General features: G+C 45.7%; 1 protein-coding gene and 1 pseudogene across 1 annotated transcript; both read right to left on the bottom strand.

Moving 5' to 3' along the window:
* Window positions 1-7,880: 7,880 nt before the first annotated feature.
* Window positions 7,881-51,961, bottom strand: LOC148152291 (retinol dehydrogenase 11-like). The gene is made up of 6 exons (XM_087992239.1): window positions 51,755-51,961; window positions 30,199-30,438; window positions 20,580-20,669; window positions 19,399-19,590; window positions 13,217-13,326; window positions 7,881-8,588 (listed from the first exon to the last, which is right to left on the bottom strand). The coding sequence occupies exons 1-6, from the start codon at window positions 51,930-51,932 to the stop codon at window positions 8,382-8,384; spliced, it is 1,017 nt and encodes a 338-aa protein (XP_087848365.1). The 5' UTR covers window positions 51,933-51,961; the 3' UTR covers window positions 7,881-8,381.
* Window positions 51,962-66,296: 14,335 nt separating this feature from the next.
* LOC148152292 (uncharacterized) lies at window positions 66,297-70,465 on the bottom strand (annotated as a pseudogene).
* Between the last annotated feature and the right edge of the window lie 1,624 nt (window positions 70,466-72,089).

A 72,089-nucleotide genomic window follows, 5' to 3' on the forward strand; every position in this document is an offset into this window, starting at 1 on the left:
AACTCCGGATCAGAGTTGATGATCTGGAAGCTGAGCTTCAAACACTGCGGCACATCCGGGAGGGGGAGAGTTACCTGGATGCTTTGTTTCAGGAGGCAGTCACACCTGGGAGATTAAGTAATTCACATTCAGCTAGTGATCAGGCACAAAAGAGTGTGACTGTAAGTGAGCAGGTAGGGGGAACCGGAGTTCAGGAGTGGAGGAACCTCAGCCCTTGACCTTGTCCAACAGGTACGAGATTCTTGCTCCCTGTTCGGATGAGGAAAAGGGCTCTGGACAGGATGAGCCAGCTGACCAAGGCACCATGGTGCAGAAGGCCATTCAAGAGGGGGGAGCTAATAGACAAGTAGTGGTTATAGGGGATTCTATAATTAGGGGGACAGATAGTATCCTTTGCAAGCCGGATCGGGAGTCTCGCATGGTGTGTTGCCTGCCCGGTGCCAGGGTGCGAGACATCTCCGACCGTCTTGAAAGGATATTGGAGCGGGAGGGGGAGGATCCAGTTGTTGTGGTCCACGTTGGTACCAACAACATAGGCAAGACTAGGGTGGAGGACCTGTTTGGGCATTATGAAGCACTAGGCAGGAAATTGAAGCACAGGTCCTCAAGGGTCATAATCTCCGGATTACTGCCCGAGCCACGTGCCAATTGGCATAGGGACAAGAAAATTAGGCAAGTAAACACGTGGCTAAGGGATTGGTGTGGGAAAGAGGGATTCCACTTCATGGGGCATTGGCATCAGTTTTGGAACAGGGGGGATCTGTACCGTTGGGACGGTCTCCACCTGAACCGATCAGGTACCAATGTTCTAGCAAAGAGGATAAATAGGGTGGTCAGTAGGACTTTAAACTTCTGAGTTGGGGGGAAGGGAAAGTGAAAGCAACAGGGAGTATGGAGGTAAATGGCAAGATTAGCAGCAGGATAGAATGTTTCCAGGCGGATTTAAAATTGAGGCAGACTGAGAATGCAGTAAAAAGCAAGGATAACTTAGGACATATGACTTCCAACATCTCTAATGATAAGGAAGTTAGCATTAAGGCACTTTACCTGAATGCTCGTAGCATACATAACAAAGCCGATGAACTAATGGCACAGATAATAGTGAATGATTATGATGTAGTAGGCATCACAGAGACTTGGTTACAGGGGGGTCAGGACTGGCAGTTAAACCTCCATGGTTTTTCAACTTATCGAAAAGACAGAGAGGTGGGCAGAGGGGGTGGGGTTGCCTTGTTAGTTAAGAACAAAATTAAATCTATGGTATTGAATGACATAGCGTCGGATGATGTGGAGTCTGTGTGGGTGGAATTGAGGAACCACAAAGGCAAAAAAAACATAATTGGAGTTGTGTATAGACCTCCTAACAGTGGTCAGGACCAGGGACGCAACATGTACCGGGAAATAGAGAAGGCATGTCAGAAAGGCAAGGTTACATTGATCATGGGAGACTTCAATATGCAGGTGGACTGGGTAAATAATGTTGTTAGTGGATCTAAAGAAAGGGAATTCATGGAATGGTTACAGGATGGCTTTTTGGAACAGCTTGTCATGGAGCCCACAAGAGAGCAGGCTATTCTGGACCTAGTGCTTTGCAATGAACCAGACTCTATAAAAGATCTTAAAGTAAGGGAACCCTTAGGAAGTAGCGACCATAATATGATAGAGTTCAGTCTGGAGTTTGAAAGGGAGAAGGCAAAATCGGATGTAATGGTGTTACAGTTGAATAAAGGTAATTATGAGGGCATGAGAGAGGAACTGACTAAAATAGACTGGAAGCAGAGGCTAACCGGGAAGACAGTAGAGCAAAAATGGCAGGAGTTTGTAGGTATAATTGAGGACACTGTACAGAGGTTCATTCCCAAGAAAAGAAAGATTAACCGGGGAGGGATTAGACAACCTTGGCTGACAAAGGAAGTCAGGAAATGTATTAAAGAAAAAGAGAGATCCTATAAAGTGGCTAAGAACAGTGGGAAATCAGAAGATTGGGAGGGATACAAAAGCAAACAGAGGATAACAAAGAGTGTAATAAGAAAGGAGAGGATCAAATATGAAGGTAGGCTAGCCAGTAATATTAGAAATAATAGTAAAAGTTTCTTTCAGTACATAAGAAACAAACGACAGGCAAAAGTAGACATTGGGCCACTTCAAACTGATGCAGGAAGCCTAGTGATGGGAGATAAGGAAATAGCAGGAGAACTTAACAAGTACTTTGCGTCAGTCTTCACAGTGGAAGACATGAGTAATATCCCAAAAATTAAAGGGTGTCACGGGGCTGAGTTGAGTATGGTTGCCATTACGAAAGAGATAGTGATAGAAAAGTTAAAAAGTCTTAAAATTGATAAATCTCCTGGCCCCGATGGGATACACCCTAGAGTTCTGAGAGAGGTGGCTGAGGAAATAGCAGAGGCATTGGTTGAGATCTTTCAAGAGTCACTGGAGTCAGGAAAGGTCCCGGATGATTGGAAGATGGCTGTTGTAACCCTCTTGTTCAAGAAAGGATCAAGGCAAAAGATGGAAAATTATAGGCCAATCAGCTTAACCTCGGTTGTTGGTAAAATTCTAGAATCCATCATTAAGGATGAGGTTTCTAAATTCTTGGAAGAGCAGAGTCTGATTAGAACAAGTCAACATGGATTTAGTAAAGGGAGGTCATGCCTGACAAACCTGTTGGAATTTTTTGAAGAGGTAACAAGTAGGTTAGACCAGGGAAACCCAGTGGATGTGGTCTATCTAGACTTTCAAAAGGCCTTTGATAAGGTGCCACACGGGAGGCTGCTGAGCAAGGTGAGGGCCCATGGTGTTCGAGGTGAGCTGCTGGGATGGATTGAGGATTGGCTGTCTAACAGAAGGCAGAGAGTTGGGATAAAAGGTTCTTTTTCAGAATGGCAGCCGGTGACGAGCGGTGTCCCGCAGGGTTCGGTGCTGGGGCCACAGCTGTTCGCATTATATATTAACGATTTGGATGAGGGAACCGGGGGCATTCTAGCGAAGTTTGCCGATGATACGAAGTTAGGTGGACAGGCAGGTAGTACTGAGGAAGTGGGGCGGCTGCAGAAGGATCTTGACAGGTTGGGAGAGTGGTCCAGGAAATGGCTGATGGAATTTAACGTGAGCAAGTGCGAGGTCTTGCACTTTGGCAAAAAGAATAAAAGCATAGACTACTTTCTAAATGGTGAGAAAATTAATAAAGCCAAAGCACAAAGGGATCTGGGAGTGCTAGTCCAGGATTCTCTAAAGGTAAACATGCAGGTTGAGTCCGTGATTAAGAAAGCGAATGCAATGTTGTCTCTTATCTCAAGAGGGTTGGAATATAAAAGCAGAGATGTACTACTAAGACTTTATAAAGCTCTGGTTAGGCCCCATTTGGAGTACTGTGTCCAGTTTTGGTCCCCACACCTCAGGAAGGACATACTGGCACTGGAACGTGTCCAGCGGAGATTCACACGGATGATCCCTGGAATGACAGGTCTAACATATGAGGAACGGCTGAGGATACTGGGATTGTATTCGTTGGAGTTTAGAAGATTAAGGGGAGACTTAATAGAGACGTACAAAATAATACATGGCTTGGAAAAGGTGGATGCTAGGAAATTGTTTCAGTTAAACGAGGAGACTAGGACCCGTGGACACAGCCTTAGAATTAGAGGGGGTCATTTCAGAACAGAAATGCGGAGGCATTTCTTCAGCCAGAGAGTGGTGGACCTGTGGAATTCATTGCCACGGAGTGCAGTGGAAGCCGGGACGCTAAATGTCTTCAAGGCCGAGATTGATAGATTCTTGTTGTCTCGAGGAATTAAGGGCTACGGGGAGAACGCTGGTAAGTGGAGCTGAAATGCGCATCAGCCATGATTGAATGGCGGAGTGGACTTGATGGGCCGAATGGCCTTACTTCCACTCCTATGTCTTATGGTCTTATGGAGAGAGCATGTGCGTGAGTGTGTGAGTATGTAAGAGTGTGTGTGTGAGAGAGGATGTGTGTGAGTGTGTAAGAGTGTGTGTGTGAGAGGATGTGCGTGAGTGTGTGAGTATGTAAAAGTGTGTGTGTGTGTGAGAGGATGTGCGTGAGTGTGTGAGTATGTAAGAGTGTGTGTGTATGAGAGAGGATGTGCGTGAGTGTGTGAGTATGTAAGAGTGTGTGTGTGTGTATGAGAGAGGATGTGCGTGAGTGTGTGAGTATGTAAGAGTGCGTGAGTGTGTGAGTATGTAAGAGTGTGTGTGTGTATGAGAGAGTGTACAGTGTCGTGGGGTCACCTGTAATGGACATAACCCAAGGTCCCCATTGAGGCCATTCTGTGTGTTATGATCCTGTCACACAGCTACCTGATGAAGGAGCAGTGCTCCGTACGCTAGTGCTTCCAAATAAAACTTGGACTATAATCTGGTGTTGTATGATTTTTAATGTTTTCTCTCTAGTTTGACCTCAGTTCTCTCTGTCCTGTTCAGAGCCCAAGATCTTCAGCTACCTAACAGCCATTAACAGATTTATGAATGGGCAGAGATCCTAGTTCACAAACCAATCAGCTTCACTTGTAAACCATCCCTTGGCTCCAGTTCATCTGGGAATTCAAAGCAACACAAGCAAGATCTCTGAAGGGTATCAAATTCCTTCCTTTTAAAATGTGCACGTCTGAAACAGCTCTTTCTTAATTCAGTTCACAGTTTTAAAATGGACAAAAGTTAAAAGATGGTCTGGGTGCTGATGTATCTGGTCATATGACCTTTACTCACTTTTCCATTTTTTTCTCAAACCGAATCCTTACATTTTCTTTCAACATGGGGTTATGCAATATCAAATCAAATATGGTTGTCTTATTATGTCTGAGATGGCGCTCATGCTTACTGAGGTATACCTGTGTTAGACTCTGAGTAAACAAAGAACATGAACAATACAGCACAGGAACAGACTCTTCTGCCCTCCAAACCTGGAATGATCCAGCTATTATTGACTTGATAAAAGTGACAAGGTTCATGTAGTCATTTATCTGAGGTGATGTTTTTTCTGTAAATCTCTGCAGAGGGAGTGAGAATAATTTGATAGGTCCTTGGAAAATCCATCACATCGCTGAGGAGTTGAATAACACCTAATTCAGTGATGTTTGTGTGTAATTGGAGACTCTAATCCTTGCACCAAGCTTCCAAGTGGTCAGGAATGGACAGACACACGAGACCTGGGCTTAGCCAATCATTAGTTTTATTTTCCTGAGACAGATAGGCTGTACAGAATTTAACTGAGCTATGTTTCCCTGCACTTCTCAATAAATAAGCAGCAGCTGACATTATGCTAAGAAGACTGAGTTGCCACCAGAGTGAAAATGGAGGAAGATAGGGATCAGTTTATTCATTCATGCCGTAGTGATTCCTCCTGAGAAGGTGGGGGTGAGTTGCCTTCTTGAACTGCTGCAGTCCATGTGCTTTGGGTTGACCCATAATGCCCTTAGAGAGGGAATTCCAGCATTTTAACCCAGCAACATTGAAGGAACGGTGATATATTTCCAAGTCAGGATGGTGAGTGGCTTGGAGGAGAACATGCAGGGAGTGGTATTCCCATGTATCTGCTGCCCTTGTCCTTCTAGGTGGAAGTGGTCGTGTGTTTGGAAGGTGGTGTCTTGAGAATCTTTGGTGAATTTCTGCAGTGCATCTTGTAGTTAGTACACACTGAGTGTCAGTGGCGGAGAGTGTAGATGTTTGTAGATGCAGGGCTAATCATGCGGGCTACTTTGTCCTGGATGGTATCAAGCTTCTTGAGTGTTGTTAGGGCTACACCCATCCAGGCAACTGGGGAGTATTCCATCACACTCCTGACCTGTGCCTTGGAGAGTCAGGAGGTGAGTTACTCACTGCAGGATTCCTGGCCTCTGACCATTTTTAAAAATTCATTCTCAGGATGTGTGCATCACTGGCCAGGTCAGCATTTTTTGTTCCTCCCTAATTGCCCCACAGGGCAGTTAAACGTCAATCACATTGCTGTGGGTCTGGATTCACATGTAGGTCAGACCACATAAGGATGGCAGTTTCTGTCTCTGAAGGACAGTAGTGAACCAGGCCGGTTTTTATGACAATTGCCAATGGATTCATGGTCATTATTAGTCTGTTAATTCCAGAGTTTTATTGAATTTATGGCAGGACTTGAACTGGGTCCCCAGAACATTACATGCATCTCTGGGTTAATAGTTCAGCGATAATAACACTAGGTCATTGTCTCACACGGCCTGCTCTTGCAGCCAGTGTATTTATATAGCAAGTCCAATTCAGTTTCTTGATGTTGATTTGGTGGAAACGGTAACACCACTGAAGGTCAAGGGATGATGGTTAAACTCTGTCTTGTTCAAAATGAAATTAAAATTCACACAACACCAGGTTATAGTCGAACAGGTTTGTTTGGAAGCACTAGCTTTCAGAGCGCTGCTCCTTCATCAGGTGATTGTGGAGTATACGATCAAAAGACACAAAATTTATAACAAAAGATTATAGTGTCAAAAGATTATAGAAGTCAAAATGATATATTGAACAAACCTGGATTGTTAAGTTTTCATCTTTGAGAATGTGTTGCAAGTTTCGGTTCATTAATATGTAAATCCCAGAACTTGCTTTAATTCACATTCTCAAGATAACTTAAGGTTTTATAAACTAAAAGGTAACTTCTCAGACAATGCATTAAAGGTGTGACGTGAGAGTTTGTCTGTTTCCCAATCTTGAGTCAGACTGGTTCTATTCCCAAAGTAGGAGTTTATAAAATGTTATATGGATTGACTGCCTGCAGGTTGTGTGCTTTTTGAGCAAAATGGAATGAAACTGCAAATATAATTCTGTAAATGCAAATTCATCCCATAGACTCATATGTGCATTTGTGTGTATGCGTGTGTGAGTCTGAGTGCATGTGAGAGAGTGTGTGTTTGTGTGTGTGCATGCTTGGTAGAGTGTGACGAAGTATAAGCCTGTGAGAGGGTGTGTGCATGGGTGTGAGTGTGAGGGTGTAGTGTGTGTGTCTGAGAGACAAAGAGCATCTATGGGGTGAAATTCCATTTGCAGAATATTTTGCTCAAAAAGCGCACAACCTGCAGGCAGTCAATCCATATAACATTTTATAAATTCCTACTTTGGGAATAGAACCAGTCTGACTCAAGATTGAGATACAGACAGACTCTAACCTCACACCTTTAATGCATTGTCTGACTGAGATGTGACCTTTTTTTATAAAACCATAAGTTATCTTGAGAAGGTGACTTAAAAGAAATTTTGAGATTTACATCTTAATGAACCAAAACCTGCAACCCATTATAAAAGATTGTTATGACACAGGGTAAACCCTTCTGTTAATTTAAACCAGACACAGAAAAGCTCACCTCGCTCATAATCTGTAAAACTGAGTGACAAAGAACTACCAAATCCCACTAGTTAAAAAAATTAACAATTTATTATTTAACTACAAGAAAAAGAAAACATTAAACAACAACTAACTTTATTGTAAACCTCCTTTGACTTAATGATTTATCTACCTCCCACTCTACAACAATATACTGATCCGATAAAACACCTGATTAAGATTTACAAAATATTCAAATTTCTAAACCAGTCAGCTGTGTCGATTCTCCTCTGAATGTTCCACTGCAGATTTTTCTCGGTCTTGGGTCTTCTGCTACACAGATTTCATATGAACAGGTACCTTTCAGAGAGCGATTCTGCAAGCCGACTGTGTTTGTGTGTGCTCTTTGCTGCTCTGGCTAACTGTTCAAAATGCCCGATTTTTATACCCCAAGACATTCGATCGTCTCATTGGTTTGATGTCATCAAAACAATAAAATTCAAATTTGTTTCGACTTCGGTATCTTTAGGCATAATTTAAACCGATTGGTCAAATTCGAATTTGTTGTGTAACAGAGTAACAGCTCAGCTATTTGTTTCACTGCCAAATGTTACATTTTTAATTTTTTTAGCACACTCTGTGCTTGTTAAGTCCTTGCCAGCTTTCACTCTCTCTTAAAGGTAGAGTACACCTACTACTTCATAACAAGATGAAAGACTTAACAGCAATCTAGGTTTGCTCAATATATTGTTTTAATTGCATGACACTGTGATCGTTTGCGATAAATTCTGTGCCTAATGATCCTGCCCCACTAGTTACCTGATGAAAACTAGTAATTCCAAATAAACCTGTTGGACTACAACCTGGTGTTGGGTGATTTTTAACTTTGTTAGGAATGGTCATTGTGTGGCACCTATGTGGCATGAATATTAATTGTCCATTTGTCAGCTCAAGGCTAGACAGTGCCCTGGTCTTGCTGCAAAGAGAAGGAATGGAGGGCAGGAGACAGGAGGATTTTGGGGAAATGGAGATTTCTGACAGTGGGGTTAATGCCTGAGGAGATACCTGGAGGAATCATTCATATTGCATTAACTTGACTCTTGTCATTTGCAAGGCCAATGAATGACTCACTGACTTCCCACAGCTTTTTAGCTAAAGCTTGGTCTTGTGCTGATGGACTGGGCAGAGTGAGGGAGCAGTCACTATCGATGTACTTTCCAGAGACACCATCCATTTCCTTTGATACAGCACAGTAGATGGGACTCACAGCTCCTTCCTCTGAAGACTGGAACAGAAGATCATTTCAGAATGGCAAGCAACAGAAGATCAACAAACCAAATTGCTCAAATATTGAATTCCAAACATCTTTGAGAATAGAAGTATGTATGAGAGAATGGAAAGCTATATAGAGCCAAAGATCATACAGCATGGAAACAGACCCTTTGGCCCAACCAGTCCATGCCGACTATGTTTCCCAAACTGAACTAGTCCCATTTGTCAGCATTTGGCTCATATTCCTCTAAGATTTTCCTATTCATTCCCCATCCAAATATATTTTAAATGTTGTAATTGTATTTCTCTCCACCACTTTCTGTTAGCTCATTCCATTTACACAGCACCACCCTCTGTGTGAAAAAGTTGTCCCTCAGGTCCCTTTTAAATCTTTCTCCTCTCAGCTTATCCCAGGGAAAAGACCTTGGCTATTCACCTTATCTATGGTGCTCATGATTTTATCAATCTCTGTAAGGTCACCCCTCAGCCTCCCATGCTCCAGAGGAAAAGGTCCCAGCCTATCCAGTCTCTCCTTATAACTCCAACTCTCCAGTTTCAGTAACATCCTTGTAAATCTTTTTAGCACCCTTTCCAGTTTAATATCTTTCCTATAGCAAGGCAACCACAACTGTACACAGGACTCTAAAATGTGGCCTGTCCAATGTTTTGTACAGCCGTAACATGACACCCCAACTCCTGTGCTCAGTGCTCTGACCAATGAAAGCAAGCATGCTAACAGCCTTCTTCATCACCTTGAAGAAAGTGAGGACTGCAGATGCTGGAGATCAGAACTGAAAATGTGGTGTTGGAAAAGCGCAGCAGGTCAGGCAGCATCCAAGGAGCAGGAAAATCGACGTTTCGGGCATGAGCCCTTCTTCAGGAATGAGGAAAGTGTGTCCAGCAGGCGAAGATAAAAGGTAGGGAGGAGGGACTTGGGGGAGGGGCGTTGGAAATGCGATAGGTGGAAGGAGGTTAAGGTGATGGTGATAGGGTGAGGGTGATAGGCCGGAGTGGGGGTGGGGGCGGAGAGGTCAGGAAGAAGATTGCAGGTTAGGAAGGTGGTGCTGAGTTCGAGGGTTGGGACTGAGACAAGGTGGGGGGAGGGGAAATGAGGAAACTGGAGAAATCTGAGTTCACCCCTTGTGGTTGGAGGGTTCCTAGGCGGAAGATGAGGCGCTCTTCCTCCAACCGTCGTGTTGCCATGGTCTGGCGATGGAGGAGTCCAAGGACCTGCATGTCCTTGGTGCAGTGGGAGGGGGAGTTGAAGTGTTGAGCCACGGGGTGGTTGGGTTGGTTGGTCCGGGTGTCCCAGAGGTGTTCTCTGAAACATTCCACCACCAGGGATATATTTCCCTCCCCTCTCCTATCAGCGTTCCGAAAAGACCACTCCCTCCATGATCCCTTGTCAGGTCCACACCCCCCACCAACCCAACCTCCACTCCCGGCACCTTCCCCTGCAACCGCAAGAAATGCAAAATTTGCGCCCACACCTCTCCCCTCACTTCCCTCCAAGGCCCCAAGGGATCCTTCCATATCCGCCACAAATTCACCTGCACCTCCACACACATCATCTATTGCATCCGCTGCACCCGATGTGGCCTCCTCTATATTGGGGAGACTGGCCGCCTACTTGCGGAACGTTTCAGAGAACACCTCTGGGACACCCGGACCAACCAACCCAACCATCCCGAGGCTCAACACTTCAACTCCCCCTTCCACTGCACCAAGGACATGCAGGTCCTTGGACTCCTCCATCGCCAGACCATAGCAACACGACGGTTGGAGGAAGAGCACCTCATCTTCTGCATAGGAACCCTCCAACCACAAGGGGTGAACTCAGATTTCTCCAGTTTCCTCATTTCCCCTCCCCCTACCTTGTCTCAGTCCCAACCCTCGAACTCAGCACCGCCTTCCTAACCTGCAATCTTCTTCCTGACCTCTCTGCCCCCACCCCCACTCCGGCCTATCACCCTCACCTTATCACCCTCACCTTAACCTCCTTCCACCTGTCACATTTCCAATGCCCCTCCCCCAAGTCCCTCCTCCCTACCTTTTATCTTCCTCATTCCTGAAGAAGGGCTCATGCCCGAAATGTTGATTCTCCTGCTCCTTTGATGCTGCCTCACCTGCTGCGCTTTTCCAGCAACACATTTTCAGCTTCTTCATCACCTTGTCTACTTGCGATGGCACTTTCAAGGAACTGTGTACCTGCACCCCTAGGTTTGAAAACACTCCCCAAGACTCTACCATTCAGTGTGTAACAAAAAGCAGAAGCTGCAGAAACATGCACATTCGTCAGAATTGGTAGGGCAAGGTTCGAACCCAAGCCTCATCAGAGTCTGGATAGACTGCCTTAAACTACCCGACCATGCTGCCCTGGAACGTGTGTCCACTACACTCGTGTGGAATGTGTGCAGGAGAACAGAAAGGTATATATAGTGCACAGAAACTCAGACTTGCAACTCACAGCTGATGAAGTGGATGAAAGTGGAGACAATGAATGATTTCAAAAGGAAATTGCTCGGGGGTCTAAAGAAAGAAACCTTCAGAGTTAGGGGCATGGAGGAACAGAAGAGAACTGGCATAAAGCCAATGGGCTAAATGACCTCCTTCTGTGTTATAGTGAGTTCAATACTATAACTGAAAGCATAAATTTATCTAAACACTTTGTGTTGAACTAATTTCATGAGGTTTTTTTTCTTTTTTAATTATTCTTTCATGGGATGTGTGGGCATTGCTTGCAAAACCAGTATTTTCTGTCCATCCTGTGTTTTCCAGAGTCAACCACATTGCTGTGGGACTGGAGTCACATGGAGGCCAGACCAGGTGAGGATGGCTGATTTCCCTAAAGGGCATTAAAGAACCAGATTACTTTTACAAGAACCAATTAGGGTATCATGGTCAATATAGCTAAAACCAAGCGACAGTTCATGGTTTATTCATTGAATTTATTCAGCTGTCATAATGGAATAGAATCAGCGTCCCGATGCCAGGGTGAGGTCCAAAACAAAATTGAGGTTTTAAGTACAGAAAAGCAGCAAAAAAACCTGATGAAGTTTTTTTTTAAGTTCATTCACAGGGTGAGGGCATCACTAGCTAGGTAGCATTTATTACTCATCAGACTGTTCAGAGTCAACCACATTGCTGTGGGTCTGGAGTCACCTATAGGCCAGACCAGGTAAGGATGGCAGTTTCCTTCCCTAAATGAATTAGATGGGATTTTCCTGACAATTGACAATGGATTCATGTTCACCATTAGACTTTTAATCCCAGATTTTTAATTGAATTCAAATTCCACCATCTGTTATGGTGGGATTTGAACTAAGGTCCCCAGGACTTCTGGATTAACAGTTTTGCGTTTGGACTTCTCGTCCATGGCCTCCCCTATACTAGCCTTAATATCAAAGGAATGGAATTGGATAAGAGGCAAGTGGGAGTCATACTTAACCCTCATTAGACCACATTTGGAGAAATGTGAGTTGTTCTGAATATCGGAAGATTGTATTGTTTCAGTGTGGGAGAGAGCACAGAGAAATGACACCTGGATGGTTGAGTTATGAGGAGAGATTGTACAAAGGAGAATTTTACAAGAGTAGTGAGGGGGTGGGAGGCAGGAAGGTTTTCATCAGAGTTATCAAAACATTAAGGGGAATTGACAGGATGAACAGAAAATACTTCTCCTGTTCCCACGGTCAGACATTTCGGGAGTGAATTCAGGAAAGCTTTCAGCCGACAGTGGACAGTAAAGGTTTGGAACTCTCCTATGTGAGTGACAATCGCTGCGAGCCCAACTGCTTGTATAAAATCTGAAAGCAATGGATTTGTCACAGAATCAGAGAGATTTACAACACCGAAACAGGCCCTTCGACCCCTCATATTCAAACCAGTCAGAAACAACCGCCGAATGATTCTAATCCCATTTCCTGGCCCTTGGTTCATGGCCTTGTTTATCACATGATATGGAGGAGCCGGTGTTGGAGCGGGGTGGACAAAGTTAAAAATAATCATACAACACCAAGTTATAGTCCAACAGGTTTATTTGGAAGCACTAGCTTTATGAGCACATGCTCCTGTTGGACTATAACCTGGTGTTGCGTGATTTTTAACTTTGTTTATCGCAAGTGCACATCTCACTCCTTCTTCAATGTGATGAGGGTTTCTGTCTCTCCCACCCTCACAGGCAGTGAGTTCCAGATTCTCACCACCCTCTGGATGAGAAAGGTTTTCCTCACATCCCAGCTACACCTTTAATTACCACTCCCTGAATTGATCCCTCCATCAAGGGGAAAGGTTCTTCCTGTCTATCCCATGTCCCTCATAATTTTATACATCTCAAACACATCCCCTCTCGATCTCCTCTGCTCCAGTCTATCCAATCTCTCTTTCTACTACCTTTATTTAAATGGACAGGAGCCAAAGTCAAGTGACTGGGTTGACATCACAGATTGACCGTGTTCCCATGAGGTGGTGAAACAGTTCAAATGGCCCCTTCCTGTTTGTAGCTTTCGGCATGTTATGAGGATGTAAATGGTGGCACAGACATATAAGACTTCTCTTTCTGAGTTACCAACACACCGACAATGACCAGGAACTGAGTACTGCCTCTGGCCACTGCACCAGCAGCTTTCTATGAGCTCTGACCTTGAAGAAGAAGATTCCAATCAGGTTGAAGATAATCTTCAGGACTATATTGTAGTTCCGCAGAATTTCCGACATCACCACTCCTGGGTGGACAGCATTCACTGTCACTCCTGGAGGAAATCAGAGGGGGGAGCGTCAGACACAATCCCAACACAAAGCCCATTGACAAACCCAAATATCCAACATCCCCCCACCCTCCACCCCCATGGCCCCCACCAAGTCGCTGTGATTCCTACTCAACCATTCGGCTTCAGGTTACACAGACAGGCCACTCAGCCCATCATATTGATCCTAACTCACTCAAAGAAGAAAGCAAAATTATCCCCACTGCCCAACTCTCTCCATAGGGAGGGGTTAATGGTTCATGGAGGGGCTCAGTGATTCAGGGGGAGGGATTAACGGTTCATGGGATGACTGCTTTGGGAAGTTAATGCTCGGGGGGGGAGGAATATTTTTATGGGGTTAACACTTCAGGGTAGTTGGAGTTTATGCTGAAAGACAATTTTCCCTGGTGGTTGGGTTTCGAGTGAGAGAATTTAGTCTCAGTTTAGGAGCGTGGAACCCACCCACGTGGGACTAAGATGAGGCAAAACAGTCTGCATTGGGGAAGCAGCTTTGGATCATTCGGGAGGCAGAGGGGATTATTGAGAAGAGTTATGAAGGTAGTTACTCCACAGCCATGTGAAGAAGATAGATGGGTTACCGTCAGGCGTAGGAAAGAGAACCAGCAGGCAGTGTGGTGGTTCCCCTCAGCAACAAGTATATCATTTTGGATACGGTTTTGGGGGGGATGACTTACTAGGGGTAAGCAGTGGGGCACAGGTCTCTGGCGCAGAGTCTGTCCCTGTGGCGCAGAGTCTGTCCCTGTTGCTCACAGGGGCAGGGGGAAGAGGAGCAGTGCATTAGTTATTGGGAGCTCCATAGTTAGGGGGACAGATAGGAGGTTTTCCGAGAACAAGAGTTTTCTACAGGCCTCTGAATTGTTCCAGGGATGTAGAGGATAGGATAGCAAAGATGATTCTCGATAGGAGTGAGGGTATCAGGCTCGTTGTTATGGGGGACTTTAACTTCCCCAATGTTGACTGGGAATACTATCGTGCAAGTAGTTTAGACAGGTCAGTTTTTGTTCGGTGTGTGCAGGAGGGTGCCCTGACACAGTATGTAGACAGGCCAACAAGGGAAGATGCCACATTGGATTTGGTACTGGGGAATGCACCCAGCCAGGTGTTAGATTTGGAGGTAGTTGAGCACATTGGTGATAGTGACCGCAATTCGGTTATGTTTACAATAGCAATGGGCAGGGATAGGTATATACAGCAGGGAAAGAGGTATAACTAGGGGAAAGGTAAATATGATACGATTAGGCAAGATTGAGGATGCATAGGATGGGGGAAGGAAACAGCAGGGGATAGACACACTTGAAATGTGGAGCTCATTCAAGGAACAGCTACTGCGGGTCCTTGACAAGTATATACCTATCAGGCAGGGAGGTAGTTGTCGAGAGAGGGAGCCGTGATTTACTGAAGAAGTTGAAGCTCTTGTCAAGAGAAAAAAGAAGGCTTATGTCAGAATGAGGCGTGAAGGCTCAGTCAGGGGGCTTGAGAGTTATAAGTTAGCCAGAAAAGATCTAAAGAGAGAGCCAAGAAGAGTTAGGAGGGGACATGAGAAGTTGTTGGTGGATAGGATCAAGGAAAACCCTAAAGCCTTCTATAGCTATATCAGGAATAAAAGAATGACTAAAGTAAGATTAGGGCCAAACAAAGATAGTAGTGGGAAGTTCTGTGCGGAATCTGAGGACATAGGGAAAGCGCTTAATTAATACTTTCGTCAGTATTCACATTGGAAAAGGGCAATGTTAGTGAGAATACGGAGATACGGGCTATTAGATTAGATGGGATTGCAGTTGACAAAGAGGAGGTTGTAGCAATTTTAGAAGATCTGAAAATAGATAAGACCCCTGGGCCAGATGGGATTAATCCTCGAATTCTCTGGAAAGCCAGGGAGGAGATTGCAAAGCCTTTGGCTTTGATCTTTATATCGTCATTGTCGACAGGAGTAGTGCCTGAAGACTGGAGGATAGCAAATGCTGTTCTGTTGTTTAAGAAGGGGGGTCGGGACAACCCTGTTAATTATGGGGTTGTGGGTAAGGTGTTGGAAAAGGTTAGAAGAGATAGGATTTATAATCATCTGGAAAGGAATAATTTGATTAGGGATAGTCAACATGGTTTTGTGAAGGGTAGGTCGTGCCTCACTAACCTTATTGAGTTCTTCGAGAAGGTGACAAAACAGGTGGATGAAGGTAACTGCCCTCTCATCATAACCCTTATTTCCTTCACTGTTCAAAAATCTATCTACCTTTTCCTTAAAAACATTCAACAAGGTAGCCTCAGCTGCTTCACTGGGCAGGGAATTCCACAGATTCACAACCTTTTGTGATAAGAGATTCCTCCTCAGCTCCATCCTAAATCTGCTCCCCCTTATTTTGAGGCGATACCCCCTAGTTCTAGTTTCACCCCCACCCCAGTAGAAACAACCTCCCTGCTTCTATCTTATCTATTCCCTTCATAAGTTTATTTGTTTCCATAAGATTCCCCCTCATTCTTCAAAATTCCAGTGAATGTAATCCCAGTCTACTCAGTATCTCCTCATAAGCCAACCCTCTCAACTCTGGAATCAATCTAGTGAATCTCCTCTGCACCCCCTCCAGTGCCAAAAACTTCTTGCTCAAGTAAGGAGACCAAAACTGCATGCAGTACTCCAGGTGTGGCCTCACCAATACCCTGCACATGCTGCAACATAATCTCCCTGCTTTTAAACTTAATCCCTTTAGCAATGAAGGACAAAATTCCATTTGCCTTCCTAATTATCTGCTGCACTTACAGACCAACCTTCTGTGATTCATGCACCAAGGACACCCAGCTCCCACTGCACAGCAGCATGCTGCAATTTTTCACCGTTTCAATAGTAGTCCATTTTGCTGTTATTCCTATCGAAATGGATAACTTCACATTTACCAACATTGTACTCCATCCGCTGGTCCTTTGTCCACTCAGAGAGTCGTAGAGATGTACAGCACAGAAACAGACCCTTCAGTCCAAATCATCTATGCCTAACAGATATCCTAAATTAATCTAGTCCCATTTGCTAGCACTTGGCCCATATCCCTCTAAACCCTTCCTATTCATATATCCATCCAGATGCCTTTTAAGTGCTGTATTTGTACCAGCCTACACCACTTCCTCTGGCATCTCATTCCATACGCGCACCACCTTCTGCATGAAAAAGTTGTCCCTTAGGTTCCTTTCAATCTTTCCCCTCTCACCTTAAACCTATGCCCTCTAGTTTTCCCCACCCCAGAAAAAGACATAGAACATAGAACATAGAAGAATACAGCGCAGTACAGGCCCTTTGGCCCTCGATGTTGCGCCGATCCAAGCCCACCTAACCTACACTAGCCCACTATCCTCCATATGCCTATCCAATGCCCGTTTAAATGCCCATAAAGAGGGAGAGTCCACCACTGCTACTGGCAGGGCATTCCATGAGCTCACGACTCGCTGAGTAAAGAACCTACCCCTAACATCTGTCCTATACCTACCACCCCTTAATTTAAAGCTATGCCTCCTCGTAATAGCAGCTCATCCTGCTCCTCGGCTGCTGCCTGACCAGCTTTGCTTTTCCAGCACCACACTCTCAACTCTGATCTCCAGCATCTGCAGTCCTCACTTTCTCTCTGGATTAACAGCCCAGCAATAATACCACTTGGCCTTCACCTCCCCCAAGTGAATTTGTATTGAATGAATCAATCTGAATGCCATCCCTCAGGCAATCAGAAACATCAAATTGTTTACCACACTCAGGGGCACCTCACATCCTTATTTGGAGAGGGCTACTGACCAATGTGCACCAAACTTCTCTGCGAATGGATATCCAAGGACCACCCTGTCATCAACATGTCAACGCCTGGTTGGGTCCAACCGATCAGGGCGATCCAGCCCTGATCAATCTATTGGAGGACACTAAAGATCCTTCCAAAAGGCCGCAAACAACTACTGAGTATAAGAATCGCTCTGGATCAGTAGCTCAAGACCAACCACCATGAAGACAAGCAACCCCTGGGGCCAACCGGGAGAGGACAACCAGACAATTATCGCCACATGGATCAAGGTCAAGATCTGGTGTGGTGAGATATGATCGTCCAGCGTTAAGGTAAAGTTCAAGATCGTTGATTTGATTTATAGTGCAAATTGTTACTTTATAGTGTATTTTGTTGTTCTAGTATTAATTGTGACAAATAAATGAATATTATTGTTTATTATAACGAAGAGTTGACTTGTAGTTCTTTTGCTGGATATGTGTTAAAACACACCATGTAGCAGGCGCAACATCTGTCATACAAACACTTTTCAAGATGTTGCTAAGAGATTTGATCAATGCAACTATGACTGATAACTTTGTTATGCAACCATGGCCCGAGTTTAAATAGAACACAGTCCATTCTTTGATCCAGGCCATTGTGATGCAGATGAGAGGTCTGCATCAGAATGGTAAATGTACGATCAAGTGAGGGAGTATACCGCATAATTGGCGGACAGTGAGAGCCTTTTTCCGAGGATGGTGAAAATAGCACGAGGGGCATAGCTTCAAATTGAGGGGCAATAGATGTACGACAGATGTCAGAGTTAGCGTCTTTACTCAGAGAGTAGTAGGGGCATGGAACGCACTGCCTGCGACAGTTGTAGACTACCAACATTACAGGCATCTAAATGGTCATTGGATAAACATATAGATAAGAATGCAATTGTGTAGATTAATGGGCTTCAGATTGGTTTCACAGGGCGGCGCAACATCGAGGGCCAAAGGGCCTGTACTGCGCTGTAATGTTCTTTGTTCTATGTTCTCTAGCTTCCACATCCTTCTCCACAGTAAACACTGATGCAAAATACTCATACGTTAGTATCTCCCCCAACGCCTGCGGTTTCCCACGTAGGCTGCCTTGCTGATCTTTAAGGGGCCCTATTCTCTCCCTAGTTACTCTTTTGTCGTAATGTATTTGTAGAATCCCTTTAAATTTTTCTTAACACTACTTTGCCAAAGCTATCTCATGTACCCTTTTTACCCTCCTGATTTCCCTCTTGAGTATACTCCTACTGCCTTTATACTCTTACAGAGTTTCACTCGATCTATCCTGTCTACACCTCACATATGCTTCCTTCTTTTTCTTAACCAAACCCTCAATTTCTTTATTCATCCAGCATTCCATATAGCTGCCAGCCTCGCCCTTTACCCTGACAGGAATATACTATCTCTGGACTCTTGTTATCTCATTTCTGAAGGCTTCCCATTTTCCAGCCGTCCCTTTACCTGCAAACATCTGCCCCCAATCAGCTTCTGAAAGTTCTTGGATTAGTGGTGCTGGAAGAGCACAGCAGTTCCAGGTAGCAGCTGTGCTCTTCCAGCACCACTAATCCAAAATCTGGTTTCCAGTATCTGCAGTCATTGTTTTTACCTTTTCGAACGTTCTTGCCTGATACCGTCAAAATTAGCCTTCCTCCAATTTAGAACTTTAACTTTTCAATCAAGTCTATGCTTTTCCATCACTATTTTAAAACTAATAGAACTATGGTCGCTGGCCCCAAAGGGCTTCCCCAGTGACACTTCAGTCCCTTGCCCTGTCTTATTTAAAGATAATCCCTTTTCCAACAGTCCTTCCTTTTCACTGGGATATATTTTTGCTGAGTGCTGTGACAAATCACTTTGAAAGTCCTCCACTGTTCCTCAACTGTCCCACCATATAGTTAGTCTTTGTTCCCAGTCTATCTTAGCCAACTCCTTCTTCATCCCATTGCAGTCTTCTTTGTTTAAGGACAGGACCCTGGTATTGGATTTTACTATCTCACCCTCCATCTGTATTTTAAATTCAACCCCATGATGTTATTATTGGGTGGCCTATAGGCTATGCCTATCAGTGAACTTTCCTATTTCTAATTTCCACCCACATTGATTTTTCTCCAATAAACCTATAACATCGCTCACAAAACTATACAACTGCACCAATAGTTTGTGCAGTCTCCTACTACATTATTCAATATGTGGCCCTTTTTGATGGGCAGTGTTGGATGTGTCAGTATATAAAAGGCCCACACCCACATCAGTCCCAGCCTTCAGAGTGCTGTTCATACCTGTGTGCTGGAGTTGCTGAGACAGTTCCATGGTAAATAATACATTCATCAGTTTGGTGTTGTTGTACATCCCATCCCTTCGGGATGTCTGCACATTCTCCCCTTTAAAATGCCTAAAGTCGACCTTCCCAGAACTGTGATTCATCGAAGAGACATTCACAATCCGGGCATTTGCAGAACGTTTCAGCAAATCTGGTGATGAATAATGATAGAGTGAAAATGATGAGTGATTGGGTGAAAATGGTCATTAAGTGAAGACGAATGATGATAAGGGAGTGAAGATGAATGACGAACGATGAATGATGTGAAGATAATGATGGATCGGAGATGATGATGATAGTCGGACGACGATGATGAGTGAGTGAAGATGAATAACGGCAGAGTGAAGATGATGATAAGCAAATATGTTGTTTGAGTGATGATTGTGATTGAGTGACAGTGATGATTGAGTTAAGATGGTGATTAAGTGATGATGATGATTGAGTGAAGATGATGATTGAGTGAAGATAGTGATTGAGTGATGATGATTGAATAGATGATTGAGTGATGATGGTGATTGAGTGACGATGGTGATTGAGTGATGATGGTGATTGAGTGATGATGGTGATTGAGTGATGATGATGGAGATGATTGAGTGATGATGGTGATTGAGTGATGATGATGATTGAATAGATGATTGAGTGAGGATGGTGATTGAGTAGATGATTGAGTGAAGATGATGATTGAGTGAAGATAGTGATTGAGTGATGATGATTGAATAGATGATTGAGTGAAGATGGTGACTGAGTGAAGATGGTGACTGAGTGAAGATGGTGACTGAGTGAAGATGGTGACTGAGTGAAGATGGTGACTGAGTGAGGATGGTGACTGAGTGAGGATGGTGACTGAGTGAGGATGGTGACTGAGTGAGGATGGTGACTGAGTGAGGATGGTGACTGAGTGAGGATGGTGACAGAGTGAGGATGGTGACAGAGTGAGGATGGTGACAGAGTGAGGATGGTGATAGAGTGAGGATGGTGATAGAGTGAGGATGGTGATAGAGTGAGGATGGTGATAGAGTGAGGATGGTGATAGAGTGAGGATGGTGATAGAGTGACAATGATGACTGAGTGAAGATAGTAATTGAGTGAAGACGAATCATGATATTCTGAAGATGAATGATGATTCAGTGAAGCACTCACCCAGTAGTAGGTTGGTCAGGAGGAATGGGCCGAGATAGTTCGTAGCAATAGTCAGTTCAAAACCCTCAGAAGTGATTGCTGGGTCCAAACCTGAGGGGGAACATTTTGCAGCAATTAATCCCAATGTAGAGTTTTGACCCATGATACAGTGCCTCCAGTTCCATTCTGCTGTAAAAACACTGCAGGTTACTTTCACTGATGTTTCCAAACTCGGATCAGATTGAGACTGGGGTGGGAGTGTGACCAAGAGTCTGGGTTCGGAATGGGAACAGGCTGGGAGTGAGTAAGTGAGAATCCAGGTTCAGCCCAGGAAGTGAGGGTCACCGATGGCTCAGGCAGCAAACCCACGGTGCTGTATGTTATAAAAGGGAGTATTACTAAGCTGAAACAGTTTTAAAGTGTCTGGTAAATATTGTGAGATGTGCCAGCATTGTTTGAAAGCTGATCACACAGCTAAATGTTGCCTCATTATTAACTTGATTGGACATGTTTGTAATCTATTCATATCGTGATTGATTTGCTATAATAGGAACATAAGATAGATTAGGCCATTTGACTCACTGTGTCTGCACATGTTTCTCATCCCCATCCTCTCTGAAGTCCTTGATCCCCTTACTAGTCAAGAACCTGTCTTTCTCTCTGTCTTCAATGACATGACTCAACCAGCCAGGATGAACTGAGGTACTATTTCCTCTGTTCAATGGAGAAGGAGCTGGCAGTCCCAGTGACTTGCTCCACACCACGCCCCGCAATATAAAATAAACCATTTGATGATTAGAACAGACTTGGGTATTGAGTGATTCATCTAGAGCGAACGAGTGCAAAAGATAAGGCTGAAGCAATCGCAGCCAGAAGTGCCGAGTGGATGATCCACCTCAGCCTCCTCCAGTGGTCCCCAGCGTCACAGATACCAGTCTTCAGCCGGTGTGATTCACCCCACGTCATATCAAGAAATGGATGGAAGCGCTGAGTGCTGCAAAGGCTGAAGGGAGGTGTTGTGTTGCCATAGTCTTACCAGACCATAGGCCTGCTCTCTCACTAGAGAGAGAAAGAGAGCACTGGTGGGAGAGGTTGAGAAGCTTCATGGAAACCTCAACTGGTGATGGGAACACACTGCTTTACAATCCAATCATCCAGCAAACTGAGCTAATTCTCGAGGATTTAGAAAGTTAAGGGGTGATCTAATCAAGGTCTTCAGGATATTAACAGGGAAAGACAGAGTAGATAAAGGTTAACAATTTCCACTGATTGAAAATTCTAGACCCAGGGGAACAGTTTAAGAAGTAGGGCCAGGCCATTCGGGAGAGATGTTAGAAAGCACTTCTACACAAAAACAGTAGTGGAGGTTTGGAACCCTCTTCCACAAACAGCGGTCAATGCGAATTCAATTGTTAAAGTTAAATCTGAGATCAAAATATTTTTATTAAGCAAGCCTTGGACCCAAGGCAGGAATACAGAGTTAGGCAGCAGATCAGCCATGATCTCATTGAATGGGGGAACAGGCTCGAGGAACATAGGCCTGTTCCTATGTCGTGAGGTCAGGAGCTGAGTGGCCCTGGCGGAACCTGGCGGAACCCAAACTGGGCGTCACTGAGCAGGTGCTGCTTGTTGATGACACCTTCAACCACTTAATAGGAGCCCACAGTGTTGGAAGTAGCACATTAGCATGGATACAGGATTAGCTAACAAACAGAAGACACAGAGTTGGGATAAAAGGATCATATTCATGATGGCAGCTTATAACTAGTGGAATGCCACAGGGATCAGTGCTGAGGCCACAACTATTTACAATATGTATAGGTGACTTGCATGAGGGATCTAACATTGACAAGTTTGGAGATGACCAAAATTATTGTTTTATAATAAATCAATAATTTTGTGTTTATGAAAGAATGCTAATTGATGAATTTTTAATTCTAAGTCTAATGTACAGAAAGCACACAACTGTGTACATCAGTGCCAAGGTAAAGCAGTTACATTGATACTGGCACGTAGAGTCATTGGACATGAAAAAGGCTCTTGCTAGCTCAGCTAAAACAACAATGTTGTGGATCTGTTCACCGAGCTTGAAATTTGTGTTGCAGACGTTTCGTCCCCTGTCTAGGTGACATCCTCAGTGCTTGGGAGCCTCCTGTGAAGCGCTTTTGTGATGTTTCCTCTGGCATTTATAGTGGTTTGTCTCTGCCGCGTCCAGTTGTCAGTTTCAGCTGTCTGCTGTAGTGTCTGGTATATTGGGTCCAGGTCGATGTGCTTGTTGATTGAATCTGTGGATGAGTGCCATGCCTCTAGGAATTCCTTGGCTGTTCTCTGTTTGGCTTGTCCTATAATAGTAGTGTTGTCCCAGTCGAACTCATGTTGCTTGTCATCCGAGTGTGTGGCTACTAAGGATAGCTGGACATGTCGTTTCGTGGCTAGTTGGTGTTCATGGACGCGGATCGTTAGCTGTCTTCCTGTTTGTCACCATCACACAAACTGGCTAAAGAACTACAACAGAAACTGAAATACCTGATCAGCGGATCCAGACACTCTATACAGTCAACACAGGAATTCTTGGACATCATCAGAAATATACATATAGACAAGGAAGAAACTATGGTCTCATTCGACGTAACGGCCCTGTTCACCTCTATCGACAAAACCCTAGCCAGAGAAACAATAGCCAAACTGCTGGACGTACAGAACAGACAACAGGACGTTGAACCTATCAACAAAGACGGCATACTCAAACTACTGGACCTGTGCCTTACAACACACCTCACATTCAATAACCAAATATATGGAAAAATCAACGGCACACCCATGGGCTCACCCATCTCTGGACTCATAGCAGAAGCGGTAATGCAAAGGTTAGAACAAACATTCTTCCGCAAATTCAACCCAAACTCTGGGTCAGATACGTTGATGACACCTTTGTAATCATTAAAAACATGGAAATAGAGAACACACACCGGATCATCAACGCCACACTCACAGGAATCCGATTCACGAGAGAGGAAGAAAAGGACAACCAACTCCCATTCCTAGACGTGAGGGTACAGAGAACACCGAATGGAGAATTCACCACAAGGGTACACAGGAAAGCCACACACACAGACCAAGTCCTGAACTACAAAAGCAACCACCCCAACACACACAAAAGAAGTTGCATCAAGACACTATTCAAAAGGGCCACAACACACTGCAGTACACCAGAACTGCAAAAAGAGGAAGAAGAACACCTATACAATGTATTCGCCAAAAACAGATACCACCGCAATTTCATCAACAGATGCCTAAGGGAAAGACAACAGAACGAGGACATGCCACAACCCAAAGGACTAGCCACACTACCATACATCAAAAACATTTCTGAACTGACAGCCAGACTACTGCGACCACTAGGACTCATAACAGCACTCAAACCAACAGCCACTCTCAGACAACAACTCACCAGAACAAAGGACCCGATACCCAGCATGAGCAAAAATCAATGTGTTGTATAAAATCCCATGCAAGGACTGCACAAAACACTACATAGGACAAACAGGTAGACAGCTAACGATCTGCATCCATGAACACCAACTAGCCACGAAACAACACGATCAGCTATCCTTAGTAGCCACACACGCAGATGACAAGTAACATGAGTTTGACTGGGACAACACTATTATTATAGGACAAGCCAAACAGAGAACAGCCAGGGAATTCCTAGATTCTGGATTAGTGGTGCTGGAGGAGCACAGCAGTTCAGGCAGCATCCAAGGAGCAGCGAAATCAACGTTTCGGGCAAAAGCCCGTCATCAGGAATAAAGGCAGTGAGCCTGAAGCATGGAGAGATAAGCTAGAGGAGAGTGGGGGTGGGGGTGGGGAGAAAGTAGCATAGAGTACAATAGATGAGTGGGGGAGGGGATGAAGGGTGATAGGTCAGGGAGGAGAGGGTGGATAGGTGGAAAAGGAGATAGACAGGTAGGACAAGTCCGGACAAGTCATGGGGACAGTGCTGAGCTGGAAGTTTGGAACTAGGGTGAGGTGGGGGAAGGGGAAATGAGCAAACTGTTGAAGTCCACATTGATGCCCTGGGGTTGAAGTGTTCCGAGGCGGACTCGTCCACATCCCGCTCCTCCGCCCTCAGACCCCACCCCTCCAACCATAACAAGGACAGAACGCCCCTGGTGCTCACCTTCCACCCTACCAACCTTCGCATAAACCAAATCATCCACCGACATTTCCGCCACCTCCAAAAAGACCCCACCACCAGGAATATATTTCCCTCCCCACCCCTTTCCACCTTCCGCAAAGACCGTTCCCTCCGTGACTACCTGGTCAGGTCCACGCCCCCCTCCAACCCACCCTCCCATCCTGGCACCTTCCCCTGCCACCGCAGGAACTGTAAAACCTGCGCCCACACCTCCTCCCTCACCTCTATCCAAGGCCCTAAAGGAGCCTTCCACATCCATCAAAGTTTTACCTGCACATCCACTAATATCATTTATTGTATCCGTTGCTCCCGATGCAGTCTCCTCTACATTGGGGAGACTGGGCGCCTCCTAGCAGAGCGCTTTAGGGAACATCTCCGGGACACCCGCACCAATCAACCACACTGCCCTGTGGTCCAACATTTTAACTCCCCCTCCCACTCTGCCAAGGACATGGAGGTCCTGGGCCTCCTTCACCGCCGCTCCCTCACCACCAGACGCCTGGAGGAAGAATGCCTCATCTTCCGCCTCGGAACACTTCAACCCCAGGGCATTAATGTAACTTCAACAGTTTCCTCATTTCCCCTTCCCCCACCTCACCCTAGTTCCAAACTTCCAGCTCAGCACTATCCCCATGACTTGTCTGGACTTGTCCTACCTGCCTATCTCCTTTTTCACCTATCCACTCCACCCTCTCCTCCCTGACCTATCACCTTCATCCCCTTCCACACTCACCTATTGTACTCTATGCTACTTTCTCCCCACCCCCACCCTCCTCCTCTAGCTTATCTCTCCACGCTTCAGGCTCTCTGCCTTTATTCCTGATGAAGGGCTTTTGCCCGAAACGTTGATTTTGAAGCTCCTTGGATGCTACCTGAACTGCTGTGCTCTTCCAGCACCACTAATCCAGAATCAATGAGCGGTACTTTGGGTTCCAAGAGATCAATTGTGTTAGGGGACTCTCTCGTCTGAGGTACAGACATTTCTGTGGCCAGCAGCGAAATATCAGAATGGTGTATTATTTCCTGGTGCCAGGATCAAGGATGTCTCAGAGAGGGTGCAGAATGTTCTCACATGGGAGAGGGGCCAGCAAGGGCGGGGCGGGGGGGGGGGGGGGGGGGGGGGGGGGGGGGGGGGGGGGGGGGGATGGGGGAGGCAGAAACCCAGGGAGATAGTGTGGAAAGAGATCAATCTGAGACTGCTAAAGTTGGCAACAGAAGCGAGTCAAACAGTCAGGGCAGGCAGGGACAAGGTAGGACTGAGAAATTAAATTACATTTATTTCAATGCGAGGGGCCTAACAGGGAAGGCAGATGAACTCAGGGCATGGTTAGGAACATGGTTATCATAGCAATTATAGAAACATGGCTCAGGGATGGGCATGACTGGCCGCTTAATGTTCCAGGATACAAATGCTGCAGGAAGGATAGAAAGGGAGGCAAGAGAGGAGGGAGAGTGGCGTTTTTGATAAGGGATAGCATCACAGCTGTACTGAGGGAGGATATTCCCAGAAATACATCCAGGGAAGTTATTTGGGTGGAACTGAGAAATAAGAAAGGGATGATCACCTTATTGGGATTGTATTATAGACCCCCTAATAGTCAGAGGGAAATTGAGAAACAAACTTATAAGGAGATCTCAGCTATCTGTAAGAATAATAGGGTAGTTATGGTAGGGGATTTTAACTTTCCAAACATAGACTGGGACTGGGACTGCCATAGTGTTAAGGGTTTAGATGGAGAGGAATTTGTTTTCTGATTTAGTATGTGGATGTACCGACTAGAGAAGGTTCAAAACTTGATCTACTCTTGGGAAATAAGGCAGGGCAGGTGACTGAGGTGTCAGTGAGGGAGCACTTTGGGACTAGCGACCATAATTCTATTTGTTTTAAAATAGTGATGGAAAAGGATAGACCAGATCTAAAAGTTGAAGTTCTAAGTTGGAGGAAGGCAAATTTTTACGGTATTAGGACTTGTTGTCCTAATACCGTAAATTGTATAACGAGAGTCCAGAGAAAGTATATTCCTGTCAGGGTGAAAGGGAAGGCTGGTAGGTATAGGGAATGCTGGATGACTAAAGAAATTGAGGCTTTGGTTAAGAAAATAAGGAAGCATATGTAAGGTACAGACAGGATAGATCGATGAATCCTTAGAAGAGTATAAAGACAGTAGGAGTATATTTAAGAGGGAAATCAGGAGGGCAAAAAGGGGACATGAGATAGCTTTGGCAAATAGAATTAAGGAGAATCCAAAGGGTTTTTACAAATACATTACGGACAAAAGGGTAACTAGGGAGAGAATAGGGCCCCTCAAAGATCAGCAAAGCAGCCTTTGTGTGGAGCCGCATAAAATGGGGGAGATACTAAACAAGCATTTTGTTAGATTAGAGTACATACAGTGTGGAAACAGGCCCTTTGGCCCAACAAAAATCCTCCAAAGAGCAACCCACCCAGACCAATTCCCCTACATTTACCCCAACTAATGCACCTCACACTATGGGCAATTTTAGCATGGCCAATTCACCTGAAGTGCACATCTTTGGGCTGTGGGAGGAAACCCACTCAGGCACAGGGAGAATGTACAAACTCCATACAGAGAGAATGTACAAACTCCACACAGACAGTCGCCCAAGGCAAGAATTGAACCCAGGTCCCTAGTGCTGTGAGGCAACAGTGCTAACCACTGAGCCACCGCACTGCCCAGTATTTGCAACAGTATTTACTGTGGATGAAGATATGGAAGACATAGACTGTAGGGAAATAGATGATGACACCTTGCAAAATGTCCATTTTACAGAAGAGGAAGTGCTGGATGTCTTGAAACGGGTCAAGGTGGATAAATCCCCAGGACCTGATCAGGTGTACCCTAGACCTCTGTGGGAAATAGAGAAGTGATTGGTGGGCCTCTTGCTGAGATATTTGTATCATCGATAGTCACAGGTGAGGTGCTGGAAGACTGGAGTTGGCAAATGTGGTGCCACTGTTTAAGAAGGGCGGTAAGGACAAGCCAGGGAACTATAGACTGGTGAGCCTGACTTCTGTGGTGGGCAACTTGTTGGAGGGAATCCTGAGGGACAGTATGTACATGTATTTGGAAAAGCAAGGACTGATTAGGGATAGTCAACATGGCTTTGTGCGTGGGAAATCATGTCTCAAAAACTTGATTGCATTTTTTTGAAGAAGTAACAAGAGGATTGAGGAGGGCAGAGCAGTAGATGTGATCTATATGGACTTCAGTAAGGCATACGACAAGGTTCCCCATGGGAGACTGGTTAGCAAGGTTAGATCTCATGGAATACAGGGAGAACTAGCCATTTGGATACAGAACTGGCTCAAAGGTAGAAGACAGACGGTGGTGGTTGAGGGTTGTTTTTCAGACTGGAAACCTGTGACCAGTGGAGTGCTACAAGGATTGGTGCTGGGTCCTCTAATTTTGTCATTTATATCAATGATTTGGATGCAAGCATAAGAGGCATAGCTAGTAAGTTTGCAGATGACACCAAAATTGGAGGTGTAGTGGACAGCGAAGAAGGTTACCTCAGATTACAACAGGATCTTCATCAGATGGGCCAATGGGCTGAGAAGTGGCAGATGGAGTTTAATTCAGATAAATGCGAGGTGCTGCATTTTGGGAAAGCAAATCTTAGCAGAACTTATACACTTAATGGTAAGGTCCTTGGGAATGTTGCTGACCACAGAGACCTTGGAGAGCAGGTTCATAGCTCCTTGAAAGTGGAGTTGCAGGTAGCTAGGATAGTGAAGAAGGCGTTTGTATGCTTTCTTTTATTGGTCAGAGTATTGAGTTCAGGAGTTGGGAGATCATGTTGCAGCTGTACAGGACATTGGTTAGGCCACTGTTGGAATATTGCGTACAATTCTGGTCTCCTTCCTATTGGAAAGATGTTGTGAAACTTGAAAGGGTTCAGAAAAGATTTACAAGGATGTTGCCAGGGTTGAAAAATTTGAGCTACAGGGAGAGGCTGAACAGGCTGGGGCTGTTTTCCCTGGAGCGTCGGAGGCTGAGGGGTGACCTTATAGAGGTTTACAAAATTCTGAGGGGCATGGATAGGATAAATAGGCAAAGTCTTTTCCCTGGAATCGGGGAGTCCAGAACTAGAGGGCATAGGTTTAGGGTGAGAGGGGAAAGATATGAAAGAGACATAAGGGGCAACGTTTTCACGTTGGTACATGTACGGAATGAGCTGGCAGAGGATGTGGTGGAGGCTGGTACAATTGCAACATTTAAGAGGCATCTGGATGGGTATATGAATAGGAAGGGTTTGGAGGGATATGGGCCGGGTGCTGGCAGGGGGACTAGATTGGGTTGGGATAGCTGGTCAGCATGGATGGGTTGGACCGAAGGGTCTGTTTCCATCCTGTACATCTCTATGTTTCCTGGAGCAGAATTCCAGAATCTTCCCTAACCCTCTGCTTAGTTACGGTCTTCCCATTACCTGAGGTAGACAAGCAGGAGGCGGGAAGAAATGAATAGGCCCGATAGCATCAAGTGGTGGAGATGTCAATGTTTCGAGTGTAACCTTTCCTCAGGACTAGGAGTGGGTGTGGGGGTAGCTGCAGAGAAAGGGGGTGAGGGGGGTAGGGGTGGTGAAGTGGGGATAGGTGAAGACAGGTAGAGGGTACGACCTGGTTGGCCAGTGGGAGGAATGAATCCGGTTGGTAGTTGGGAGGAGTGGAAGGGAGTCAGGGATTGAGGAGGGACGTTATTTGAATTTGCAGAACACAATGTTGGGTCCTCCGGGCTGTGGGATGCCCAGGCGGAAGATGGGATGTTGTTCCTCCAGTTTGTACTGTGGTTTATTATGGCAATGGAGGAGGCCAAGGCGGTCATATTGGAAAGGGAGTGGGAAGGAGAATTTGTTTTCCCTTCGTAGGGGACACTAAACTTAAACTTAGGGAACAGTTTGGTGAATATCTCAGCTGGACCCGCAGGGGCCGACCAGACTCCTAGTCACCGCCCATTCTAATTCCCCTTCCCACTCCCTTTCTGACATGACCATCCTTGGCCTCCTCCATGGCCACAATGAACCACAGCGCAAAGTGGAAGAACAGCACCCCATCTTCCCCTTGGACAACCTACAGCCCGGAGGACTCAACATTGAGTTCTTCAATTTCAAATAACCTCCCTCCCCATCCCCCGGCTCCCTTCCATCCTCCCTACCACCAATCAGATTCATTCCTCCCATTGACCAACCAGGTCGTACCCTCTAGCTGTCATCGCCTATCTCCACTTCACCAGCCTGCCCTCACAACCCCTTTTATCTGCAGCTCCCCCCACATCCGCCCCCATTCCTGAAGAAGGGTTACGCCCGAAACATTAACATCTCCACCTCCTGATGCTGTCTGGCCTGCTGTGTTCTTCCAGCCTCCCGTTTGTCTACCTTTGATTCCAGCATCTGCAGTTTCTTTTTTTTGTCTCTTCTCATTACCTGAGGTAGCTGCATTGTTTACAAGGATGTCCAATTGCTTCTCCTCCTTCCTGATCTGCTCTGTGAACCTCCGCACGGATTCCATGGAGCTGGTGTCCAGGATGCGGAGGTGAACGTCGTTGTTTCCTGTCTGGCGTCGGATTTCTCGCACTGCTCTCTCTCCTCGTTCCACACTGCGGCAGGCCAGGATCACACGGGCCTTTCTCTGGGCAAGGTCCTGTGCAATGAACTTCCCAATGCCTGACCATAGAGACAGAAAAATACTCACAGAGTCAGAGAGTTATGGAGATATACACCATGGAAACAGACCCTTCGGGTCCAACCCGTCCATGCCGACCAGATATCCCAACCCAATCTAGTCCCACCTGCCAGCACCTGGCCCATATCCCTCCAAACCTTTCCTATTCATGTCCCCATCCAAAAAGTTTCTTAAATGTTGCAATTGTACCAGCCTCCACCACATCCTCTGGCAGTTCATTCCATACACTCACCACCCTCTGCGAGAAAATGTTGCCCCTTATGTCTCTTTTATATCTTTCCCCTCTCACCCTAAACCTATGCCCTCTAGTTCTGGACTCCCCGACCCCAGGGAAAAGACTTTGTCTATTTACCCTATCCATGGCTCTCATAATTTTGTAAAACTCTATAAGGTCACCCCTCAGCCTCCGACGCTCCAGGGAAAACAGCCCCAGCCTGTTCAGCCTCTCCCTGTAGCTCAAATCCTCCAACCCTGGCAACATCCATGTAAATCTTTTCTGAACCCTTTCAAGTTTCACAACATCTTTCCGATAGGAAGGAGACCAGAATTGCACACAATATTCCAACAGTAGCCTAACCAATGTCCTGTACAGCCACAATGTGACCTCCCAACTCCTGTACTCAATACTCTGACCAATAAAAGAAACCATACCAAACACCTTCTTCACTATCCTATCTACCTGGGACTCCACTTTCAAGGAGCTATGAACCTGCACTCCAAGGTCTCTTTGTTCAACAACACTCCCTTGGACCTTACCATTAAGTGTACAAGTCCTGCTAAGATTTGCTTTCCCAAAATGCAGCACCTCGCATTTATCTGAATTAAACTCCATCTGCCACTTCTCAGCCCATTGGCCCATCTGATGGAGATCCTGTTGTAATCTGAGGTAACCCTCTTCGCTGTCCATTACACCTCCAATTTTGGTGTCATCTGCAAACTTACTAGCTATACCTCTTATGCTCGCATCCAAATCATTGATATAAATGACAAAAAGTAGAGGACTCAGCACTGATCCTTGTGGCATTCCACTGGTCACAGGCCTCCAGACTTAAAAACAACCCTCAACCACCACCCTCTGTCTTCTACATTTGAGCCTGTTCTGTATCCAAATGGCTGGTTCTCCCTGTATTCCGTGAGATCTAACCTTGCTAACCAGTCTCCCATGGGGAACCTTGTCGAACGCCTTATTGAAGTCCACATAGATCACATCTACTATTCTGTCCTCATTGATTCTCTTTGTTACTTCTTCAAAAAACTCAATCAAGTTTGTGAGACATGATTTCCCACTCACAAAGCCATGTTGACTATCCCGAATCAGTCCTTGCCTTTCCAAATACATGTACATACTGTCCCTCAGGATTCTCTCCAACAACTTGTCCACCACCGAGGTCAGGCTCACTGGTCTATAGTTCCCTGGCTTGTCCTTACTGCCCTTCTTAAACAGTGGCACCACGTTAGCCAACCTCCAGTCCTCTGGCACCTCACCTGTGACTAGGGATGATACAAATATCTCAGCAAGAGGCCCACCAATCACTTCTCTAGAGGTCTAGGGTACACCTGATCAGGTCCTGGGGATTTATCCACCTTTATGCATTTCAAGACATCCAGCACTTCCTCTTCTATAAAATGGACATTTTGCAAGGTGTCACTATCTATTTCCCTGCAGTCTATATCTTCCATGTCCCTTTCCACAGTAAATACTGACACAAAATACTCATTTAGTATCTCTCCCATTTTCTGCAGCTCCACACAAAGGCCACCTTGCTGATCTTTGAGGGGTTCTGGATTAGTGGTGCTGGAAGAGCACAGCAGTTCAGGCAGCATCCAAGGAGTTTCGAAATCAATGTTTCGGGCAAAAGCCCTTCATCAGGAATAAAGGCAGAGAGCCTGAAGGGTGGAGAGATAAGCTAGAGGAGGGTGGGGGTGGGGAGAAAGTAGCACAGAGTACAATAGGTGAGTGGGGGAGGGGATGAAGGTGACAGGTCGGGGGGAGGAGTGTGGAGTGGATAGGTGGAAAAGGAGATAGTCAGATAGGACAAGTCATGGGGACAGTGCTGAGCTGGAAGTTTGGAACTAGGGTGAGGTGGGGGAAGGGGAAATGAGGAAACTGTTGAAGTCCACATTGATGCCCTGGGGTTGAAGTGTTCCAAGGCGGAAGATGAGGCGTTCTTCCTCCAGACGTCTGGTGGTGAGGGAGCGATGGTGAAGGAGGCCCAGGACCTCCATGTCCTCGGCAGAGTGGGAGGGGGAGTTGAAATGTTGGGCCACGGGGCGGTTTGGTTGATTGGTGCGGGTGTCCCGGAGATGTTCCCTAAAGCACTCTGCTAGGAGGCTTCCAGTCTCCCCAATGTAGAGGAGACCGCATCGGGAGCAATGGATACAATAAATGATATTAGTGGATGTGCAGGTAAAACTTTGATGGATGTGGAAGGCTCCTTTAGGGCCTTGGATAGAGGTGAGGGAGGAGGTCTGGGTGCAGGTTTTACAGTTCCTGCTGTGGCAGGGGAGGGTGCCAGGATGGGAGGGGTGTTGTAGGGGGGCGTGGACCTGACCAGGTAGGTCACGGAGGGAACGGTCTTTGCGGAAGGCGGAAAGGGGTGGGGAGGGAAATATATCCCTAGTGGTGGGGTCTTTTTGGAGGTGGCGGAAATGTCGGCGGATGATTTGGTTTATGCGAAGGTTGGTAGGGTGGAAGGTGAGCATCAGGGGCGTTCTGTCCTTGTTACGGTTGGAGGGGTGGGGTCTGAGGGTGTAGGTGCGGGATGTGGACGAGATGCGTTGGAGGGCATCTTTAACCACGTGGGAAGGGAAATTGCGGTCTCTAAAGAAGGAGGCCATCTGGTGTGTTCTGTGGTGGAACTGATCCTCTTGGGAGCAGATACGGCGGAGGCGGAGGAATTGGGAATACGGGGTGGCATTTTTGCAGGAGGTAGGGTGGGAAGAGGTGTAATCCAGGTAGCTGTGGGAGTCGGTGGGTTTGTAAAAAATGTCAGTGTCAAGTCGGTCATCATTAATGGAGATGGAGAGGTCGAGGAAGGGGAGGGAGGTGTCAGAGATGGTCCAGGTAAATTTAAGGTCAGGGTGGAATGTGTTGGTGAAGTTGATGAATTGCTCAACCTCCTCGCGGGAGCATGAGGTGGTGCCAATGCAGTCATCAATGTAGCGGAGGAAGAGGTGGGGAATGGTGCGGGTGTAATTACGGAAGATCAACTGCTCTACGTAGCCAACAAAGAGACAGGCATAGCTGGGGCCCATACGTGTGCCCATGGCTACCCCTTTGGTTTGGAGGAAGTGGGAGGATTCAAAGGAGAAATTGTTAAGGGTGAGGACCAGTTCGGCCAAATGAATGAGAGTGTCAGTGGAAGGGTACTGTTGGGGACGTCTGGAGAGGAAAAAACGGAGGGCTTGGAGGCCCTGGTCATGGCGGATGGAGGTGTAGAGGGATTGGATATCCATGGTGAAGATGAGGCGTTGGGGGCCGGGGAAACGGAAGTCTTGGAGGAGGCGGAGGACGTGGGTGGTGTCTCAAACGTATGTGGGGAGTTCCTGGACTAGGGGGGATAGGACAGTGTCGAGGTAGGTAGAGATGAGTTCAGTGGGGCAGGAGCATGCTGGGACAATGGGTCGGCCAGGGTGGTCAGGCTTGTGGATCTTGGGAAGGAGGTAGAACTGGGCAGTGCGGGGTTCCCGGACTATGAGGTTGGAAAATGTGGGTGAGAGATCTCCTGAGGAGATAAGGCTTTGTATGGTGTGGGAGATGATGGTTTGGTGATGGGGGGAGGTGGGGTCATGGTCGAGGGGGCAGTAGGAAGAGGTGTCCTCGAGTTGGCATTTGGCTTCAGTGGTGTAGAGGTCAGTGCGCCAGACTACCACTGCACCCCCTTTATCTGCTGGCTTGATGGTGAGGTTGGGATTGGAGCAGAGGTATTGGAGGGCTGCGCGTTGTGAGGGTGAGAGGTTGGAGTGGGGGAGGGAGGTGGACAGGTTGAGGCGGTTAATGTCCCAGCGGCAGTTGGAAATGAAGAGGTCGAGGGCAGGTAAAAAAAACCCACCACCAGGGATATATTTCCCTCCCCACCCCTTTCCGCCTTCCGCAAAACAAACTACAGGCTCCTGATCTTTGAGGGGCCCTATTCTCCCCCTCGTTACCCTTTTGTCCATAATGTATTTGTAAAAGCTCTTTGGATTTTCCTTAATTCTATTTGCCAAAGCTATCTCATGTCCTCTTTTTACCCTCCCGATTTCCTACTTAAGTATACTCCTACTTCCTTTATACTCTTCTAAGGATTCACTCGACCTATCCTGTCTATACCTTTCATATGCTTCTTAGATTAGATTACAGTGTGGAAACAGGCCCTTCGGCCCAACAAGGACAGGCAAAATCCGAGGACAGGCAAAATCGACGTTTCGGGCAAAAGCCCTTCATCATTATTCCTGATGAAGGGCTTTTGCCCGAAACGTCGATTTTGCCTGTCCTCGGATTTTGCCTGTCCTTGGATGCTGCCTGAACTGCTGTGCTCTTCCAGCACCACTAATCCAGAATCTGGTTTCCAGCATCTGCAGTCATTGTTTTTACTTTGGCCCAACAAGTCCACACTGACCCGCCGAAGCGCAACCCACCCATACCCCTACATTTACCCCTTACTTAACACTACGGGCAATTTAGCATGGCCAATTCACCTGACCTGCACATCTTTGGACTGTGGGAGGAAACCGGAGGAAACCCACGCAGACACGGGGAGAATGTGCAAACTCCACACAGTCAGTCGCCTGAGGTGGGAATTGAACCCGGGTCTCTGGCTCTGTGAGGCAGCAGTGCTAACCACTGTGCCACCGTGCCACCCACCGTTCCTTCTTTTTCTTAACCAAACCCTCAATTTCTTTAGTCATCCAGCATTCCCTACACCTACCAGCCTTTCCTTTCACCATAACAGGAATATACTTTCTCTGGATTCTCGTTATCTCATTTCTGAAGGCTTCCCATTTTCCAGCCGTCCCTTTACCTGCGAACATCTGCCCCCAGTCAACTTTCGAAAGTTCTTTCCTAATACCGTCAAAATTGGCCTTTTTCCAATTTAGAACTTCAACTTTGAGATCTGGTCCATCCTTTTCCATCATTATTTTAAATCTAATAGAACTATGGTTGCTGGCCCCAAAGTGCTCCCCCACTGACACCTCAGTCACCTGCCCTGCCTTAGTTCCCAAGAATAGGTCAGGTTTTACACCTTCTCTAGTAGGTACATCCACAAACTGAATCAGAAAATTGTCTTGTACACACTTAACAAATTCCTCTCCATCTAAACCTTTAACACTATGGCAGTCCCAGTCTATGTTTGGAAAGTTAAAATCCCCTACCATAACCACCCTATTATTCTTACAGATAGTGGAGATCTCTGTACAAGTTTGTTTCTCAATTTCCCTCTGACTATTAGGAGGTCTATAATACCTCCTCTCCTGACATTGCAAAACACAGTCATTTTGCCTTCAGGAATTGGACCTGGGTATGAATGAGGAAAAAAACTCCTGAGTTAGGGGGGAGTGGTAGGAACGGGATTCCTCATCAAAAGGGTAGATCTGACCAGATGGGCTGGATGGCCTCTTTATGTGCAGTCTATAAATCTGACAGTGGAGAATCTTTGCAACATCCCCTCCCCCTCTCTCTCTCTCTCTCTCGACAGCTGCTTGCATAAATATCCAATGTTAAACTAACTCTTCTCGGTGTTTACAATCTGCAGGAAATTGTCTGAACATGTTGCCGTGCTGCGCCTCACTGGCTAAGTACTGGAAATCAAGTCCTGCTATCTCTGGAGTAAGAGTGACAGATTTTAAAAGCAATGAAAATTTCCCAAGTTCCACTCTCTTTTAGACCCACAGAAAACACAGACCAGATTTCGGCACAGGCTTTTTAAATTCAGTCACAGAAAGAGGGCCTCACTGGCTAGGACAGCATTTATTGCCCAGAGGGTAGTTAAGAGTCACCCACATTTCTATGGGGTTGGAGTCACATGTAGGCCAGACCAGATAAGAATGGCAATTTCCTTCCCTGAAGAACATTAGTGAACCAGAGAGAGAGTCATAGAATCATAGAGATGTACAGCATGGAAACAGACCCTTCGGTCCAACCCGTCCATGCCGACCAGATATCCCAACCCAATCTTGTCCCACCTGTCAGCACGCGGCCCATAATCCTCCAAACCCTTACTATTCATATACCCATCCAGGTGCCTTTTAAATGTTGCAATTGTACCAGCCTCCACCACTTCCTCTGGCAGCTCATTCCATACACGTACCACCCTCTGCATGAAAACGTTGCCCCTTTGGTCTCTTTTATATCTTTCCCCTCTCACCCTAAACCTATGCCCTCTAGTTCTGGACTCCCCGACCCTAGGGAAAAGACTTTGCCTATTTGCCTATTGCCCCACAGAATTTTGTAAATCTCTATAAGGTCACCCCTCAGCCTCCGACGCTCCAGGGAAAACAGCCCCAGCCTGTTCAGCCTCTCCCTGTAGCTCAGATCCTCTAACCCTGGCAACATCCTTGTAAACCTTTTCTGAACTCTTACAGGTTTCATAACATCTTTCCGATAGGAAGGAGACCAGAATTGCATGCAGTATTCCAACAGTGGCCTAACCAATGGCCTGTACAGCCGCAACGGGACCTCCCAACTCCTGTACTCAATAAAATCGATGTTTCAGGAAAAAGCCCTTCATCAGGAATAAAGGCAGTGAGCCTGTAGGGTGGAGAGATAAGCTAGAGGGTGGGGGTGGGGAGAAAGTAGCATAGAGTACAATAGGTGAGTAGGGGAGGGATGAAGGTGATTCCCCTTCCTCCACCTCACCCTAGTTCCAAACTTCCAGCTCAGCACTGTCCCCATGACTTGCCCTACCTGCCTATCTTCTTTTCCATCTATCCACTTCACCCTCCCCCCGCCCCCAAACTATCACCTTCATCCCCTCCCCCACTCACCTATTGTACTCTATGCTACTTTCTCCTCACCCCCACCTCCTCTCACTTATCTCTCCACCCTTCAGGCTCTCTGCCTTTACTCCTGATGAAGGGCTTTTGCCCAAAATGTCGATTTTACTGCTCCTCAGATGCTGCCTGAACTGCTGTGCTTTTCCAGCACCACTAATCCAGAATCCTGTACTCAATACTCTGGCCAATAAAGGAAACATACCAAACGCCTTCTTCACTTTCCTATCTACCTGCGACTCCACTTTCAAGGAGTTATGAACCTGCACTCCAAGGTCTCTTTGTTCAGCAACACTCCCTAGGACCTTACCATTAAGTGTATAAGTCATGCTAAGATTTGCTTTCCCAAAATGCAGCACCTCGCATTTATCTGAATTAAACTCCATCTGCCACTTCTCAGTCCATTGGCCCATCTGATCAAGATCCTGTTGTAATCTGAGGTAACCCTCTTCGCTGTCCACTACACCTCCAATTTTGGTGTCATCTGCAAACTTACTAACTGTACCTCTTATGCTCACATCCAAATCATTTATGTAAATGACAAAAAGTAGAGGACCCAGCACCGATCCTTGTGGCACTCCACTGGTCACAGGCCTCCAGTCTGAAGAACAACCCTCCACCACCACCCTCTGTCTTCTACCTTTGAGCCAATTCCGTGTCCAAATGGCTAGTTCTCCCTTTATTCCATGAGATCTAACCTTGTTAATCAGTCTCCCATGGGGAACCTTGTCGAACGTCTTACTGAAGTCCATATAGATCACACCTACCGTTCTGCCCTCATCAATCTTCTTTGTTGCTTCTCAAAAAACTCAATCAAGTTTGTGAGACATGATTTCCCACGCACAAAGCAATGTTGACTATCCCTAATCAGTTCTTGCCTTTCCAAATACATGTACATCCTGTCCCTCAGGATTCCCTCCAACAACTTGCCCACCACTGACGTCAGGCTAACTGGTCTACAGTTCCCTGGCTTGTCCTTACCACCCTTCTTAAACAGTGGCACCACGTTTGCCAACCTCCAGTCTTCCAGCATCTTACCTGTGACTATCGATGATACAAATATCTCAGCAAGAGGCCCAGCAATCACTTCCCTAGCTTCCCACAGAGTTCTACGGTACACCTGATCAGGTCCTGGGGATTTATCCACCTTGACCCGTTTCAAGACATGCAGCACTTCCTCCTCTGTAATCTGGACATTTTGCAAGATGTCACCATTTATTTCCTTGCAGTCTATATCTTCCATATCCTTTTCCACAGTAAATACTGTTGCGAAATATTCATTTTGTACCTCCCACATTTTCTGTGGCTCCACACAAAGACCGCCTTGCTGATCTTTGAGGGGCCCTATTCTCTCCCTAGTTACCCTTTTGTCCTTAATGTATTTGTAAAAACCCTTTAATTCTATTTGCCAAAGCTATCTCATGACCCCTTTTTTCCCCTTCTTATTTCCCTCTTAAGTATACTCCTACTTCCTTTATACTCTTCTAAGGATTCACTCGATCTACCCTGTCTATATCTTCCATATGCTTCCTTCTTTTTCTTAACCAAACCCTCAATTTCTTTAGTCATCCAGCATTCCCTATACCTACCAGCCTTTCCTTTCACCATAACAGGAATATATTTTCTCTGGATTCCCATTATCTCATTTCTGAAGGTTTCCCATTTTCCAGCCGTCCCTTTACCTGCGAACATCTGCCTCCAATCAGCTTTCGAAAGTTCTTGTCTAATACCGTCAAAATTGGCCTTTCTCTAATTTAGAACTTCAACTTTTAGATCTGGTCTATCCTTTTCCATCACTATTTTAAAACAAATAGAATTATGGTCGCTGGCCCCAAAGTGCTCCCCCACTGACACCTCAGTCACCTGCCCTGCCTTATTTCCCAAGAGTAGGTCAAGTTTTGCACCTTCTCTAGTAGGTACATCCACATACTGAATCAGAAAATTGTCTTGTACGCACTTACAAAATGCCTCTCTATCTAAACATTTAACTCTATGACAGTCTCAGTCTATGTTTGGAAAGTTAAAATCCCCTACCATAACCACTCTAGATGGATTTTTCCTAACAATTAACAATGGTTTCATGGTCAATATTAGACCCTTAATTCCAGATCCTTTACTGAATTTAAATTCCATGATCTGCCTTTGTGGGATTTAAACTCAGACCCCCAAAACATTAGCTGTATTTTGGGATTAATAGTCTAACAATAATACCACTGGGCCATTGTTTCCCCAGTGCTATTATTGATACCTAGTCCACAGACCAAATCAGCTGCTTGTGGCTGGTTGAATCTCCATTTTGTGATGACACTATGGCTTCAAAAGGTGTATTTTATCCTGGATTTTATTAATGAAGAGAGGTTGAAAGCGCGATGGTGAGCTGTCTGTTCCAAGCCCATAAAGTAAACAGTGTGAGAGGCCTTGCGTTTTCTTTATGCTGGAATAATTAAAGCAGCCTGAAGGGGTGGGGTCAAGCTCCCAAAGAACCAGGATTTTAATTTAAGTTTCAGTGGCTGTTGGGGTTTGGAAGCTGCTATACATCTCTCCTTGGTACAGCAAATTACTTGGGTTCTCTCTCTCTCTCTCAAAATTTTCTCCTAATGCTCTTTCTTCTTGAAATGTCAGATATCACACAACCACCAGATAAGAGTCCAACAGGTTTATTTGAAATCACAAGCTTTCAGAGTGCTGTTCTTTCATCATCTCTGAGTGGTTAGTATCCCTGCCTGTCATGTGGGAGACCGGGATTCAACTCCCCAGTGGAGAGCCATGTTATGAAGGTGTAAGGGGTACTGTACCTTTAAGGGAGTAGAAAAGCTAGCAAGGACCTAGAGAAGCACAGACAGTACTGGAAACTTTAAAATGTAACCTTTGATGAACAGCTAGATAAGCTTGGTTGCCTTGATACAAAATCAAATTCAAATTCAGCCAATCAGTTTAAATTATGCCCCAAGATACCAAACTCCAATCAAGTTTGAATTTAGTATTTTGACAATATTAAAGCCAATGAAACAATCCAATGATTTGGGATATAAGACTTGGAAAAATTGAACAGTTAAGGGAGAGCTGCCAAGGCACCAACATATGCAGACTGCCGCAGAATAGCTCTCTTAAAGGTACCTTTATCTATCAAGGACATGTAAAACAGAAACCTCTAAGAAGAAGCAAAAAAAGACAGAGGAAGATACAAAGAGAAGATTCGACAGCTGGCTCGTTTTGAAATTTGAACTTTTTGGTAGATCTTAATCAGGGGTTTTATCGGACCTGTATTTTAGAAAGGAAAGTATAAGATAGCTTCGAGAAAGGCATTGTAAATAGTTATTAGTTAATTATTCTCTGTCAGACTTAAAACAAATAAAGTTGTTAGTTTTATTTTAAATAGTGACTTTTGGGATAGTTCCTTGCCTCTCAAATTTTCACAGATTATCACATGGGTAAATATTTTCTGTGTGGCCGGTTTAAATTAGCGGAGGGAGGGGCAGTTTAGCCCGTGTCTTAACAGTTTGGGGGCTCGTTGCTGGGATTTAGCCGTTTGGGCGCTCGTCCAAATTTTCCAATAGAGTTGTTATTCCTATTCTTCTTCTTTTGTCTATATTTTAACTACAGTGTAAGAGTAAAGTGTATTTTGCTTCAAGCCTGGTAGTTTGACCAATTGAATTGCATCCAGAACACAATGCCTTGCACTTGCTTTTAACAATTAGAAAACATTGGGGTCTAGGCTTTCTTCCCAATATATTTTGAGTAGGTTTAGTCTGGTCCATAGCAAACTGGGGGCTCTTGTCAGGATCAAAATCTCCAATTCCAGATCGGGTTTAGGATTATTGGACTCAAAAGACAGTGAGCGGTGATTGTTTTGTGTTCTCTTTTCATTTGGATTTGGTTCATTTAAACAGAGTGTGCCTTGTGTAATAATGGCTATTTCTGTCAGTAAGAGTTCCCCGGGGGTGGAAGAGGTCACTTTGGGAGTGGGCAAGGCAAGGCCATTGGAATCGGCAGACAAGTTGGAGTTGGTATTGCGTTTATCTGTGAGAGAAAGGGTAATTGCAGCGATATATTAACATTTACAATTGCCAGGAACATAATTGGAATGTTTGGAAATGGATAAAATTTGATTGTAAATGAAACAGCTTGAACATGAAAAGGCGGCACGGTGGCACAGTGGTTAGCACTGCTGCCTCACAGTGCCAGAGACCCGGGTTCAATTCCCGCCTCAGGCGACTGACTGTGTGGAGTTTGCACATTCTCCCCGTGTCTGCGTGGGTTTCCTCCGGGTGCTCCGGTTTCCTCCCACAGTCCAAAGATGTGCAGGTCAGGTGAATTGGCCATGCTAAATTGTCCGTAGTGTTAGGTAAGGGGTAAATGTAGGGGTATGGGTGGGTTGCGCTTCGGCGGGTCAGTGTAGACTTGTTGGGCCGAAGGGCCTGTTTCCACACTGTAAAGTAATCTAATCTAGAAATGAAACAGTTTGAATTGTAATAGAAGAGAGGAGAAACAGAGAGATTTTGAACTTTGGAGGTTAGAATTGAGCTTAAAATGGTGGAGGGAGGAGTGAAAGGTAGAAGCAGTGAGGAGGATAGTGATGGAGAGCTATCCCATTGTCGCCATAGGCCTGGTGGGAATCTGTTTAAATGTCCAAGCATCGACTAAGTTTGATGGGAATGATGTAGAAACCATTTTCATTTCATGTGAGAAAGTGGCTAAACAAATGAAATGGCCAGTGATCATGTGGGTTTTGTCGATCCAAACAAAACTTGTAGGTAAAGCTAGTGAGGTATTCGCATCACTACCAGAGGAGGCATCTGGGGGTATGAGGAAGTGAAGAAAACCAGCTTAAGTACATATGAGCTTGTACCAGAAGCCTATAGACAATGTTTCAGGAATCGAAGGAGGGACCCAGGTCAAACATGCACTGAGATTGAAAGGATCAAACAAATTAACTTCATTAGGTGGGTAAAGGCATTGAAAAGAAATCAAACATATGATGCTTGTAGAGAGATGATTGTTTTGGAAGAGTTCAAAATTCACTTCCTGAGGTAGTGAGAACTTATGTGGAAGAGCAGAGATTTAAAAAAGCAAGATTAGCAGCTGAAATGGTTAATGATGATGAGTTGGTCCATAAATCAAAGTCCATTCAGTTGCACAGGATGCTTCTTACATTCATTTCTCAGCGTACACTCACTTTGCACTTTACTGGAGGCTACAGACTGTATGAAGGGTTTGGTGAGAAAGAAACTTCTTGGCATATTTCAGAATACTGTCAAAAATCACATGACACCGAGTTATATTCCAACAGGTTTATTTGAAACTGCAAGCTTTTGGAACCCCCATTCTCTCCTCAGGCAGCTCGTGGGAGAGAATACATTGGACATAGAATTGATAGATTAAAAATCAAAGGCTCATACAACTGATGTGAATGTATTGAACAAATCTAGATGGCTGTTAAGTCTCTAATCAGTTAGAATGGAGATGCAAGGATTACTATGTAAATCTCAGAATTTCATTCAAGTCACTGCCCCGAGATTATTCTGATAAAACCTGAAGTTAAGGTAACACCTCAGGTGACAGGGTGGAAGGCCGTGTTGATGAATGGACATTGCACAACAATCACCGGACAGGGACATTCATGTAAAGAAAAAGCCCTTTGATCTTTCACTTATAAAGTTTGTGTCCGATATATTCTCTCATGATAATATATGCTCTCTCATGATAATATATGCTCTCTCATGATAATATATGCTCTCTCATGATAATATATGCTCTCTCATGATAATATATGCTCTCTCATGATAGAGGAAGGAGCAAGGGCTCCGAAAGCTTGTGGTTTCAAACAAACCTGTTGGATGATAACTCAATGTCATGTGACTTCTGACCCAGTCCTCCCCAGTCCAACACCAGTACCTCCACATTCAGAATACTGTCAATGGGGTTGGCACAACAGCTGTACACTGCATCCTTCTCTGTCAGTTCTTTTATCAATTTGGAATGATGGCCTGGACTGGTGGACTTTGGGACAGCTTAGGTTCTTAGCTTAGGAAAAAATAGACCAGATAAGTTTTGTTTGTTTGTGAGGGCATGCCTGGACATTAATTGCATCCTTCACTAAGAGCTTCTAACTGACGCAGCGACCCTCCTGTTCGACCCCACAGCTAGACAGCAGAAATTAGAGACAACATAAAAACTGCAGATGCTGGAATTAAAGGTGGACAGGCAGGAGGCTGGAAGAACACAGCAAGCCAGGCAGCACCAGGAGGTGGAGAAGTTAATGTCTCGAGTGTAAGAAAGGTTACTCCCAAAAATATTGACTTCTCCATTTCCTGGTGCTGTCTGTCTTGCTGTGTTCTTCCAGACAGCTATTAATGAGGTCAGTATCTGGGAGTTGGGAGTCTATGTTCAAGCAGATAGAGTCATAGAGATGCACAGCATGGAAACAGATCCTTCGGTCCCAGCCGTTCATGCTGGCTAGATATCCCAACCCAATCTAGTCCCACCTGCCAGCATTTGGCCCATATCCCTCCAAACCCTTCCTATTCATATACTCATCCAAATGCCTCTTAAATGTTGCAATTGTACCAGCCTCCACTACTTCCTCTGGCAGCTCATTCCATACACGCACCACCCTCTGTGTGAAAAAGTTGTCCCTTAAGTCCCTTTTCAGTCTTTCTCCTCTCACCCTAAACCTATGCCCTCTAGTTTTGGAAACAACCTTGGCTATATATCCTATCCATGCCCCTCATGATTTTATAAACAACAAAAGGTCACCTCATCAGCCTCTGACGCTCCAGGTAAAACAGCCCCAGCCTATTCAGCCTCTCCCTATTGCTGAAACCCTCCATCCCTGGCAACATCCTTGTAGATCTTTTTTGAACCCTTTCAAGTTTCACAACATCCTTCCTATAGCAGGGAGACCAGAATTTTGTGCAGTATTTCAAAAGTGGCCTAACCAATGTCCTGTACAGCTGCAACAAGACCTCCCAACTCCTGTACTCAATGTTCTGACCAAATGAAGGAAAACATACTAAACACCTTCTTCACTATCCTATCTATTTGTGACTCCATCTTCAAGGAGCTATGAACCTGCACTCCAAAGTCTCTGTTCAGCAACACCACCAGGACCTTACCATTAAGTGTATAAGTCCTGCTCTGTTTGTTATTGAATAGTGACTGAGTCCTCAATCAGTCGATCAGGAACAAGAATTCAAAGTTCTGAGGAAGGGTCAATCAACCTGAAATGTTAACTCTGATTCCTCTCTGTAGATGCTGCCAGACCTGTTGAGCTTTTTCAGCATTTTCTGGTTTTGTTTCAGATTTACGGGATCTGCAGTTCTTTCATTTTTTATTCCGAATTTACATGTTATTGTTTTGAACTATGCTTTCTGAGAGTTGGTTCTGGGATGCTGCTGAGACAGCGCAGAGTTTGAAATCTCCCTGCCTGATCTGATAGCTCAACTTCCCAAAGAGAGGAAAGCACCAGGACAGTTGCTATCTTTGCCTGGGTGAACTGAGGTGGTGATTCCTGTCAGTGTTTTGGAAAACAGTCCACACTTCTGTCTGTGACCAACACATCATGAAGGGTATTTAAGCAGTGTGGCAAGATATTTTTTATTTTCTTTTATTTATCCTTTAACTGAGTTTGTTTGTCTTTTGTGGGAATGGGACTGAAAGCAAATGTTTTGAATTTAATTTTCTTTCTGCTAACATTAGTTTGTATTTTTTTGTCAATTTTTTATTGAGAAAAACATTTTTAAGTTTTTTTACAAAATTATAGAATCACTACAAAATAGAGTGGCAACTTTATAATATAATGACAATAACAGTAAACAAATTACTGCTTTACTCCACTAACATGAGAGAGAAAAAGAAAAACCCTACAAAAACTACAATTCAATAAATAACTAGAGGAAAAAAAGAAAAAAGAAAAAATAACCAAAATAAAATTAAACCAAGTGATATCAAGGTAACTTAAATTATATTCAATTAAGTTCTACACTAGGTGCAATCCCACCAAAGCTCCCCACCATTGGGAGCATTAGTGAGCAAACACAGGATTCTTCCCCCCCCCCCAGGGTCTCCCAGACTGCCAGTCATAGCCGTCATGACGACACTAAGGCCCTGGTCAATATAGCCAACACGTCTGCATCAATATAATTCAAAAATGGCCACCATGTTCAATAAAACAGTTCAGTTTCCTGGTGCACCTTCCTCATAAGGAAGTCCAGGGGGATGTGCTCCATAACTAATCTACACCAGCCCGAAAGTCCCGGGGGATTCACCAGCTCATTAGAATGTTCTTTCTCGCACAAAATGAAAGAATATTAAACAATTGCGTCCAGAGAGGGAAGATTTGGAAGACCAAAAAGGAGGGACACCAGATCCAACTTAACCTCAGTTCCCAAAACCTCTTCCAAAATGAGTAAGAGTACCAACCTCCATTTTATATTTGAGGAACACTGGGGACACTTCTGTCTTGAATTTCACAAACCGTTCCGGTGCCAAATGAGCCCTGTTGAGTACCTTCAGTTGGATAGCCTGGGTCCTGTTACAAATTGAAATCTTCCTAACGTTCTCCAAAATATCCTCCCACGTCTCTGATGAAATTTCCACCCCCAATTCTTGAGTCCCGATTCTGCAGAGCTGCTCAATGTCCTTTCAAACATTACTTCCTAGCAAGCGACAGAGGGTGCTGACCGAGAGAGTGCCCATAGACTGGAGCACTCTCCTTTCCATATCCGACTTGCAGGGACTAACCATCGATGTAGGCTTTTTTTGTATAAAGTCCCTAACCTGGAAGTAACGAAAGAGATCTCTCCTAGGTAGCTCAAAGTTCTGATTCAGCTGCTTGAAAGACATCATTACCTCCCCGTCAAATAAATCTCCCAGACAGGAGATTCCCCTAGACTCTCAGAACTTAAAGCCAGAGTCCATTAACCCCGGCTGGAATCCCAACATGCCTACTACGGGTGTGAAAAGGGAAGTTTTTTGTAAGTTGTTCTCACCTTGCTGCATCATTCTCCTTGCTTTAACCGTGTTATGGACAATCGGCTTTTTGCAGTGTTCCATAACGATTCTCGTCATGTCCATAAACAACAAATTAATGAGGGGGCATTTTGTCTCGGAGGCTTCAATGTCCAACCAGATTGATCGGGGGGTCCTGGCAAGCCCAGTAAGCCACACCGGATGGTAAGGAACTCAATTGATATTTCCTAAAGTCTGAAAAATCCAAACCTTCCCTCCCCTGTGGAAGCTACAATTTATCCAGCTTAATAAGAGGCCGCCTATGACGCCAGATAAAAGATCTGAACCAACTGTAAAGCCTGCACAGTGTTTGCCTGGTCAGCATCAAAGGGAGCATTCCCATGGGATATAATAAATGAGGAAGAACATTCATTTTAACCAGAGCAATTCTGCCCAACCAAGATATTGGAAAATCTTCCCAGCGCCGAAGGTCCTGCCTTACCTTCTCTAGCAACTGCAAATAGTTAGCTTTATATAATTGATTGAAGACCAGGGTATTAAAAATTCCTGCATACAGGAAACCTCCCTGTCACCACCAGAAAGGGAAACAGGTTCCATCCCCAAAATCGGATTTCCAGTAAGGTCTCCCACAGGCATGGCCTCCCACCTCATGGAATTAATTTTATGCCCTGACAACAGGACAACTACATTAATCACTTGTATTAAGATGTCATTGGAACAGTTAAAAAGAGAAGGACATCATCTGGATAGAGGGTAATTTTTTGCCTGCCTGACCCTACCTCTGGGGCAGATAAATTGGGATTGTCTGAATGGCTTCCACCAGTGGCTCACTCACCAATGTAAATAATAGTGGTGAGAGAGGGCACCCTTGATGGCAGCCTCTGCTGACACTAAACCTATCTGACCGTATACCATTAGTGAGAACTGCTGCTTTCGGATCACTCTACAACACTGCCTCCCATTTGGTAAAAACTTCTCCAAGACCAAACCGTTCCATAACGTAAAAGAGGTACTGCCACTCCACCCGATCAAATGCTTTCTCTGCGTTTAGGGAGACTACCAAACCCGGTATTGCTCTTTGTTGGCATATTTGGACCATATTTAATACTCTTCTAACGTTGTTGGTAGACCTACGACTCTTAATAAAACCTGTCTAATCCTCCTTTACAATAAAAGGCAATATCCTCTCCAGCCCTAACACCAGCATTTTTGAAAGAATTTTAAAATCCACGTTCAGTAATGATATAAGCCTGTACGAAGTGCAATCCTCTGGGGCTTTCTCTTTCTTCAGGATAAGAGAGATATTTGCTTCTCTTGAATAGGATGGGAGGCTATTCATTCATCCTGACTGAATGAATGAATAATTGTACATATCCAAGAGTGGCCCAGCCAAGAAGTCAATAAACCCCTTATAAAACTCACTCTGAAATCCATCTGGTCTGGGCGCTTTACCACTCAGGAGCAGTCTCACTGTCTCCTGTACTTCCTGAATTGTCAGGGGGGCATTCAGAAAGGACACCTGCTCTGAGGTTACACCCGGAAGGTCCAGGATCCTAAAAAAGGATTCCAGCCTCATCATTCTGACCTCACAGCCCTCCGACTGATACAGCTCAGAGTAAAACTTTCTAAATACTGCATTAATCTTTTTAACATTACAAGTAAGAGTCCCAGCACTCTCTCTGATGGGTGTGATAGACTGGGGGGCGATTCTTCTTTCTGGCCAAGTACGCTAGATATCTACCCAGTTTATCATCATACTCAAATAATCTCTGTTTCACAAAAGAGATTTCCCTCTTTTGCTGTTTGGGTGAGTGCAGCATTCAAAGTAGCCCTAAGGGCTGTAATCCACTGCAAGTTAGTTATAGATGGTCTGTCAAAGTATGCTAACTCAGCCGCCTTCAGGTGAGCCTCGAGCAAACATTGCTGTTCTCCCCTCTGTCGCTTCCGGGTCGCAGAGTAAGAAATAATCAAACCCCATGCATAGGTCTTAGCAGTCTCCCACAGCACCGATGGATTACTGGCTGTATCTAAACTAATATCCCACAAGATTTTAAATTCCCACGACAAATACTTTACAAACTTGCTATCTTTCAGGAGGAAAGGGTCCATGCTGCAGTGCTGGAAGCACATCCCACTACCACCAGCCTGACCTCCATGTACACTGCCACATGATCAGAAAAGGTTACGTTCCCTATTGTGCAAGACAGCACCGAGTTCAAAAAGGTCAATGGGACAAAAAACACGTCAATTCTAGTAAGCACTTATATGGGTTAGATAGATAGGTGAAATCCCTATCTTCAGGGTAAAGACATCTCCACACGTCCACCAACCCCAACACCCTGTTCAGGTCCACCAACTGCCTGGATTGCAGAGACATACCTGTGAGACCCCTGGGCATCCTGTCCACCTAGGAGTGAATAATATGATTAAAGTCTCCCCCTATAATTGTGTGACATGCCCAAAAGCCATCAACCTGGAAAGCGCATCCGTTAAAAATTTGAGAGGATGTGCCGAAGGGCAATATACATTCAAAATCCCATATTCCTCTCCATGTATTAAAGCTTTAAGAATATAAATTGCCCACATTCATCCTTGATTTGGCCTAACATTTGAAATGGGAGGTCTTTCCGGATGATTTTGGCAACTCCTCTACTTTTCAAATTAAAGGATGAGAAAAACACCTGGCCGAACCCTCCCTGTTGCAACTTCAAATGCTCCTTATCAGTTAAATGTGTTTCTTGCAGCAAGGCTACATCAACCCTCTCTTTTCTAAGGCATGACAGTATCTTCTTTTACTTAATTGGTGAGTGACTCCCCTTAACATTTCAGGTGCACCATCTGAAACAATCTGAGACTCCCCGAGAGGAAGAACCCCACTCGTAGCACACCTAGTGAAAACCATGAACTGTTCGTATAAATTTAAAAATACAACTTCCATAACTACCAAATCAAAACTTCTAACAGCTACTTCTACAACAAACTAACATATAAAACGAATGAAAGGAGACTTTCCCCCTTGCCCACAGGGGGCGCTCATACCACCCATTAGCTGCTCCATGGCTCCTTCTAGCTGAAGCCATGCCCTCGCCCCAGACAACACAAACTAAGAAAAAAAATCTTATAGCAAGAAAGTTAAAAGTGGGCAACCCGCCCCCTCCATAATACAACCCGAGACACTCAGAGTACAACAAAATAATGTAACCTCTCCTTGCTTCCTCCAACCACCCCCACCCCCTGCATCCCACACCAGGAAAGGAAAACAAAAGGAAATAATAAGAAAAACAAAACAGGGAAACAAAGGATGACGGGACGGGAGAGAGAAGGGAGAGGAGAGAGAAAAAGAAGAAAACAGGAAACAATTATGACCCCGACATTAAAAAAAAACCCCAAGACAGTGCTCCCACCCCAACAACCAGGTTAACCAGGCAAATTACAGAGAAAAAAAACAAAATAAACATATAGTTTAAGCCAGTCTATTTCAGAGCCTCCAAGAAGTCCTTTGCCTTTTCCGGTGAGTCAAAATTGAACACGGACCCTCCGTGGCTAAAACGCAGTATCACCGGATAACTGACGGAATATTGGATATTCAAGTCCTTCAACTGTTTTTTTTTACCTCATTGAAATTCTTCCTCTTACAAATCACGATTGAGAGAAGTCTTGGAAAAGCATAATTCATGATCCTTTATATATCACAGCCCCTGTGGATCCTTTCCCAGTGCTCTAGAGGCTTCCAGCAACATTTGTTTGTCTCTATAGTGCTGGAGTCGCACTGGGAGTGGGTGGGCACGCTGCCTCTATTCCTGATGAAGGGCTTTTGCCTGAAACGTCAATTTTCCTGTTGAACTGCTGTGCTTTTCTAGCACCACTCTAGTCTGGAATCTGGTTTCCAGCATCTGCAGCCCTTGTTTTTACCTGGGTCAGTGGTTAGCACTGCTGCCTTGCAGCACCAGGTTCGATTCCAGTCTCAGGTGACTGTCTGTGTGGAGTTTACACATTCTCACCGTGTCTGCATGCGTTTCATTTGGATGCTCCGCTTTCCTCCCATAGTCCAAATGTGTGCAGGTTAGGTGAATTGGCCATTCTAAATTTGCCCATGGTGTTCAGATATGTGCAGGTAAGGTGCATTAGTCAGTAATGTAGAGTAATAGAGTAGGGGGAATGGGTTTTGGGTGGGATATTCTTTGGAGGTTTGGTGTGGACTTGTTGGGCCAAATGGCCTGTTTCCACACTGTAGGAATTCTATGATAATATACATCAGAAGGGTTATTTGGATATAAACTAAACACAAGGGTTTGGGTGAAAACAAGTCTTTGTCACTGAGTCAAAATGTTCAGAGAATTAGTGTAGAATGAATTCTGTCATTCCGTGGGAACGTTTCAAAATAGCACTTCAACTTGAGATCACTTTGGGAGGTTCGGGAAGACATCAGGCAGACACAAGTCTTTTGATATCCCATCAGCTGCAGATTTTGTACTGTAATGGGGTCTTTCAGCTGAAGGTAAATGGGGGTCCGTTCAGTTATCCGACCCTCCCAGTATATCAAGTATTATTTTTATTTCAAAAATATACTTTATTCATAAAATTATTTTGATATCTATGCAATTGGTGATGCTATACATATGTGCAGGTTTAAGAGCGTGTACAGAGTAATGTTTGTGCACGGGGGCGGGGGCGCTGATGTCTGAACAATTAAACTTGCAATTTCGAAACTTCTGTTAGGTCTTAAACTATACATATCTGCACAAGTCTGTATATTGACCATCCAGGTATTTTGCTGAGTTGTCAGCGGGACGGTATAGTCTGTATAAATATTGGACTGTATGTGTAAGAGAGGTCTTTGGTTTTGTGTATTTACTTGATGTGTAACTGTACAGAACAGAACTGCTTTTGTGTCAATGTAGATAGACAAAGTTTTGTTTTAGGAATTAAGTATACTTTTGAAATACAAAACAAAAATGTACAGCGTCTGAGGACTGGAATTGTTGTGTATTTACTTGATGTGCAACTAAGAACTGCTCTGGCGTCTGGAAGGCTGTCAGTTGAGTGCAGGAATCTCTCTGAGGAGATCTATGACTCGTTAAAATGTAGATTCCATCGCAACATTTCGTTTGCAAATCGCTGGGTCTGTTTTGCTGAGTTTAACTCAGAAGAAAAAAAATCATTAAAATTAAGATTCGAACGAACTTTCTTGAGGGAGGACCTGTTGGGTGTAGTATCCAGGGACTTGTCCCAAGCGCAAGGGCTTCCGTTTCACTTTTTTTTAAAACCAGCAAGACAGTGTGTCCAGTCCCTGGTGCGGATGATTGGGGAATTCTGCACTGAGAGGGGAAGGGGAATCTCATGGAAAACTCTTACCTGTGTTTGCTCCAGTGACAATGGCCGTTTTGCCGCTGAGATTCACTGGACACTGTCTCGGTTTCCATGACCCCTTCTTCAGTAGCCTGACAATAAAGTACAGAAGCACAGAGACAGCGAACCAGACAGGATGAGAGATCAGTGAAAGGAGCTGAGCACAGAGCTGAGTTAGTTCCATGCTTTTCCTGAGTGAGCGTGTAGAGAGTAATGTTTGTGCACGGGGGCGGAGGCGCTGATGTCTGAACAATTAAACTTGCAAATTCGAAACTTCTGTTAGGTCTTAAACTATCAATCAGGATTTGCAAAGGAGGTGGGATCCTGCCAAGAGGCGTTTGGTTTGTTGGACGAACAACGTCATAGAACTTGTTTACAAATTATAACGAATGGAAATGCATCCAGATCAGCTCGAGGCTAAAAAGCCAAAAGAGGCTGGAAATCAGAAACAAACAAAACCCCAGAAATTGCTGGAGAAACTCAGCAGGTCTGGCAGCAGCTATGGAGAGAAAGCAGGGTTAACCTTCCAGTGACCCTTGAGGATAGACAGCTTGCCAGATATCACAGCCAACATTGGAGCATCTTACTTCTTTGCTTGGTAACACCAACAAGGGACAAGATTGCTTTACTATTCGATAAACTGATCTGATTTTAACCTTAATGCTACACTCCTGCAAATCCTCAATCACCTTTAACCCCCCTTGGACATCAAGGGGATTCTGAAATCTCCTAAACCTCTGAAATAGAAGTTTCCTCATCTCAGTTTTAAAGTATTTTTAAATGATCTTGAACCACATTCAGATTCTCTCACGCCCTTTCACGTGCAAAGCTGTTTGTTATTGTCGATAATGTCCATAATGGTGAATTCTCAGGATTATAAATGTTGCTGGCAAGAGATCACTCTAATTGGTCTAAAATGCAATCCTGAAACAAAGCACCTGCCCTCCCCCATCACAGACCTCCTCCTAATCCCTCACTTCCTGCTACATCTCCCCCATTTTCACTGCATCCCACCCTCCGAACAGTAATCTGCTGACTAGGGGAGCCAATTGTAATCCAGAGACCAAGTGAATTTTCTGGGGACCCCGGTTTCAATCCCCCACACAGCAAACAGTAGAATAAGAATTCAGTAAAACATCGAGAAAATCTACTGCCAATTGACAGAAAAACCCATCTGGTTCACAAATGCCCTTCAGGGAAGGACATCTGCCATCCTCATCCGGTCTGCACGACATGTGATTCCAGACCCTCAGCAATGCGGCTGATTCTCAATTGCCATCTGAAGCAGCCTAGTAAACCATTCAGTTGTACTAATCGCTACAAAGTCTCAACAAAGAAATGAAACCAGACAGATCACGTGGCATCAAACCTAGGCACTGGAAAAGACAACAGCAGAAACAGCCCTGTTGACTCTGCAAAGTCCTCCTTACAAATATCAGGAGGCTAATGCCAAAGTTGGGAGAACTGTCTCACAGACTAGATCAAAGGCTTTTGATGAAGGGTTTTTGCCCGAAACTTTGATTTTCCTGCTCCTCAGATGCTGTCTGACCTGCTGTGCTAATCTTGACTCTAATCCCCAGTATTCACAGTACCCACTTCCATCCTGTCTCACAAACTAGTCAAGCAATAGCCTGACACAGTCATACTCATGGAATCATACCTCACAAAGTCCCAGACACTACCATCACCATCCCTGGATATGTCCTGTCTCACCGGCAGAACAGACCCAGCAGAGGTGGTGGCACAGTGGGATGCAGTTGGGAGGGAGTTGCCTTGGAATTCCTCAACATTGACTCCAGACCCCAGGAAGTCTCATGGCATCAGGTTAAACACAGGCAAAGAAATCTCCTGCTGATTACCACATATGTCCTCCCTCGGTTGATGAATCAGTACTCCTCCATGTTGAACAACACTTGGGAAGCTTTGAAAGTGGCAAGGACACTAAATCTACTCTGGGTGGGGCATTTCAATGCCCACTATCAAGAGTGGCTTGGCAGCAGGACTACTGATCAGGCTGGTCTGGTTCAAAAGGACATCGCTGTTCGGAAGGAAGGATGATGCTCTGAGAATTATTTTCCAATCTTCACTGGTCACAGATGAGGTGCCAGAGCACTGGAGGAACGCAAATGTGGTTCCATTGTTTAAAAGGGGACAAAGGAAATGCCAAGCAATTATAGGCCAGTTAGTCTGACTTTAATCGTGGGAAAATTGTGAGAATCAATCCTGAGAGATTGGATAAACTGTCATTCAGAATAATAGAACATAGAAAAATACAGCGCAGTACAGGCCCTTCGGCCCTCGATGTTGCGCCGATCCAAGCCCACCTAACCTACACTAGCCCACTATCCTCCATATGCCTATCAAATGCCCGTTTAAATGCCCATAAAGAGGGAGAGTCCACCACTGCTACTGGCAGGGCATTCCATGAACTCACGACTCGCTGAGTAAAGAATCTACCCCTAACATCTGTCCTATACCTACCATCCCTTAATTTAAAACTATGCCCCCTCGTAATAGCTGACTCCATACGTGGAAAAAGGTTCTCATGGTCAATCCTATCTAAACCCCTAATCATCTTGTACACCTCTATCAAGTCACCCCTAAACCTTCTTTTCTCCAATGAAAACAACCCCAAGTGCCTCAGCCTTTCCTCATACGATCTTCCTACCATACCAGGCAACATCCTGGTAAACCTCCTCTGCACCCGTTCCAGTGCCTCCACATCCTTCCTATAGTATGGCGACCAAAACTGCACACAATACTCCAGATGCGGCCGCACCAGAGTCTTATACAACTGCAACTTGATCTCAGTACTCCGGAACTCAATTCCTCTACCAATAAAAGCCAGTACACCATATGCCTTCTTCACCGCACTATTTACCTGGGTGGCAACTTTCAGAGATCTGTGTACATGGACACCAAGATCCCTCTGCCCATCCACACTACCAAGTATCCGACCATTAGCCCATTAATATGGACTGGCCAGGGATAGTCAGCTTGGCTTTGCTAAGGGAAGGTCATGCCTTACAAATTTGATTGAATTCTTTGAGGAAGTGACAGAGAGAATCAACGCAGCGGATGTTGTCCACACGGTTTTGCAAGGTCCCACATGACGGACTGGTCAAAAAACATAAAATCCAATGGGATACAGGGGAATGTGATGAATTGGATCCAAAGTTGGCTCAGTGACAGGAAACAAAGGGTAATGGTCGATGGTTTGTGAATGGAAAGCAGTTTCAAGTGGTGTTCCATTTGGCTTGGTGCTGGGACCTCTGCTGTTTGTTTTGTACAGTATCGATTTGGACTTGAACATGGGCAGCACAATTGGGAAATTTTGCAGATTTCACAAAGATTAGCCGTGCAGTGGATTGGGTTGAAGATAGCTGTAAACTCCACAATGGTACAGATGCTGCCAGACCTGCTGAGCTTTTCCAGCAACTTCTGTTTTTCATTCTGATTTACAGTTTTTTTGGTTTTTCTGGCACCGACCTGGAGTTGGTGGAGTGGGCAGGAAAGTGATGAACTGAATTCAGCTCTGGTAAGTGGGGGGGGGGGGGGGGGGTCAAACAGTAAATGGGAAATACACAATAAACAGGAATATACTGATGGGGTGGGTGAAGTGAGAGATTTTAGAGTGCACAGGTCCCTAAAAGTTGTAGTCCAAGCTGGTAAGGTTGAAGTCCAGGTCGGTAAGGTTGTAGTCCAGGTAGGTAAGGTTGTAGACCAGGTGGGTAAGGTTGTAGACCAGGTGGGTAAGGTTGTAGACCAGGTGGGTAAGGTTGTAGACCAGGTCGGTAAGATTGTAGACCAGGTCGGTAAGATTGTAGACCAGGTCGGTAAGGTTGCAGTCCAGGTCAGTAAGGTTGTAGTCCAGGTGGGTAAGGTTGTAGTCCAGGTGGGTAAGGTTGTAGTCCAGGTCGGTAAGGTTGTAGTCCAGGTCGGTAAGGTTGTAGTCCAGGTCGGTAAGTTGTAGTCCAGGTCAGTAAGATTGTAGACCAGGTTGGTAACGTTGTAGTCCAGGTCGGTAAGGTTGTAGTCCAGGTGGGTAAGGTGTAGTCCAGGTCGGTAAGGTTGTAGTCCAGGTAGGAAAGGTTGTAGTCCAGGTCGGTAAGGTTGTAGTCCAGGTCGGTAAGGTTGTAGTCCAGGTGGGTAAGGTTGTAGTCCAGGTGGGTAAGGTTGTAGTCCAGGTCGATAAGGTTGTAAAGAAGGCATATGGAATGGTCTCCTTCAGTGGCAGAGGTATAAAATATAAAAGTCAGAATATAATGATGAAACTGAATCAGACACTGGTGAGGCCAGTAATGGAGTATTGTGTGCAGTTCTGAAAATTACAGGAAGGATGCAATTTCTTTGGAGAGAGTGCATTTACTGGAATGTTTACAGAGTTGGAGAATTTTAGATCCAATGTGAGATTGGAGAGCTCAGGGCTGTTTTCCTTGGAACAGAGAAGGCTAAGGGGTTACATGTTACAAAGTTGTGAGGGCTAGAGATCGAGTAAACAGGAGGAATCTATTTCCCTTGGCAGAGAGTTCAAAAACCAGGAGTCAGAGATTCAAGCTCAGTGGCCGAAACATTAGAGAGGATGTGAGGACCTGTTTTACACAGAGGGTGATGGGTGACTGCAATTCGCTGCCTGTGTTGGTGTGGAGGCAGACACAAATTAATTCTTTTAAAATGTCCCTGGATCTTTACCCTAAGTACTGTAAGCTGCAGGTCCATGGACCTTGTGCAGGAAGATGGGATTAGGAAGGGCATCTGGGGGTCTTTGAGAAAGCGTGGACAAGATGGGCTGAATGATCCTTTCTGTGCTGTATCATTTCTCTGGTTCTCTGTTAGATTGGGTCTGTGATGGGTGGTAAAGAAAAATCATACTTGACCTCTTCCTTACCAATCTGCAGATATATCTGTCCATGACAGTATTGGTAAGAGTGACCACTGCACAGTCCTTGTAGAGATGAAGTACTGCCTTCACACTGAAAATATCCTCCATTGTGCTGTGTCGCTCTCTCACCGTGCTAAATGGGACAGACATCGAATAGATTCAGCAACTCAAGACTGAGAACCCATGAGGTGCTGTTTTGCTGAAAAAAAGCACACAACCTGCAGGCAGTCAATCCATATAACATTTTATAAATTCCACTTTGGAAATAAAACCAGTCTGACTCATGATTAGGATACAGACAGACTCTAACCTCACACCTTTAATGCATTGTCTGAGCTGAGACGTCACCTTTTTAAATAAAACCTTAAGTCATCTTGAGAATGTGACTTAAAAGAAGTTCTGGGATTTACATATTAATTACCGAAACCTGCAACCATTCTAAAAGATGAAAAGAATTAACAGCAATCTAGGGTTGTTCAATATGTCATTTTAATTGCATGATACTGTGATCTTTTGCTATAAATGGTGTCTTATGATCCTGTTCCACTAGCTACCTGATGAAGGAGCAGCACCCTGAAAGCTAGTGCTTCCAAATATAACCTGGTGGGGCATGATTTTTAACAGTAAATGATAGACAGAGCTAAGTCATCCCACAAATGATGGATCAGATTTAAGCTCTGCAGTCCTGCCACGCCCAATCGTGAATGGTGGTGGAGGATTAAACAACTCACTCGAGGAGGCAAATATCTCCATCCTCAATGATGGAAGAAACCAGCACATCAGTGCAAAAATATAAGGCTGAAGCTTTCACAGCAATCTTCAGCCAGGAGTGCCAAGTGGATAATCCATCTTGGCCTCCTCCAGTGATCCCCAGCATCACAGATACCAGTTTTCAGCCAATGTAATTCACTCCATGTGATATCAAGAAACAGTTAGAGGCACTGGAAACTGCAAAATCTACGGGCCCTGACAACATTCTGGCAATAGTACTGAAGACCTGTGCTCCAGAACTTACTGCTCCCCTAGCCACGCTCTTCCAGTACAGTTATAACACTGACAATTACCCAAATATGTTCTATACATAAAAAAGCAGGTCAACTCTAACGCGGCCAATTACTGCCTTGTCAGTCTACTTTTGATCATCAGTAAAGTGATGGAAGGTCTCATCAACAGAGCTATCAAGCAACACCTGCTCAGCAATAACCTGCTCAGTAACGCCCAGTTTGGGTTCCACCAGGGTCACTCAGCTCCTGACCTCATTACAGCCTTGGGTCAAACATGGCCAAAAGAGCTGAATTCCAGAGGGGAGGGGAGAGTGGTTTCCTTGACATCAAGGCTGCATTCAACCAAGTGTGACATAAAGGAGTCCTAGCAAAACTGGAATCAATGTGTATCAGGGGCAAACTCCACTAGTTGGAGTCTTTTTTTTATTTTTTTTTAATAATTTAACCCCCACACTACCACCTAAGTGCAGTAGTGCTTATTTTATCCCCAGCACCCATGGTGTGTGTGTGCAGGTGTGAGACACAGTGGAAGACAAAGTGTACGAATCTTTATTCAATTTCCACCACCAGGAAGATAGGAAAACACCCAGGTGGCCAGTGACAAACACTGCCCTTCACATCAAAGGGCAGTGCTGTGTGATCAAAACAGTGAAGGGGAGGGTAGGGACTAAATCAAAATAGAATTGGAGGGAGAAATGATGCACTCCACTCCCTGCGGCGCCCACCTCTCCCTGAACAACTCCAGGGTGTTGGTGGACACCGCGTGCTCCTTCTTCAAGGACACCCGGGCCCTAACGTAGCCGCGGAAGAGGGGCAGGCAGTCGGCCCTAACGACCCCCTCCATGGCCCGCTGCCTGGACCTGTTGATGGCCAGTTTGGCCAGGCCCAGGAGCAGACCCACGAGGAGGTCTTCAGACCTGCCCTCCCTTCTCCGTACCGGGTGCCCGAAGATCAGGAGCGTGGGACTGAAGTGCAGCCAAAAACAGAGGAGAAGGTTTTTAAGAAAATCAAAAAGGGAGTGCAAACGTCCACACCCAATATATACGTGGTCCACGGACTCCACAGCGCCACAGAACAAGCAGTTGGGCTGGGAGTCCGTGAACCACCGCAACCTGCGATTGTAGGGGACTGCTGCGTGCAGCACCCTCCACCCCAGATCCCCGTGAGAAAGGGGGAGGACTCCCGCGTAGAGAGCCCTCCACTGGGGTTCCCACCGCCCGGTGGCAAATGGGCACGCCAAGACGTGTCCGGACGGTGGATGAGGGAGAAGAGGTGGACGGTGTGCAGCAGCAGTCGATACAGGGTTCTTCTTTTCACTTCCTTGAAAGAAACAAAATTAAAATTTCGGAGGCGGCTCAGGTTGTGGGGCACAGGCTCCCGCGGGAAGTACGGGACCTTGGGGCCAATGTGAAATTCCGTCCGGGCTGGGGTGAGCGCGGACGGGATCCCACCGCACACCTGAGCGTCCTCCAACTGGTGCACTACGTCGGGTCCGAGCACCGCCGTTTTAAGGCCTCGGATGGCGGTGGCCACGTACTGGACGTCTACCGCTGCCCTGCCTGCTATGTCCTGCGGCAGTGTCCAGCCCAGGCCCCCGGCACCCAGCACGTCCCCGACCCTGGTCACCCTCGTCGCCACGGCCCTCCCCTCCGACAGCCACTCGAACCTGTGAGCTGGTTGGAGTCTTACCTGTGTTGTGTATAAATCACCACATGGTACCTTATTAAGAAATCTCATACAATCAAATACTGAAACAATTATTCAAATTTTATTGCAATTAGCAGCCAAAATAAGACCCCACAAGTAAGTAAGTTAAATCTCATGACTCAATTGGCTATTACCTGATTAATGGTGCAATTTAGCTATGCTTCCAACAAACAGAGCCTGTATCTGATGTGTCCAGAGTTCAATCCTTGTGCAGTGCTTTTCAAAACTCTGCTACTGAGAATTCCTAGAGTTCAATTCTCACATCATTTTCTCTCTTTCATCACTGATGATTGTTTAGAGTCTTTCATCATAATTGTTGACTATTCCTCTGAAACCATCTAGGTTGTCTTCTCATCAGAAGTAGCTTCCTTGTTCCTTGAGGCATTGACTGGCCATGTGAAGACACAGTCTTCCTGTGATTAAGAGCAATCATTTGTCCTTGTTGCACAAAGCAGTTATCAAGTGGTTGTGTGCAACACCATTTTGTTCATGTAGCTTTGACCCCTTCTTCTCCCAGGTGTGGCTAAATGCTTTCAATTCCTGTCAAACCTGTTTGTACTTGTCCCTTCACATATTGCTGATTCTTCCAATCTGTGAACAGTGATTAAAGTTGTGAAGTGTATCTGATCACACCAGGCACCTGGCTGTTGGAGGTGGGTCATCCTAGCTCTGGGTCATGTGATCACAGAAATTAGGAGCAGGAGAAGGCCGTTTGGCCCCATGTGTCTGCTCCATAATTAAACAGGATTACGGCTGATCCTCTCTCTCATTTTCCTGTTTTCTCCCTATACCCTTTTATGGTGAAATTTATCTGTCTCTTTCTTCAATACACGGACTTCACCAGTTTTCTCATTTCCCCTCCCCCGACCTTATCCTGACCCAACCTCCCAACTCGGCACCACCCTCATGACCCGTCCTAGCTGTCCATCTTCCTTCCCACCTATCTGCTCCACCCTCCTCTCCAACCTATCACCATTATCCCCACCTCCTTCTACCTACCGCACTCTGAGCTACCTTCCCCCCAGTCCATTAATCTCTCTACCCCCTTGGCTCACAAGCCTCAATCCTGATGAAGGGCTCTGGCCTGAAACATCAATTCTCCTGCTCCTTGGATGCTGCCTGACCTGCTTTTTCAGCACCACACTCTTGACTCTGATCTCCAGCATCTGCAGTCCTCACTTTCTCCGAGGTAATGTAGCATGGTCAATCCACCTAACCCTCATGTCTTTTAACTGTGGGAGGAAATCTCAGCAACCAGAGGAAACCCACGCAGACATGGGGAGAATGTACAAACTCCACACAGATAGCCACCTGAGGGTGGAATCAAAGCCAGGTCCCTGGTGTTGTGAGGCAGCTATCACTAGCCACTGAGCCAATGTACTTAACACCATCCAGGACAAAGTAGCCCACTTAATTGGCACTGCATCCACTCCATTGATGCTCAGTAGCAGAGGTGTGTACTATCTACAAGATGCCCTGCAGAAATTCACCAAAGATCAGACAGCTCAACTTCCCCCTCCCACTCCACCAAGGACATGCAGGTCCTTGGACTCCTCCATCGCCAGACCATAGCAACACGACGGTTGGAGGAAGAGTGCCTCATCTTCCGCCTAGGAACCCTCTACCCACAAGGGATGAACTCAGATTTCTCCAGTTTACTCATTTCCCCTCCCCCCATCTTGTCTCAGTCCCAACCCTCAAACTCAGCACCACCTTCCTAACCTGAAATCTTCTTCCTGACCTCTCCGCCCCCACCCCCACTCCGGCCTATCACCCTCACCTTATCACCCTCACCTTAACCTCCTTCCACCTATCGCATTTCCAATGTCCCTCCCCCAAGTCCTTCCTCCCTACCTTTTATCTTAGCCTGCTTGGCACACCCTCCTCATTCCTGAAGAAGGGCTCATGCCCGAAACGTTGATTCTCCTGCTCCTTGGATGCTGCCTGACCTGCTGCGCTTTTCCAGCAACACATTTTCAGCAAAGATCAGACAGCGCCTTCCAAGCCCACGACCACTTCCATCCAGAAGTACAAGGGCAGCTGATACATGGGAACACCACCCCCTCAAGTTCCCCTCCAAACCACTCACCATCCTGACTTGGAAATACATTGCCATTCCTTCACTGTCGCTGGGTCAAATCCCGGAATTCCTTCCCTAAGGGCATTGTGGATCAACCCACAGCACATGGACTGCAGCGGTTCTTGAAGGCAGCTCACCCCCACCTTCTCAAGGGGCATCTAGGGACAGGCAATAAATGCTGGGCCCAGCCAGGGTTGCCAACGAATGAATAAAAAGCAGCAACACCTACGTCACTTGGTAAAACACTGCACAAGCGCCTTCACCAGTCTCTTTCCAAATATAGCAATGTGACAGTTAATGATTGACAAGCATTGCAGTGGTCCGTGTGATCCCAGAGCAGTGCATCTGCTCCCTCCTTGTTGCCAGGGTCAAGGACCATTACTGAGAAGAGTGGAATGTGAATTGAATTGAATTCAATGTCATGTGTACTGAGGCACAGTGAAAACATTTGACTTGCGAGCAGATCACAGAGTTAAGGAGCATAGATAAGTGAATAATAGGTAAACAGCGGCAAAAACAAAACCACAGGTACAGGGGAATGTTAAGAGTTTGTGAGTCCATTCAGTATTCTAACAGCAGTAGGGTAGAAACTGTTTCGAACCCGGCTGGTGCATGTGTTCAGGCTTCTGTACCTTCTCCCTGATGGTAGAGGTTGTAGAAAAACATTGCCAGGATGGGATGGATCTTTGAGAATGCTGGCGGCCTTTCCTTGACAGTGGGCCTGGTGGATGGCTTCTATAGATGGGAGTTTGGCCTTTGCGATTGTCTGGGCCGAGTTCACCACTCTCTGTAACCATCTCCAATCTTGAATGGTACAGGTAGTGATACATCCAGACAGAATGCTCTCGATGACACATTTATAAAAGTTGACAAGGGTATCGCCATCATGCCAAATTTCCTCAGCTGTCTGAGGAAGAAGAGACGTTGTTGGGCCTTTGCATCCACATGAAGAGTCTAGGAAAGCTTGTTGTGGATGACTACTCCCAGGAGCTTGACACTCTCCACTCATTCCACCTCTGTGCAGTTAATGTATAGGAGGGGCATGAGTAACATCCCGCCAAAAGTCAACAATGACTTCCTTGGTTTTGCTGGCATTGAGAGCTAGGTTGTTCTCAGTGCACCATTTTTCCAGGTCTTCCACCCCCTGTCTGTAGTCTGTTTCATCGCCATCTGAGATTTGAGCAACTATGGTGGTGTCATCAGTGAACTTGTAAGTGGCATTAGTCTGGTATTTGGCGACACAGTCATGGGTACGTAGTGAGTACAGAAGGGGGCTGAGTATGCATTCCTGGGGTCTCCAGTGTTGAGTGTTAATGAGGATGAAATATTGTCCCCAACCTTCACTGATTGTGGCCTGTGGGTCAGGAAACTGAGGATCCAGTTGCAGAGAGTGGGGCTTAGTCCGAGATCACCAAGTTTAGTAATCGGTCTCGAGGGGATACTAGTGTTGAAGGCTGAACTGTAGTCAATGAGTAGGATTCTTACATAGCTGTTCTTGGTGTCAAGATGTTCTAGGGAGGACTGAAGGGCAAGTGATATGGCATCTGACGTGGAAATGTTGGTCCGATAGGCAAATTGGAGTGGGTCAAAAGTAGGGGGAGGCTGGAGTTGATTAATGCCATGACCAGCCTTTCAAGGCACATCATGCCCACCGAGATTAGGGCCACTGGGCAGTAATCATTGAGCCATGCTGCATGGGCCGCATTAGGCACAGGGATGATGTTGGCCATCTTGACACAAGCAGGGACAGTAACCTGCTGCAGGGAGAGCTTGAAGATGTCTGAGAAGATCTCTGCCAGTTGATCTGCACATGCCCTGAGTGCACGGCCTGGTATTCTATCTGGTCCCATCACTTTCCTTGGATTCACATAAAGGAAAACTGGTCTGACCTCTGATGCAGTGACTGTTGGGATAGGTTCGTCAGGACCTGTCAGAATAGGTGTTACCTCTCCGCTGAAATTCTGCTCAAAGCGAGCAGAGAAGGCGTTGAGACAATCTGGGAGGGATATGTCATCGTCTGCTATCTTGCACTGTCTCTTTTTAGAACCTGTGATGTCATTCAGTCCTTGCCATAGTCGCCGGGTGTCTGTCGGGGTCTCTAGTTTGGATCAGTATTGGTCCTTGGCTGTCCTAATGGCTCTGCGAAGGTCAGACTTGGATTCCTTGTATTTGAGTGGGTCTCCTGATCTGAAGGCCTCACACTTGGTTTTTAGCAGGTTCTGTAAGTCCTGATTTGTCCAGGGTTTCCTGTTGGGGAACACCCGGATTGACTTCCTCAGTGTGCAGTCCTCCACACACTTGCTGATAAAGTCTGTGATGGTAGTGGCGTACTCATCCAAGGTACCTGTGGACTGTTTGAACGTGGCCCAATCAGCTGAACATTTTACAGTGGGGAGGAGGGAGGGAGCTCGAGGTTAGGAGTTATGTAGAAATGACTAGCATATAGTGGGAATAGCCTGAGGGGATATGGACCGACTTGCACGGGGTAGATAGAATGTAGAAATGAAGAACTCTCAGCACAGTGATATCTGGATGACTCCAGTGCCTCAAGGAAACAAGGAAATCAACAAGATAAAACAGGTGAATGTGTGGCTAGAGAGGGAGACATTGAAGGAAAAAAGTATTTCAGACCATGAAGACATTGAGATTACTTCAGGGAACAGGCAATTTGGTCCCTCAAGCCTGCTTAATCATTCTATAAGGCCATGGCTGATCACAACTTGCCATTAACTCCACTTTCCCATCTCATTCCCATTATCTTTAACTCCCACGTTAGTCAAAAATCTAACTCAGCCTTGAATATACTCAATGACGCCCCCGCCCCGTTTTCTGGAGGTCAGAATTCCAAAGACTAACATTTTGGAATTTCTCTCAGTAAGGAGATTTTCAGAGGTTTGCGAATCTCAGAACTCCTTACCACAGAGAGCTGTGGGGGGCACAGTCCTTGTGTAGATTTAAAGCTCGGATAGATTCTTGATCAGTCAGGGAAGAAGAGTCACTGGGGAAAGATAGGGAAGTGGACATGAAGAATATGGGATCAGCCATGATCCTACAGAATTGTGCAGCAGTCTGGAGGGGCTGAACAGTCTACTCCTGTCCCTAATTATGGTCATACACGACGGGGAGTGCTTTGGATGGGAACTGACAGATGGTGTATCTTTCATGTAACCGCTGACCTTGCCCTGCTCCAAACTCACAGGCAGCTGTCAGTTCCCATCATTCACTTCAAAACGTTTTTAAAACATTAGGTGCAAAAATAAATGGCTGAAAGTGCCATTTGTGGCTGGATTGCATGTTCTAGTTAGTGACCTCAGAAAACCTGAACGAAATGCAGATAATCTCGAGGCTTATTTCGTGCTTTTAAACTTTTATTTACATTGTGTTTCTGAGAACGTATCACTCCGTTAATGATTTATTTGTAAAAAAAAATTAAAATATTGTTGCTCATCACATTTATAAGAAGTATAGTTAGTAAGTTTGAGGATGACACTAAAATTCGAGGTGTAGTGGACAGTGAAGAAGGTTACCTCAGATTACAACTGGATCTTGATCAGATGGGCCATTGGGCTGAGAAGTGGCAGATGGAGTTTAATTTAAATAAATGTGAGGTGCTGCATTTTGGGAAAGCAAATCTTAGCAGGACTTATACACTTAATGGTAAGGTCCTAGGAGTGTTGCTAAACAAAGAGACCTTGAAGTGCAGGTTCATAGCTCCTTGAAAGTGGCGTCTCAGGTAGATAGAAAAGTGAAGAAGGCGTTTGGTATGATTTATTTTATTGGTCAGAGTATTGAGTACAGGAGTTGGGAGGTCATGTTGCGGCTGTACAGGACATTGGTTAGGCCACTGTTGGAATATTGTGTGCAATTCTGGTCTCCTTCCTATCGGAAAGATGTTGTGAAGCTTGAAAGGGTTCAGAAAAGATTTACAAGGATGTTGCCAGGGTTAAAGATTTGAGCTACAAGGAGAGGCTGAACAGGCTGGGGCTGTTTTCCCTGGAGCGCTGGAGGCTGAGGGGTGACCTTATAGAGGTTTATAATATCATGAGGGACATGGTTAGGATAAATAGACAGTCTTTTCCCTGGGGTGGGGAGAGTCCAGAATTAGGGGACATAGGTTTAAGGTGAGAGGGGAAGGATACAAAAGAGACCGAAGGGGCAACTTTTTCACGCAGAGGGTGGTACGTGTATGGAATGAGCTGCCAGAGGATGTGGTGGAGGCTGGTACAATTGTAACATTTAAGAGGCATTTGGATGGGTATATGAATAGGAAGGGTTTGGAGGGATATGGGCCGGGTGCTGGCAGGTGGGACTAGATTGGGTTGGGATATCTGGTCGGCATGGATGGGTTGCTCCGAAGGGTCTATTTCCCTGTGTACATCTCTTTGACTCTATTTCATTGATACATCTGTCAGTACATTCACTTTACAGTGAAAGGCTCTTCCATAAAAATCCATTAGCGTGTCTCTGGCTGGTTTCACATTATTATTAATAATTTAGTAACAGCATTGCAATTTGTATGATTTATTTATTTTTGTGGAAGTTTAAACAATGGCTTTCATATGGTTGACCAATGTTCAAGATAGCAGAGATTTGTGACGTGGGTGTGCAAACAGCAGTGTGCGTGTGTGCACGCACGCACACAAGTTTTGTTCATCTTTCATGGGCATTAACATCCTGCATTTATTGACCATCCCTAACTGGCCTTCGAAGTGAGTGACGTACTAGGCCATTTCAAAGGCAGATAAGTGTCAATCGCATTGTTGTGGGTATGGAGTCACGTGTAAGCCAGACTAAGTAAGGAGCAGATTTCCTTCCTTAAAGGGCATTAGTCTTTGGTCTTTACAAAAATCACTAATGAGGTCACTATTACTGATGTAGCTTTCAATTCCATGTTTTATTTACTGAATTCACACATTCACAGGTTAGCCGGAGCCTCTGGGTTACTAGGACCAGTGACATTACCACAATACTATTACCTCCCTGTGTGTGTGTATACGTGTGTGTGTCTACGTGTGTGTGTGTCTACATATGTGTGTGTGTATACGTGTGTGTGTATGTATACATGTGTGTGTGTATACGTGCATGTGTGAGAAAGAGAGAGACAGAGAGCACAAGAGAGAGCAAGAGTCTCTGAGTCTCTGGGTGTGTGAGAGAGAGAGACAGGGAGAGCACAAGAGAGGGTGACAGAGTCTCTGAGTGTGTGTGTGTGTGTGTGTGAGAGAGAGAGAGAGAGAGAGGGCACAAGAGAGGGCCTCTGAGTGTGTGAGAGAGTGTGGGTGTGAGAGTGTGGGTGTGTATGCCTCTAAGACTGCCTGTGTCTCTGTAGAAAGCTCTTCATACTATTCAGATCTTCCCTCTATCATAGGCTCATTCAAATCCACACTCTGAGGACTATCACATGATAGCAATGCTTAGCATATACCGGTTTAACCAGTCCCCTTACACATCACTCCCAGACGATTAGCAAATCAAATTTACTGCGTTTTGCATCTGTCACAAACTGGTCATGTGACAGTGTCTTATATCGAGGGAGGTCAGCTGGTTGTCTGTTGTCATCAGGAGTTGGACAGTGACAGGTGACACATGGCTTTGGGACTGACACAGCTCCGCTAACTGCACCAGAGAGGCAGGCTGCTCCAGAACCTTCTGGAAAAGCCTGTCCAGATTCATGAGGATGTTGATGAGGGATAGCTTCTCCAGCCTCGGTGACCCCTGCAGAGCGGAGATCATGGCTGTTCCCAGGGAGAGCTGGAAACTGCGAGGCATCGGGGTGGAATCGAAAAGCCGCAAACTGAAATCCTTTAAGTGGGGAAAATGCCAGTTTATGGGAAGCAAAAAGCTCTCAACTGGCTGCTGGTCATCATCTTCACCATCACTGTCCTCGTTTATCAGGGCGGAGCTACAGTTCTGTGGAGGAGATGCAGTAGAGCCTGGAAGACACGGAGACTGGGACAGAGTTCCAGGATTCGGCTGACAGAAGTTTCTAGATGGTAATGGAAGTTCTGAAGGGAAAGAAAGTGGAGACGACAGCCCAGGCAGGAGAAAATCGGGATCATCTCACTCAAAGTCCTCTTGGCGTCGCCAGTGCAGTCCACAGTGAGGTGGGTTAGCTGTTTCCAGGAATTAAAGCACTGCAGGTCCCTTATCTCATCATCCAGGGAAACTCTGGCTTCGACAACCTCTCTGCAGATGGATGTCACGATGGAGAGGTCTTGCCCTGGACCTACTTCTAACTGTCTGAGACTGAGCGCTGTCTGTGAGGGGCCATCTCCTGGTGTCACTCTGAGGCCTAAGGCCTTCTCCAGACAGGGGAAGCCTTGGCTGTGCAGAAACTGCTGGCCTTTCCCAAAGAGGCGCCTGTGGATCAGAGTTAGTGCTTCCGCGAGGAAAGTGGGAGAGATGTACTCTAACCTGGGGAGAGCTAGCAGGAGAAAGGCCACAATAGTCACCTGCTGCTCAGTGGAGTCCGGACAGAGCTGAATGCCTTCAGTCAGGAGCTTGCCCAGCTGCAGGGGGTTAAACGCTGCCCGGCTCTGATCATACACCAAGTGCAGCAACGCCAAGGAGGTCACTGCTTTACACATTGAGACATCCAGCTCTCTCAGCTCCTTGCAAGTACATCCAATAGCTGACAGCACCTGGAGGTTACACTGGGTACCTGACAGAGTCAGCTTACGGAGGCGTGGCAGACACTCGATCAGATCCACCAGGAGAGATGATTGGATCCTGCTGCATCCATGTAAATCGAGAGAAGTTAGACCCTGAGGGATGGAGAAAACACCAGACTGTCTACAGATCAATCTCATATAGACATCTATATTCATACAGCATACACGAGACTTTCACCAATGATTGAATACCATAACACCCACTTCCTCATTCGAACCCTGACTCCATCTCCCACATTCCCACTCTCCTATTCCCACATTCCCAACCCCAACTTCATCCCCATGCTTCCACTGTTCCATCTCCCTCATTCCCAACCCCCATCCCAACACTGTCATTTTCACCATGGCCTAGTGATATTATCACAAGGTGATTAATCCAGACACCCAGGGCAGCTATGGGGACCCAAGTTCGAAGCCCACCACAGCAGATGATAGAATTTGAATTCAATAAATATCTGGAATTAAGAGACGAGTGACGACCATGAAACCATAGTCGATTGTGGGGGGTCAAACCCATCTGGTTCACTAATGTCTTTTAGGGAAGGAAATGTACCTGGTCTGGCCTTCGTGTGACTCCAGACCAATGTGATTGCTGAGTAAGGAATACTGGCCTAGCCAGCAACACCCACATCCCATAAACAGGAAGAAAAGCCCACTCCCAACCTCCATATTCCCACCTGATCCCAGTATCATGATTCCCACTCTCCCATTTCTCACACTCACTCCATTGCCATCATTCCCACACTCCCAAGCGGACTCCCTTACACAGATGGTCTGTTGGTTTTTATTGCAAGGGGATTGGAGTGTAGGAGTAAAGCATTCCTGCTTCAAAGGTACAACGTTGTGGTGAGACCACACACTTGGAGTACTGTGCTTCTCCAAATTTAACAAAGAATATTGGTAAAGGATAAAGGCTCACTACACTGGTCCCTGGAGGCGGTGGGGAGGCTAAGTAAACTACTAAATTCTCCAAAGTTTAGAAGAATGAGAGGCAATCTCATTGAAACAGCAGCATTTATTGCCTGTCCCTAGTTGCCCCTTGAGAAGGTGGGGGTGAGCTGCCTTCAAGAATCGCTGCAGTCCATGTTCTGTAGCTTGATCCACAATGTCCTTAGGGAAGGAATTCCAGGATTGTGACCCAGTGACAGTGAAGGAACAGCAATATATTACCAAGTCAAGATGGTGAGTGGTTTGGAGGGGAACTTGTGGGGGATGACGTTCTCCTCTATCTGCTGCCCTCATCCTTCTCAATGGAAGTGGGTGTGGGTTTGGAAAGTGTCTCTGGTGTGCCGTGCATCTTGCAGATAGTACACACTGCAGCTATTGAGCATTGGTGGTGGAGGGAGTGGATGTTTCTGAATGTGGTATCAATCAAGCGGGCTGCTTTGGCCTGGATGGTGCAAGCTCCCTGAGTGTTGTTGGAGCTGCACCCACCCAGGCAACTGGGGAATATTCCATCATACTCCTGACTTGTGCCTTGGAGATGATGGACAGGCTTTGGGGAGTCAGGGGGTGAGTAACTCGTTGCAGTATTCCTAACCTCTGACCTGCTCTTGTAGCTACTGTGTTTATGTTGCAGGTCAGTAGTAACCCACAGGATGTTAATTTGGAGGGGAAGTCAGTGATGCTAACACCTCTGAATGTCATGTGGCAATGATTAGATTTTCTCTGGTTGGGGATGGTAATTGTCTGACCGTCACGTGGCACAAATATTACTCACCATTTTGTCGGTGCAAGCCTGGATATTGTCCAAGTCTTGCTGCTTTTGGCCATGGAATGCTCTAGTAGGAGTGTCATCTTCGGTGAACATCTCCACTTCTGACCTTACGGTGGTGGGATGGTCATTGATGAAGCTGCAGCCTGAATACAACTGACCACCAGCATTTTCAGGTTCACGTCCTTTTTATTCAGAAATTGCTGGAGAAACTCAGCAGGCGTGGTGGCATCTGTTAACGCTTCAGGTCCAGTATCCTTTCTCCTCTGAAGAAGGATCTTGCACTCAAAATATTGACTCTGCTTTCACTCCACAGATGCTGTCAAACCTGCTGAGTTTCTGTTTTCAGATCTCCTGCAGCCTCAGTTCTTTGTGGCTTTTTTTTTAAAAGGGTCTGTTTTAATCCATCAGCTTCAATGTTGCTGGCAGGTCTGTTACGTGGGACTTCAGCTAAAACCACCTGGACGTACGTGTACATTACATCGACAGAATTCCCTCCCCAACCCTCTGTCACTTCATATCTGCACTTGGTTTTCCTTAACTCACCCATATTTATCTGAAAGTCGGTTCATGATGTTCTGACGTTTTGTTACTCAGAGCTTCCCCACCACTGAGGTTAAATCAAACTAGGAGAAGGAAATGGCACCTCACTCAAGTGTGAACCACAGGTGAGCAAGCACTGTGATTAGTTTCTGGACAAAGCCTGCAGTCACAGAGTCCTAGAGATGTACAGCAGGGAAACAGACCATTCGGTCCAACCTGTCCATGCCAACCAGAAACCCAATCTAGTCCCACCTGCCAGCACCCGGCCCATATCCCTCCAAACCCTTCCTATTCATATACACATCCAAATGCCTCTTAAATGTTGCAATTGTACCAGCCTCCACCACATCCTCTGGCAGCTCATTCCATGCGTGTACCACCCTCTGATCCGCATCCACGAACATCAACTAGCCACGAAACGACACGACCAGCTATCCCTAGTAGCCACACACGCAGACGACAAGCAACATGAATTTGACTGGGACAACACTACCATTATAGGGCAAGTGAAACAAAGAACAGCCAGGGAATTCCTAGAAGCATGGCACTCATCCACAAACTCCATCAACAAACACATCGACCTGGACCCAATATACTGGCCACTACAGCAGACAGCTGAAACTGACAACCGGAAGCGACAGGGACAGGCCACTATAAATGCCGGAGGAAACACCACAGAAGCGCTTCACAGGAGGCTCCCAAGCACTGAGGATGTCACCTTGACAGGGGACGAAACATTTGCAACAAAAACTTCCAGCTCGGCGAACAGAACCACAGCATAATTACCTCTCTAGGGCATCATAGGTTTGCTCTATTTCTAAAGCTCTTATCCATTTATCAAAATTACTTTGATACTTTCAACTCAATATAGGTTTGACCAGGGTCCCTCCTTAGATTCCTGGAACATTGTCTATGGGCTTCTGGTACAATCTCATATGCACTTAAGATGGCTTTTTTCACCTCCTCAAATTCCCCAGACACCTCCTCTGATAGTGATGCAAAGACCTCACTCGCCCTACCTACAAGTTTTGTTTGGATGAACAAACCCCATATGATCACTGGTCACTGCATTTGTTTAGCCACTTTTTCAAATGAGATGAAAAAGGCTTCCACATCCTTCTCACCAAATTTAGGCAATGCTTGGATATTCTTAAACAGCTTCTCATCAGGCTTTCATCCACCATGGGTTTGCTCATCCTCACTAGACCTGCCTACAGCCTTCATCTCCATCCTTTTAAGCTGACTGTTCTTCCTACGTCCTTACCTACCATCCCACCAACCTCCAGATACATCGTATCATCCTTCCTCATTTCCGCCACCTCCAAACAGACCCCACCACCAAGGATATATTTCCCTCCCCTTCCCGGAAAGACCACTCCCTCTGCGACTTCCTCGTCAGGCCCACACCTCCCACCAATCCAACCTCCACTCCCGGCACCTTCCCCTGCAACCGCAAGAAATGCAAAATTTGCGCCCACACCTCCCCTCTCACTTCCCTCCAAGGCCCCAAGGGATCTTCCATATCTGTCACAAATTCACCTGCACCTCCACACACATCATTTACTGCATCTGCTGCACCCGATGTGGCCTCCTCTACATTGGGGAGACAGGCTGCCTACTTGCGGGACGTTTCAGAGAACACCTCTGGGATACCCGCACCAACCAACCCAACCACCCTGTGGCTGGATACTATAACTCCCCCTCCCACTCCACCAAGGACATGCAGGCCCTTGGCCTCCTCCA

Source organism: Chiloscyllium plagiosum, unplaced genomic scaffold (assembly GCF_037043375.1).
Source record: "Chiloscyllium plagiosum isolate Xiang-an unplaced genomic scaffold, Cpla_swu_hap1 HiC_scaffold_1, whole genome shotgun sequence".
Taxonomy (NCBI): domain Eukaryota; kingdom Metazoa; phylum Chordata; class Chondrichthyes; order Orectolobiformes; family Hemiscylliidae; genus Chiloscyllium; species Chiloscyllium plagiosum.

What these genes read in the sequence shown, in the direction of transcription:
- LOC148152291 (XM_087992239.1), bottom strand. Translation starts at nt 51,932, where the DNA reads ATGGAACTAACTCAGCTCTGTGCTCAGCTCCTTTCACTGATCTCTCAT. An exon ending in AAACAATGCAGCTACCTCAG is followed by an intron (nt 20,670 to 30,198) that starts GTAATGAGAAGA and finishes GTTCCCCCTCAG; the next exon opens with GTTTGGACCCAGCAATCACT. An exon ending in TCAGCAACTCCAGCACACAG is followed by an intron (nt 13,327 to 19,398) that starts GTATGAACAGCA and finishes GATTTCCTCCAG; the next exon opens with GAGTGACAGTGAATGCTGTC.